General features: G+C 38.6%; 3 protein-coding genes across 3 annotated transcripts; all 3 read right to left on the bottom strand.

Annotated features, from left to right (window-relative positions):
• Positions 1–26,599: 26,599 nt before the first annotated feature.
• LOC117984399 (collagenase-like) lies at positions 26,600–32,277 on the bottom strand. The gene is made up of 5 exons (XM_034971027.2): positions 32,083–32,277; positions 30,117–30,384; positions 29,228–29,323; positions 27,694–27,887; positions 26,600–27,012 (listed from the first exon to the last, which is right to left on the bottom strand). Exons 1-5 carry the CDS (start codon positions 32,275–32,277, stop codon positions 26,908–26,910), a joined length of 858 nt encoding a protein of 285 aa, XP_034826918.1. The 3' UTR covers positions 26,600–26,907.
• A 661-nt stretch (positions 32,278–32,938) lies between these two features.
• On the bottom strand, positions 32,939–41,499 carry LOC117984398 (collagenase-like). The gene is made up of 6 exons (XM_034971026.2): positions 40,046–41,499; positions 38,028–38,295; positions 37,198–37,293; positions 35,501–35,694; positions 33,555–33,653; positions 32,939–33,057 (listed from the first exon to the last, which is right to left on the bottom strand). The coding sequence occupies exons 1-6, from the start codon at positions 40,238–40,240 to the stop codon at positions 33,052–33,054; spliced, it is 858 nt and encodes a 285-aa protein (XP_034826917.1). The 5' UTR covers positions 40,241–41,499; the 3' UTR covers positions 32,939–33,051.
• An 18,882-nt stretch (positions 41,500–60,381) lies between these two features.
• On the bottom strand, positions 60,382–64,659 carry LOC138402675 (uncharacterized). Its single transcript, XM_069500249.1, has 5 exons — positions 63,470–64,659; positions 62,962–63,199; positions 62,123–62,289; positions 61,252–61,636; positions 60,382–61,032 (listed from the first exon to the last, which is right to left on the bottom strand). Exons 1-5 carry the CDS (start codon positions 64,576–64,578, stop codon positions 60,382–60,384), a joined length of 2,550 nt encoding a protein of 849 aa, XP_069356350.1. The 5' UTR covers positions 64,579–64,659.
• Between the last annotated feature and the right edge of the window lie 7,430 nt (positions 64,660–72,089).

Below are 72,089 nucleotides of genomic sequence, written 5' to 3'. Positions count from 1 at the left end.
GCGTTTTTGAGTAATCGGGGAACATACATAAAAAAAAAAAAAAGGTTCCGACGAATTGAGAACCTCCTCCTTTTTTTGAAGTCGGTTAAAAAAGGAGGAGGTTCTCAATTCGTCGGAATCTTTTTTTTATTTTTATTTTTTATGTATGTTCCCCGATTACTCGAAAACGCCTAGACCTATTTTGAAAATTCTTTTTTTGTTTAAAAGGGTATACTTCAACGTTGGTCCCATTTCAATTTGGTGAAGATCTGATGAACATCTTCGAAGATAGATACTGGAACTCCTCAACGGATAAGAGTAAATTGCTCGCGATCAGTGTAATAGCTTAGTAAACAGTAGACTTTTAACCAGTCATAGCATAATTCCACGGGGCCACTAAAAATTGAGAAATTAAAAATTTTTACAAAAAAAATAAAAACCGACTTCGTTACACAAACACTAAAAATTGAAAAATAATTTAATTTATTACCGAATATATTATGTATACAAGAGTTAATATAGTTCCATAATAATATTTTTTGGGGTCGGTCGAAGTCGGTTTTTATTTTTTTTGTAAAAAAATTTTTAGTCGACGTAAGCCTCAACCGCGACGCGTGGCGAGCTGAGTCCCTATGAAAAAGGACCCCGGATGGGTTCGAAACTTGTCGAGCTTATGTCGACTAAATACGTGAGTAATGAGTAGGTATAGCCGTAACTATCTATACTTATAATAATAATACTACAATATAAAAAAGTTTAATCGTTAAATTAATATTGACACGCAAATATATAATGCAAAAAATATTCACCCCACGAATGCTGGTGACAGAATCAGTTATCCAGTTCGCTAAACAGAACCTGATGTAATTTAATTAATTTATTCTTTTTTTTAATAACTCGTCAAGTGGTTGCTATCTCGTTGGATTTTTTAGGATTCCGTACCCAAAAAAAAGTTGGCCCTGTACGCTGTCTGTCAACAAATCTGTCCGTATGTTACGGATCTCTAGCTTATAGACGGAATATGAGTTATACCTAGGATATTTGGTACCTACTAGATAATGCCGGCGACTTGCCTGCGTGGGTTTAGGGTTTTTAAAAATCCCGTCAGCAATTTCTGATTTTCCGGGGTGAAAAGTAGTCTGACTACGTCTAGTTTTAAAGTTGCATGGACATAAAGATTTGTATAAGTCGCCGCACGTAAATCTAGTGCTGAACGAAACTAACAATTAATGCAATAAAATTTAAAAAAATAAAAAATAAAATTAAAAACAATAACAGTTAATGCAATAAAATTTATTCTATTCTATTCTATTCTATTCTATTCTATTCTATTCTATTCTATTCTATTCTATTCTAATCTATTCTATTCTATTCTATTCTATTCTATTCTATTCTATTCTATTCTATTCTATTCTATTCTATTCTATTCTATTCTATTCTATTCTATTCTATTCTATTCTATTCTATTCTATTCTATTCTATTCTATTCTATTCTATTCTATTCTATTCTATTCTATTCTATTCTATTCTATTCTATTATATTCTATTATATTATATTCTATTCTATTCTATTCTATTCTATTCTATTATATTCTATTATATTATATTCTATTCTATTCTATTCTATTCTATTCTATTCTATTCTATTCTATTCTATTCTATTCTATTCTATTCTATTCTATTCTATTCTATTCTATTCTATTCTATTCTATTCTATTCTATTCTATTCTATTCTATTCTATTCTATTCTGTTCTATTCTGTTCTATTCTGTTCTGTTCTGTTCTGTTCTGTTCTGTTCTGTTCTGTTCTGTTCTGTTCTGTTCTGTTCTGTTCTGTTCTATTCTATTCTATTCTATTCTATTCTATTCTATTCTATTCTATTCTATTCTATTCTATTCTATTCTATTCTATTCTATTCTATTCTATTCTATTCTATTCTATTCTATTCTATTCTATTCTATTCTATTCTATTCTATTCTATTCTATTCTATTCTATTCTATTCTATTCTATTCTATTCTATTCTATTCTATTCTATTCTATTCTATTCTATTCTATTCTATTCTATTCTATTCTATTCTATTCTATTCTATTCTATTCTATTCTATTCTATTCTATTCTATTCTATTCTATTCTATTCTATTCTATTCTATTCTATTCTATTCTATTCAGAACGCGATTGTAGGTATACTGGAAGTGCGCGGCGCATCCCAGCTATCCCCTCCACGATTCGTTCGATAGACTTACGTGCCGCGACTTAGGTATATGTATGTAAATCCTTCAGCCCGTGTAGCTACGAAACTGATACTGGACTGACTTAACAGAAATCTGGAAAACGGACAGATATTACCTAGAATGTCTGCATTTCATTGAGTTTGATTGGTTAGTATTCAAAAATGATGGTCTACGAATAAACGGTCTTAAGAATTGCAAGTGCAATAAAGTCCGATCAGTTAACTGTGACCTCATAAATAACTCTTAGAATCTTTAGAAATACAGCTAAGTGATAAATGGGTTTGTGAAGAGGAACATTAACATCGTTAAGCGCCTGTAGCTAGCCGTGGAAACGTCCGGTTCTTAGACAAATGTGGTAAAGGTAATTTTAGTTTGTATTTTGAACTGCATACGTATATGCTGTAAGAGTCCAAACTACATACTACCACCTAGACACAACCTCGATAAGACCAAGACACAACCTAGACAAGACCAACACACAACCTAGACACGACCAAGACACAACCTAGACACGACCAAGACACAACCTAGACAAGACCAACACACAACCTAGACACGACCAAGACACAACCTAGACACGACCAAGACACAACCTAGACAAGACCAACACACAACCTAGACACGACCAAGACACAACCTAGACAAGACCAACACACAACCTAGACACGACAAAGACACAACCTAGACAAGACCAACACACAACCTAGACACGACCAAGACACAACCTAGACAAGACCAACACACAACCTAGACACGACCAAGACACAACCTAGACAAGACCAACTGTAAGGGTGGTAAATCGGGCGGAATAGAAATATACCCGGATACGGAATAATCTACCACCTTACAAAGATTAGAGGAAAAAAAAAATAATTTACTTTACTTTACTTGATCTATCTACCTAGTAAAGAATAGAAGCTAGCCGTCGACTCCCTTGGAATGTATATGAGGTGTTATAAATGAAATTTGCTAGATGTTAGGCAAAATTGTTTTTTATGTAACTTTTACCGGGGTCGCTTAATACAGAATGATGGCTAATAATGCTTAGTTATTCTAGCTTAATGCCAAGACTTAATTTAGATACATTAGAATGACTTAGGTAGATAGTACATAAGATCTATGTTTTAAATTTAAGATGCCATTGGCATGGAATAGACAATGACACAGTAAAATTCATAAAATTGTTTCAAAATAAAAGCTCAGTAGTAAAGACAGGGTTCTTACTGTACACATACACTAAGAAGGTTCACTAAACTGTCCAGGATACAAACATTTGCTTACTTGTAGGTGCGAAGACTGCCAGGTAGCTGGACGGCATCGGCCAAGATCCAAAACTCAATTTATTTGATTCTTCACAACCGAAATGTTTCATTACAAAGATTTTCACCAAGTCTTATCCATAGCAATTAAGTTGTCAACGTGAATGTGCAAAAGAAATAAATACGAAAACCGAAAACTAAAACGTAAAACGTAAACGTAAAAAAACGGAATCTAAAACGTAAACGTAAAAACGTAATACTGAAATACGAAAACGTAAAATTAAAAACGTAAATACGAAAACCCTATTGAACTCCTGGCCACCAATGGTTTTCAGAAGTCCACCCACAACCCATTATCCTCATTTATTTGGGAAGATAAAATAACTGGAACTGGAATGAAATCATAAAATTAGGATTTTCTCTAACCAAACCGCCATTTTGTCGAATCCACATTACTTGATTTTTCACTCACCATAACTGATGAAACATGGAAATACGTTAGGATGACTACATTTAGAACTATTGTATTTTTCCAGGCGAAGCCATGGGCGAAAAGGAATGAGATTTTCCTGGAACGAAAGAAATTCGTCTTCACATGTTGACTCCAGGAAAATTCTAAATCTCATCAATCGGTGTTGCCAGACGCAACCCGAGTGTCGCCGCTCTCAGTTAGTTTGATCATGAAGCCAATTCATTTTTGAATATTTGCGGAACCTAAGGATATATTATAAGAACCGTTTTGTTAATGACTTAACAGTAAACAAATGATATTATGGTTTTATTTAATTATTTTGTTTTATTTTTACGACAATTGACAACGAAGCAAACGCCATCTATTGTGGCTCGAATGAACTCTGAACATCGACCCACGCGTAGTTCTGCACCTTGATGCTAGGTGGCACCAACATACTTTGAACAAAATAGATTTTAATTAAAAGCGAGACGCCAATTAGTAGTTCAAAATTTACAACGTCACAATACTTCCCCTCCTACGAAAAGGTTCAACAGGTTGAACCACGCTGCCCTCAGCGTCATCCAACAACTACTAACAATTTGCCTGAAACAAACAAACAAAAAAACACAGAAGTTACGCGTGAACGCACATCTACTACTAACAAGGAAAATTGTCTAACAAAATAAATATACTGAAAACAGTGTAAGGTTTTATACATTATACTTAACTACACAACCCTAACTTCTAAAAAGAATATATACAAAAAAACTTCATGGTGTCTAAGACACTTGAGTGGAAACATCTTGGCATCATTCTTCAGCTGACTGATAGAATGCGTCTAGGCCTACGGTGGTTCACTCTTTTAAACTACCATCTTAATATTTGTTACTCAACAAATACGGAAAAACTGGTTGTGAACGGGTCCATCTTATATGGCAACCGTTCTCTATCCCATTCGGAAAAATAAAACCGAATCAAAATCGGAATATGAGAAAAAAAAAAAAACGAAATAACTCTCCTAGAAAATAGATCTCGGAACAGAATCGGAAAAATAACAGAAATGATCCATTATCTAGAAGGAAAACGAAAACAAAACACAAAACCCCCCCCTTTTCGTTATCCCCAAAGTACGATATTTGCATTTTTACTTTCTCAACCGGTTGGTCTACCACAAGCATTCCAATCATCACATATTCATCCCTACATACATCCACTACATTCCTCCTCAACTGAACCATGGTAATGTAACTGTTAACTCAGAACATCACTACACTCATTCAAATTCCTAATTGAATATTGATAACTTAAATATTCAAACAGTTTAGACCAAACTAAGTAATGGCAAATATCTACTTCTTAATATCCTTAATATGCCAAGTGCCTATTGGGTGGTTGTCAGCTACTCTAACTAGTTCATAAACCAAAGGTGACAAAACCTTGACAACCCTGCACTTTTCATACTTAGGTGCCAGCTTAGCTGCGAAAAAATTTGTAGCGTCGCTTTGTGGATAGGTCTTTTTCCACACTATATCCCCAACAGAATAGCTTGCAGACCTACGCCTTAAGTTGTAATGCGTTGCATACTCTGCATGAGCCTGAAACAAATTTCTCCTAACCTGACCAAATATGTCCTCCAAAGTTCCAAACTTTCCTGCGTATTCCTCCCTTGGAATTCCGGCCTCGTACTCCTTATCCGTGTCCTTATAGAAGGAACCATTTACGACCGGTTCTCTAGCGTGGACAAGGAAGAACGGGGAGAATCCAGTGGATTCATTAACCGCACTGTTTATGGCGAACTGGACCTTGTACAGGTTTTCGTCCCAGGACCTGTGGTTATCTTTCACAAAAGCGGCTACAGCAGTCATAACAACCTTATTGTACCTCTCAACAAGGTTAACTTGCGGAGTGTACAGTGGTGTGTAGTGTAATTTCGGAATATTATAACGCTTAATGAGATTACGGAATTCAGATCCTGTAAATTGGGACCCATTGTCCACAATCACAGTCTCTGGAACACTATGGTTCAAAAATACAAAATTCTCTAGCGCTTTAACAACAGCGGCACCTGTGGCACGCCGTAACGGAAACAACATTGTATATTTCGAAAAACAACACGTCACCACAAAAAGAAATGTAAATCCTGATTTAGACCTAGGCAAAGGTCCGACTAAATCAGCCGAAATGACCTGAAAAGGTCTCTCGCAGACTTTAGGCTTCCCAAGCAGACCTGGAGTGGCTGATGTCGTGTGTTTATACGCAGAGCAAGTATCACAATTCTTAACGTACTCAACCACGTCCTTATACATACCACGCCAAAAATATCTGAGGGATAATCTGCGATGAGTTTTGAACACACCAAAATGACCTGCAGTTGCATCTGCATGGTTTTGTTGCATAATTCTAAGGATGTCGTTCTTGTGGACTACCTCTTTCCAGTCGAACTCACTGAGAAGCTGGTATTTACATTTACTGTAACGATATAGTTTATCGTTCAAAATACTAAAATTCGGAAAATTTGCTGGATTGATTTTACAGCCATTAAATGTTTTGTCATACCAGTCATCTACCAAAACTTGTTGACTAGAGTTATCATTACGATCACCAACTACATCTACGTGTATGAGTCTCGACAAGGTATCCGGAACTACATTATCACAACCCTTCCTATGTTCGATAACAAAATTATACTGTGATAATCTACAACCCCATCTGGCGAGTCGTCCTGAGGGATTTTCTAAATTTAAGAACCACTTTAGGGATGCATGGTCTGTGATAATTGTGACTGGCTTGGAACCAAAATAAGCCTGAAATTTCTCCACTGCAAAAATCACAGCTAGAGCCTCGCGTTCCGTCGCGCTGTAATTCCTTTCGTTTTTATTTAGGCTCCTACTGACATACGCAATGGGATGATCGCAACCATCGGTTTCTTGCGTTAGCATACCGCCAACACCATATGCAGAAGCATCACAATGTATTTTGAATGGTTTTTCAAAATTCGGTACCGCAAGAACAGGTGCGGTTACCAACGCATTCTTCAATGTATTAAATGCTACCTCTGCCTGTTCGCTCCACTCAAATTTTGGTGCGTTCTTTCCTTTACTCGTTAGTCTATTGAGTGGTGCAGCGATGGTTGAAAAATTCCTAATAAAGCGCCTGTACCAAGAACAAGTGCCTAGGAAAATCTTTACCTCCTGTGCAGTTTTTGGGGTCGGAAAGTTCAAAACTGCGGCAACTTTTCCAGGATCTGTGCGTAAACCAAATTCATCCACTATATACCCTAAATATTTCAAAGAGTTTCGAAAAAAATTACATTTATCAAAATTTATGGATAGTTGAGCCATTTTTAGTTTATCCAGAACTCTGTTTAATAAAATTAAATGGGTTTCAAAATCAGCAGAACAAATAACAATATCATCTATATAACAAAATACTATTCCATTTTCAATATCACTACAAAAATTTTGATTAAATAACTGGTCCATTAACCTCTGCTGTCGTGCTGGTGCACCGCATAGGCCAAACGGCATGACTTTAAATTGAATAACCCTCTACCAGGAACTGTAAAACTGGTTTTTTCCTGAGAGTCGTTAGCTAACGGAATTTGCCAGAAACTTGAACTTAAATCAATCGATGATAAAAACCTTGCCTCTTTCAAGCTATCTAGAATTTGTGGAATGTACGGTATTGAGTATGAATCCCCCTTTGTCACTGAATTTAATTTCCTGCAATCTAGGCAAAATCTCCAGTCTCCATTTGCCTTTTTCACTAAAATTGCTGGGTTATTCCAAGGGCTTTCACTCGGAGTAACTACGTCCATTTCCAGCATCCTATCTAACTCTTTACTTAAGGCTTCCTTCTTTTCGGGAGAAAGTGGATATTGTTTTATTTTTATTGGCAAGGCATCACCGGTGTCAATAACATGTTCAATTAATTTTGTTCTACCCAATCCAATTTTCTCTGAAGAAATATCTAAAAATTTATTTACTACAGATTGGGCTAATTCTTTCTGTTGAGATGATAAGTTTTCAAAAGAAGTGATGGTATGAATTTGTTTATTATCAATCGCACAAATATTGTAAAATTGAGAAGGTGCCTTAATTAATTCTAAATTATCAAAAATGCCAGGGGCTAACTGAAATGTTTTCCAAAAGTCACAGCCAAAAATAACATCCGCTATTATAGAGGGTACTACAAAAAATTTTATTATGTGAGTTACGGAATTATAAGTAATCGGAATAAACATATAACCCATGCAATCAAGTTTGTCTCCATTTGCCACTGAAAATGTGGTATCAATACTGCTATGCAATTTATAACCGAATCTCAAAAAAACCTTGTGCGCCTGGTTACCCAAAATTGACGCGCAAGCACCGGAATCTAGTAACCTGTAATCTCAAAACCGTCAACAAAAACCTTTAAATGTGGCCTAAAGTCTCGTTTATCCACTGAATACAGAACTGTGTCAGGTAAAAGGGATGTTTTGTTGTTAATGACCAAGTTCTTTACTTGTGTCTCTGCACAGTTCTTACTAATTAGTTTTTGAATTTTTGTCCGGAGCGGGTTTACTAATCGCCTTTTTACTACAACTTGGACATGTCTTTACTGTAAAGTTCTGACGTCCACACGAAAAACATCTAATAAATTTCGGAACTGTCCTGCAAAATTTAAAGGAATGGTTACCCTTGCCGCACTTGTAACATAGTTGTTTATTTGTTTTCGTAAAATCAGTGCCTTTACTTGTATCAACCTTAGGTGCAGGTGTGACTGAAAGTGTGTTTATCTGTTTTGTCACTTGTTTGTAAGCAAACTCTGAACTTAAAGTTGCCTTACTGTTAGTAGGCTCAGAAAATAAGGCGGAACGCTGCCTCGCAGCCTCTAGTTTGCGACACTTTTCCTTCAACATTGCGACAGACTTAATGTCAACAAGAGCTAATTGTTCTGAGTAAAAAGGGCGAATATTATGTAATAAAATTTGCAACTTTTGTTCTTCGGAAAGTGGTGTTGACAACCTTGAAAACATGCAAAACATTATAGCGAAATAGATAGACACAGGTTCTTCAGAGCCTTGTGTTCTTGCTCGAATTTCACCTAGCAACCTGTAGTCATAATCTACTGCATCAAATTCCTCTAAAAATAAAGTTTTCAATTCTGACCAAGACGAAACTTGACATTTGTTGCCTCTGTACCATAGCAATGCTCGGCCTGTAAAAAGATGAAATGCAGAAACAAATAATTTTCCATCTGAAACGCCATAAGATCTTTTATATTCCTCAACGCGTTCGATGAAACTGCGTGGATCACCCTGTCCGTTGAAATTTAACTTCCACTTGGCCACATTTTTATCACCAGTGCAGTCAACGGCGGTACTCTCGGAATCCAGTGATTCGTCGTGAGACGACTCATTGTCAGCATCTAATCTGGAAATCAAACTCTGCAACTTTGTATGTAATTCACTCTTCCTACTTATTAAGCTGAGTTCGGAACACTGTATTCTCAAAATTCTAAAGTACAAATGTGAAGCTAAAGCTTTAGACCTACAGAGGGCATGTCTATCTTTAGTGTCAGAACACTTTTTTAATAAATCTTCTAAGTCTTGAAGTTTTTTAGTAATAACCCCTAACTCACTTTCAGAAGAGAAATCTGTCTCTAAAATTGATTCAGAAGGAATTTCCTGAATTAATTGTTTTAACTGTTTCTTTAAACCTAGCACTGTAGGTGCTGGAGTTTCGGAACGAATGGATACCTCATAACACAATTCGTCCTTCAAAAGTGAATGAAACTGGGCAAAAGTCTGTTCCATTGTGTTAAGTCAAAACACATTTAACAAAATATCGAGCTTGTGTAACTGTCTATGTTTAGCCTTATACCAATTGGTTAAACACAAACACAAAAGAAGTTATTTAAACTATTAAATATACACAAGCAAAATACACAACAAAAACAATATTCTTAAGTCTATCCTAACCTATTTTATCAATTATGTTCCTATTCCAAAATATTGTTAATAATACAAGCACATATTATTACTATAGTAAACAAAATATAACAAAATAAACTTCCCAAAATTGAATAAATGATTGTAAGGTGCAGTATCACCTTTATGAGTACACAGTGTGTTACAACCTTTACAATTACAAAAGTAAACAGGCAACAAAGTTGCAATGAACTCTGACTAGCATATTATCTTTCAAAAAAACAAAGAGATTGTGCAATGGTTTGATGACTGTTACTTTACACTTTTAACACATAACCTAAAATACAACAAAATCTGTTTCTAAATGTCACTTTAGACTACCAGCATTCACTTAAACTTAACATGTTTTGTGTGTGAAGTAGCTTTTATCATAACCTTAACACAGCTCTAAACAAAATTTCAACAAAATAATGAAGTATCAAGTCACTGAAAAAAAAATTGTTCATAACTTCATACTTGAACTTAATGTAATCTCTGAATATAGTTTATATATTTAGTTTCACAAGTTGTAACTCTTAGTATTTATAAATGTATGTGTGTAACTAGTTAACAGCACATAGCGTTTCAAAACTTTAATTATACTAAGTTACCGGAATTTTCAAACATAAGATGTACTTACTATTGAAAGCAATACCCAACAACAACTCAGTTAAGCAATGTTTATTACTAAACTGAAGGCAAACATTCACTTATACACCTCCAAGGTAAGTCAAATAACATAATTGAACGGCATAAGCACCATTTATAATGTGTTAATTAAATAAGAAAAAACCACTGTTGGACTATACTCAGAAAATTACTTAAACTATAAAACAAAATTTCTAACTATTAGTTATTATTTAGTTAGTTAACCATAAAAAACAGCTTAGTGCTCTTTGCAATGTGTCACTACTTAGAAAATTGTACAATCAGCGGAGTACATTTCATAAAATTCACAAAATTTCTCAAAATATACTGAAATAACTATATAAAAAAAACGTTCGGGCGCCATTTGTAAGGGTGGTAAATCGGGCGGAATAGAAATATACCCGGATACGGAATAATCTACCACCTTACAAAGATTAGAGGAAAAAAAAAATAATTTACTTTACTTTACTTGATCTATCTACCTAGTAAAGAATAGAAGCTAGCCGTCGACTCCCTTGGAATGTATATGAGGTGTTATAAATGAAATTTGCTAGATGTTAGGCAAAATTGTTTTTTATGTAACTTTTACCGGGGTCGCTTAATACAGAATGATGGCTAATAATGCTTAGTTATTCTAGCTTAATGCCAAGACTTAATTTAGATACATTAGAATGACTTAGGTAGATAGTACATAAGATCTATGTTTTAAATTTAAGATGCCATTGGCATGGAATAGACAATGACACAGTAAAATTCATAAAATTGTTTCAAAATAAAAGCTCAGTAGTAAAGACAGGGTTCTTACTGTACACATACACTAAGAAGGTTCACTAAACTGTCCAGGATACAAACATTTGCTTACTTGTAGGTGCGAAGACTGCCAGGTAGCTGGACGGCATCGGCCAAGATCCAAAACTCAATTTATTTGATTCTTCACAACCGAAATGTTTCATTACAAAGATTTTCACCAAGTCTTATCCATAGCAATTAAGTTGTCAACGTGAATGTGCAAAAGAAATAAATACGAAAACCGAAAACTAAAACGTAAAACGTAAACGTAAAAAAACGGAATCTAAAACGTAAACGTAAAAACGTAATACTGAAATACGAAAACGTAAAATTAAAAACGTAAATACGAAAACCCTATTGAACTCCTGGCCACCAATGGTTTTCAGAAGTCCACCCACAACCCATTATCCTCATTTATTTGGGAAGATAAAATAACTGGAACTGGAATGAAATCATAAAATTAGGATTTTCTCTAACCAAACCGCCATTTTGTCGAATCCACATTACTTGATTTTTCACTCACCATAACTGATGAAACATGGAAATACGTTAGGATGACTACATTTAGAACTATTGTATTTTTCCAGGCGAAGCCATGGGCGAAAAGGAATGAGATTTTCCTGGAACGAAAGAAATTCGTCTTCACATGTTGACTCCAGGAAAATTCTAAATCTCATCAATCGGTGTTGCCAGACGCAACCCGAGTGTCGCCGCTCTCAGTTAGTTTGATCATGAAGCCAATTCATTTTTGAATATTTGCGGAACCTAAGGATATATTATAAGAACCGTTTTGTTAATGACTTAACAGTAAACAAATGATATTATGGTTTTATTTAATTATTTTGTTTTATTTTTACGACAATTGACAACGAAGCAAACGCCATCTATTGTGGCTCGAATGAACTCTGAACATCGACCCACGCGTAGTTCTGCACCTTGATGCTAGGTGGCACCAACATACTTTGAACAAAATAGATTTTAATTAAAAGCGAGACGCCAATTAGTAGTTCAAAATTTACAACGTCACACAACACACAACCTAGACACGACCAAGACACAACCTAGTCCAGACCTAGACAATACCAAGACACAATCTAGACAAGACTAAGACACAACCTAGACAAGACCAAGACACAACCTAGATTCTTATCTTGGTCTTCCAAGACACCACCTAGACGCAACCTAGACAGTACCAAGATACAATCTAGACAAGACTAAGACACAACCTAGACAAGACCAAGACACAACCTAGATTCTTATCTTGGTCTTCCAAGACACCACCTAGACGCAACCTAGACAGTACCAAGATACAATCTAGACAAGACTAAGACACAACCTAGATAAGACCAAAACACAACCTAGACAAGACCAACAGACAAACTACCCAATCCTGCGATTTTCCAGTAAAACATGGGCTTTACTCACGTATTTCGTCGATGTTAGCCCGACTAGTTTCGAACCCATCTGGGGTCCTTTTTCACAGGGACTCATTTCGCGGACGCGTTGCGTGAAGAAACCCATGTCCTTCCCCGGGATGTAAGTGTACCAAATTTCATCAAAATCAGTTAAGCTGTTGGACCGTGAAAAGCTAACAGATAGACAGACAGACAGATACACTTTTCATATTTTATAATATTAGTATGGAAGTATGGATTAGGTAAATCAAAAGATGAGGTTTCAAAATTCTTGATCTCACAAAAAAATTTAAATTTCTAACGTCAAAGATAAGAATAAATTCAGAAAAAAACTAGAGTATCAAGTGACAAAGTAAATAACGAAGTTGCTGAAAAAAAATGTGTAAAGAATAGTTTAAACTTTAAATTAAAAGTGTAATTATTTTGTTGGCGCAAACTTTATAAAGCTACGAACAAAGTTCTTCCTCAAAGGGGACCCGCTCGACGCTAAAATCTGTCTTCAAAACATCTTTAGAAGCACATTTTCTTCCCGGTAAATTTTTAATACAATAAAACTGCGGTGACGCAGGACGCTCGACCGAAATTGGCAGCGCACGTGGGTAACATGTTTGCTTTTCACTTGACATTGTATGAGAAAGTTGAGAGGCACGATGATTTTCACCAAAATCAAGCGCGCGAAAAGGGTTCAGGAAAAGTATTTTTGAGAAAAAACTGCTGAATTTATGTTTGCAAAGTAAAATTATTTCAACTAATGAATAAATAAACTACGTCTAATGATAAATTGTTTTAGAATTTTCATATACCTAATCTTATTTATTTACGCCCAAAGTTGTCATTAATTTAGTGTTAAAATAGGAATCTTTTGAGCCTCGTAACTTTTAAATCAATATTTTTTTCAATGTTTTATATATCAATAAACCTAGATAATGACGAGATAAATCGATATAAATCTTAGTTTTGTACGTACAATATCAAATATTGTTGTAATTTCCCTCCTACGTTTGTATGAAGAAAGCACCGAACTGAGTCCCCTTAAGGTTTTATAATAAAGCACACTTATCCTCGTTTTCGTAAATAAGAAACCATACATATTTAATGGTGAAACTAAATCCAAACTAATATTACAAATGCGAAAGTATGTCTCTCTCTGTCTGTGGCTCTGTCCGTCTATAACTTGTATCGCAGGGTATTACATAGGTTAATTTAAATCCCGGAAACTCAAAAAGTTCCCATGGAATTTTAAAACCTAAATCCACGCGGATAAAGTCACGGGCATCATCTAGTAAAAAATATGACGTGTCAGTTCTTCTGCAACATAAACTTTTAAATACCATTTCAGCCGACATTTTCTCACATCTTTAGCGACTTTTTGTCGATGATAAATCCTCGACAAAACGTTGCCGTACAAATAAATACAATTATTTGTTAGGCCTGCCGTTCATTTCATCATGATCAACTGTGAAAAGTAAAATGTCCAGGATTATTATGATAAAATATAATAAAATAAAATATGATAAAATAATCATAAATTAAAATGGGGGATTAAATTAAGTATAGGAAAAAATTAAACGCGGTCTAAAGAAAAGACTTTTGCTCAGAATATGCGCCTCTGGAACCATAATATTAAAGGTACGCACATTAAAAACTAAAGACACGATAGGTATTCCTTTAGTTTAATTAATCTACTCCTTAATAGGTTTCTTTTTTCATTCCCAAGCACAAGAACTTAAACAAAAAGATAGACCAAGCAAACAACGTGCTAATAAAATAATGTGAGACCAAAAAAAAGTGTTAATAAAAGTGAAGCCAGTTTGAATGTAAGTTTAATAAAATGCTGCAAATTTTGGCACCACACACCGCGTATCTTATTTTGAGATTTTTTTTAAAGTATAGGTACATACCTACTTTCTGTCGCACCAAATAAACACTTTTTCTTTCTTCTATCTTTCTTTATTGAAATCGGCATGAAATCGCTAACGTTATCCAAAAAGGCACCTTCTAGGCAAGCGCGCTTTACCTTAGGCTGCGTCATCACCTAGTTTGGTGTGATGTAAGTAGGTGATGATGCAGCCTAAGGTGAGACGCGTTTGCCTAGAAGGTGCCTATTCACTCTTCTTGTTTTAAAGATACCCGGGTTGTAATTGTGTAGTGGAAGAGTATTCCAAACCTTAGCCATACGTATGAGGAATGATGACGCAAAACGTTTCGTGCGTGTAGATGGAATGTTGACGACATAATGATGGAAACTCGCCCGACGTCTTGCGGTTTGGTGGTAAACCCGGTTTCTATCTTATTTTTCCTTTAGTCTGTGGTGTACATGAAATATTCCCAGTAATTCAGATGGGAAAAGTATCCGAGTCGCGCGCGTGAGCAATAAATTAGTTTTATGTGAGGTTTATGTAAAAACAGCAATAAAACCGTTTTCCGAGGCGGATGAAGACGTCGGTCGGCCGGGTACGAGTGAAATCTTGCCACGTAGGTAGGTACTGCTACACTGGCCGAATAAACTGTATTAATCTCTCTATCCATGGAAAGAAGTCAGTATAACGCTCTCTCTTTCGAAATCCCATACAAATGACAGAGACGAAAATATCAGTGGGCGTTTACCATTTGAGTCACCAATCAATTACAAACATGTTACAAACTCGTAGCTTTAGTTTTCCAGTTCGCGTAAAAATTATCACCACTATATCATCTTACAAATGCAGCAACCGACTTTCAAAAAATGGATGTTATTACCTATTTTGATTTGATTTGATTTGTTTTAATTTAAAAAAAAAACGTTCAAAATTCAATCCGAGAACATAGTTAGTTTATGATTGGATTTTACCGTGTATATCATTATTAAATCGCAAGTCATAATTCGCCGAATTCACTCAGAACGTAATCGCAAAACACTAATAATAATTATAATTAATCTAAGACTGTGGCATAACACGCATAATTTAAATCAAACACCATTATACGATGGAGCGAGATCAAATATTTTATTCATCTCCATAATTAAGCGGCTTCTTCACGCAGAGCCATGATCTCATTAAATAAGCGGCATTCAATTGCCTTGTTAGTTATAAGGTTCTGGAAATGAAAAGCCGACGAAATTTTGTTATTGTCTTCGAATCTCACAATTGACAATCAAGTCCAGGTAAACAAGCATCTTTACTTCCATACTAATTCATACTAATATTAATAATGCGAAAGTGTGTCTGTCTGCTGGACTTTCGCGGTCCATCTGTTCAACCGATTTTGACGGAAGGTACAGAGATAGTTTGCATCCCGAGGAAGGACATGGGATACTTTTTATCCTGGAAATCAAAGAAAAAAAAGATTTCTGAAAATCTAAATCCACGCGGACGAAGTCATGGGCATCATTTAGTTTGCTATAATCCCCTAAAATAGACGAAGAAAAGTTTTTTTTATTTAATTTGTTTCGGTCTTTTATTAAAAACTAAGGGTTATTCCCGTTGAGTCACACCCCCGTGTGTAACACTGTGACACAAGGTGCCTAAAATTTCAAAACATGCCCGTTGAGTAACACTGTTAACACTCTCCGTAAGAACCATCTCCGTACTTCAAGGAATATTATGAAAAAAGAATTAGCGAAATCGGTTCAGCGATTCATTTTTATATATAGAAAAAAGATGTACCGCCTTGATCTGAAATCCGAAGCTCCTATTTCATCCCCTTAGGGGTTGAATTTTCGAAAACCCTTAGCGGATGCCTACGTCGTAACAGCTATCTGCATGCCAAATTTCAGCCCGATTCATCCAATAGTTTGAAGACACTCACTCAGTCAGTCAATCAGTCAGTTACATTTTCCTTCATCGAAACTCAAAATAATAAACAGTAATTTAAGTCCGCATTGCAGGCGGCAAGAAACTTTGTAGTGAGTATAAATGAAGTATAAATGGACGGAGAGTGATAGCTAATTAATTTATATCTCACCGGCACGGAAACTAGATAGCTAGAGAGTTGATTGCAGAATTTTTTAGGGTTCCGCAACAAGGAACCATTTAAGTAGACTTTGTCGTACGAGAGCGTGACGTAACGACCAAAATACGACACTTGGGAAGCGACACTTGCACAATGCTTTGTATAGAAATATATGCGGAGAGTGACCATGTACAGTACAACGATCTTTAAAAAGAGATAGCGGCAGTGTAGAGCGTTGTCTCTGTGGTTGAGATCGACAAAACTCTTTCTCTGTTACATAGATCGTATGAGTGATAGAGATAATACGCTCTACAAAGCCGAGGTCTCATTCTAAATGTCGATATACAATATTTCTTGCCATTTATCTATTTCTAATGTAGGATGCTATCTTCTTGCTAATGTAGGAACTATCGTACCTCATATGCCTCATAAAGTCATAAGAAAGCTCAGAGTTACTCAGCGATTGAGGGTGAGAGCTACTCTTGGAGTTTCTCTACGTGCTTCGATTCTTATCCCGGAAAATCAAAGAGTTCCCATGAGATTTTTGAAAATCTAAATCTAATAATAATCCGATCGACCTACTGAACACTCAGATTCTTCTATATTTTCTGTTCACCGATAGTGGGATAAAATTCTTATTTAATATCTCGTATAATGTTCAGAGCTTGAAGTTTGAGTTATATTTCACCAAGAATTACGCAGAACAATTTAACTCGGCGCGGGATCCATTTGAGAGGTAATTCGAGTTAAAAAGTCTTTGAATCTTTCTTCGTAAACAACTTCCTGAAATGTTTGGCGGTCGCATTGCGATGCGAAATGTTTTTGTTCGGAATTTTGGCTTGTCTGAAAATAATAAACATCAATTTAATTTCATTTCGCTGAAATAGATATTCGACCTCAATGACCCATTGCTAAAGATTAACTAACATTTTATGGCTATCATCATCATCATCATCATGATCAATCCATAGCCGATCACTCACTACAGAGCACGGGTCTACTCTCAGTATAAGAAGTTTGGCCATATTCCACCACACTGGCCAAGTGCGGATTGGCAGACTTCATACACTTTTGAGAAAATTATGGAGAACTCTCAGGTATGCAGGTTTCCTCATGATGTTTTCCTTCACCGTTAAAGCAAGTGATATTTAATTAATTAAAACGCAAATAACTCCGAAAAGTTAGAGGTGCGTGCCCGGGATAGAACCCCCGACCTCCGATTAGAAGGCGGACGTCCTTACCACTAGGCTATCACAGCTTTTTACTAAAAATACGAAAGTGTGTATGTCTGTCTGTCTGTCCGTCCGTCCGTCTGTCTGTCTGTCTGTCTATCTGTCTGTCTGCCTGCTAGCCTTGCACGGCCCATCCGTACAACCGATTTTGACGTTTGGTACAGCGATAGCTTGCATTCCGGGAAAGGACAAAAAAATCGGACTTAAATGTATCAATTGGTGTGTAGCCTCTTTTTGATACTTCACCCAACCTTAGTAAGAGCGATCACGCACTCATCCGATCTGAATCCGTGAAAATACGGATATACCATACAAATAGTTCTATGACTATTTCGGAACGTATTTTCACGGACTCGGATCGGATGAGCGCGTAACCGCCCTAAGGAACACAGCGCATAGGTACAACGAGTAGGTACACCCCACAGTCACAAATAAAAACGTATATAAAATGACAAACGAAAAATGTGTTAGACTGAGGAGCTGACTGCTGAGTGCAAATTCCCTCTTTTCGAGAATCATATAAAGCCGTCGAGCTTTTATTATGTGGTTAATAAAAGCCACCCCTTTTTTACCACAAAGCGTATCCGTGGCAATTCGCATAATAACGAATGCTCTAAGAGCTGCTGGACAACTTTAAGAACGAATGTGATAAAGGCACTGAATACTCAATGACAACGTTGCATGCAACCGGCCGAGCTTTCCGTTGCCCACAGGACGGCATACTTGTAATATTACATATCATATTTTTTTACGATTTAATACCTGGAATAATAAATAAAAAATAAATATCTGGAAAGTCGAAGCTTCATTACTTGTTAGGGAGACGTATTACCTACTTAGGACTTACTGTCCTAACTCAAGTGTGGACTTATGGTATCCATTTGTAGCCGGCTGTTACCGCTTGGTTAAAAGGATGGGCCGTGAAAAGCTAGCAGACGGACAGACAGACACACTTTCGCATTTATAATACTAGTATGGAGCATGGATATGGATTAGCTTCACTCATAGGCTAGATTAGAATAAAATATTAGTAGAATACCGATGCCCAGCACTTTACTGTCAAGAAAAAAATCATCATCATCATGATCAACCCATCGCCGGCTCACTACAGAGCATAGGTCTCGTCTCAGAGTGAGAAGGGTTTTGGTCATAGTCTACCACGCTGGCCATGTGCAGATTGGTAGACTTCACACACCTTTGAGAACATTATGGAGAACTATTAACTTGGAGAACTGTTAAAGTGACAGGTGCGTGCCCGGTATCGAACCCCCGACCTCCGACTAGAAGGCGGACGTCCTAACCACTAGGCTATCACAGCTTAGAAGAAAAAATAGGGAGAGGTATTTTTACTTTCGGCTTTAAAAAGCGGACACTGTTGGGACACCACCAGTTCTTTGACTAGTTCATTTTCATATTCCAGAACTCGCATTCAGCATTGGGATACGCAGAAATGATGTTTTCGTGTACAATTTATTAAAATGATAATTTCACTAATGGATCCTTCACGTCAAAGCTCCAGCTCAATTTTATGAATATTTTCTGTTAGGGTCAGTGTTAACAGATCTGCTAATGATGGGATTTCTTTCAGCTTTCGGATATTGTAGGGCGATGGCCGGTGATGAAAGCTGAAAAGTTCTAGATTGGAATGAATGAAGCGGATGAAGTCGCAGGCATCATCTAATACTTATAATAATTATAAATGCGAAAGTGGGTCTGTCTGTCTGTCTATCTGTCTGTCGGTCTGTCTGCTACCTTTTCTTTTGAAAGTTCTATATAAATAGTGCAGATTCTTAAACACTCCGTTAGTGCGATTCAGATTTGGGTGTTACACTTTCACTTCCGATGAAGGTACTAGTGCTGCCATCTAGTGAGAGCGTCGTGAGTATATACTTATACATACCTACCTACGTGAAATGCGACCAGACCAGATTTAAAATGCGCAAAATGACTTTCAATATCATTCAACTTTGAAGGATTTATTTTTGGTCGAGCGTCAAAAATCGTATGCAAATAATTTTTTACTTTATATTATTTTATTTCATGGGTTTGTGGTGTCATTATTTAAATTACTCACAGTTTATATCTGTATCTAACAAACATCCGAATTTTAAATTTTTAGATAGAAGTTTTTTGTTATTCCTGGGTAACATAGGCTATATTTCATTTTCGGAAAAAAATAGAGATCCCTGCAAAAATAGAAAATAAGCTTTTCGTGCGAAGCCTGGGCGGGTCATATATTTTAATTTTAATATAGCTAGTGAATGATAATGTTAGTAAAATTTATATAATTTACACGCGAATTTAAATTTTGATACATTTCGTGCAACCATATAATTTACCCCAATTCGATATTTGGTTTCAATTAAGATAATATAAAAGGAAAATGAAATCCAATACGCACGTATATTGAATTTTATATTAATTTAGTAGGACAACCGCAAAATACATTAATGCATCGTTATTTACGGTAGGTAATGGAAAATATTTTTGTTTTAAAATGTGTTGATAAATCATCAATCAATCATCAATATATATATATATATATATATATATATATATATATATTGAATATTGATGATTGATTGATGATTTATCAACACATTTTAAAACAAAAATATTTTATATATATGTATATATATATATATATATATATATATATTGGAGGGTCGATATTGAAAGAGTTCTTACTGTCTGTAGACACCGTGAAAAGAAACGTATGAGCTTTACTCTACGGAAGGTAGCCATCTTTATTTTAGTTGTCAGAGTTGGACTTTGACACGCACGCATTTGTCATTGTTCAAAATTCTCTCTCGCGTTAAATTAATTAAGTATCAGATTATAGCTTAGCTAATCTTTATTATTTGAGATAGGTAGGTAGTTTCTTAATCGTGATATTTAATTCGGTGATTGTGATATAGTTAGAACAGTAATTGTTCGATGCTAATGTACGTTGTGTTAAATCGTAACATCTAGTGCCATCCGGTGACTTTGCCTGCAAAGCACTATTAATAATGTTCGCGTAGTTGTTTGACGAATATGGAATACTAATTATTGGTGAATATTAGAGTAGTTCGTGAGTTAACGTTTGGCTCAGTGGATAGATTATTATAAGGACATCCGTTAAGGTTATTTCTGCAGACGCTAGTGATTTAGAGTGTAATTGGAGATATACCGGCAGTTGAGATAATGATTAGTTTGAAGTGATAGTTTAGTGTGATAGTAACTTGAAGTTAACTTTGATAGTAGGTACCCGCTTTAGAATCGTATAACCCGGTTGGTAAAGAATCATTGATGACTCTCGTGTAATGTTGAAATGGATTAGACAATGAGTTGCCCATGAGATCGAATAGCTTACATTCTACCTGGTTTCTGTTGTGATCGCTTATTTGGGTGGATAGTAGTCGTGGCGCGTGTGGCGCACGATGCTATGGTGTTCTGTATGCAGATGTGCACAGAGTGGAGAAGGTAGAGCTATTGCGATATTCTGAATTAGTAATGAGAAGTCAATTATAAGATCTGGTTTAGATCGTAAGAGAGTCGATGCAATGATCCTTTTAAGAGCGTTCATGAAGTTGTGATTGATTACCTTGAGATGATTAGATAACGGAGTAGGTCGTGACTTGATTGAGAGGTTGCAATAGCAATTGCGCCCTAATCACACGATGTAGTGTTTAGCTTAGGTTAGCTAGTTAGAGTGAGGTGAGGGGTCGCTGTGAGGGGTGGTTGGAGGCGACCATAGGTAGGGTTAGGTTAGGGTGATCTGGTTGTGTTACGTTGATGGTTTCCATGTGTGATACGTTACTGAGAACTATTTGTAAAGAACATGGATTAAAGTACCTACTTATTAATTACTACCTTCTGATGTCGGCTAAAGATGAATAATAATTATCAGCCATCCTCCTGTTCTCCGACATATATATATATATATATATATATATATATATATATATATATATATATACATTTGAATATTGAAGATATTTTGAAAATTTTTTTTCGAGGGCACTCTATAATCGATACTGAACCCAAAACTGTAATTTTTTTCATTTTTGTCTGTCTGTCTGTCTGTCTGTCTGTCTGTATCACGGCCGCGCATCACGCTGAAACTACTGAATGGATTCCAATGAAACTTGGTACGATTTGAGGTCATACTATGAGGAAGAATATAGGATACTTTTTATCCCGAAATTCAACATGGTTCCCGTAGGAGAGGGGACGAAAGTTAAAATGTATACTGAGTTGTAATTCATTAACGCGTAGTCCGATTTCATTCATTCTTTTTTTGTTAGAAAGGGGATATTTTAAAGATTGTTCCGTAAATATTTCAAGGTCATCGGTTTTTAACCGACTGTCAAAAAGGAGGTGGTTCTTTTTTCTACATCGATTTACCGATTTGCAAATTTTTTTTTTAAATCAACAAAAAAGTTTACGTCGTGGTCACATAAAAAATTCTGGTTTCAACTCCTTAATCCTGATGCTGCAGGGTTACTGCCCGCCTGGGTTATCAAGATTCAGGAAGTGTTCATAGTGAATTCATATTGTAGGTACCAAGCAACGACAACAATCCCGAAAAATCAAAGAGTTCCCGCGGGATTTTAAAAAACGTAAATCCACGCGGACGAAGTCGCAGGCATCAGCTAGTCTATAATATAAAAAAGAATCACTAAATGCTCATCGCAAATCTCGAGAACAGCTGAACCGATGTCGCTAATTCTTTTTTATAATATTCCTTGAAGTACGAGGACGGTTCTTACGGAGAGAAAAATTTAATTCAACCTCCCCCTCAATTTTCTAAACTCCACCCGAGCGAAGCCGGGGCGGATCAGCTAGTAATTTATATTTTCTTCTAAAGACTTTTCGATGTAAACTGAGCCTGAGTGAAGGTTTTAAAGTAAACTGAGCCCGAGTGTAGGTTTTAAAGTAAACTGAGCCTGAGTGTAGGTTTTAAACTTGGTAGGTTAGATCGTCCAAGGTTTTAAAGTAAAACTTTTTCTCAGAAACAGCTTTAGGTATCAAGTTGAAATTTGTACTGACTTAAAATTATTATAATTCAAGTAGTTTGTAATAGCTGAAAAAATTTGAAGTAGTAAGTTTCATTCATCAATAAATATATGTAGTTACAGATTTTTAGGGTTCCGTACCTTAAAAGGAAAACCGGAATCCTTATAGGATCACTTTGTTGTCTGTCTGTCTGTCAGTAGCACTGTTCAGTAGTGCGCCGGCGATAGGTCGACATTATGAAAGCCACTAGTCAGTTAAATGCTTCATCAGTAGGCGATAAAAAAACTTGAACTGTAAAACTTTTTCTCAGAAACAGCTTTAGGTATCAAGTTGAAATTTGTACTGACTTAAAATTATTATAATTCAAGTAGTTTGTAATAGCTGAAAAAATTTGAAGTAGTTAGTTTCATTCATCAATAAATATATGTAGTTACAGATTTTTAGGGTTCCGTACCTTAAAAGGAAAACCGGAATCCTTATAGGATCACTTTGTTGTCTGTCTGTCTGTCAGTAGCACTGTTCAGTAGTGCGCCGGCGATAGGTCGACATTATGAAAGCCACTAGTCAGTTAAATGCTTCATCAGTAGGCGATAAAAAAACTTGAATAAAATGACGTTTCTGGGGCGTTTCACGCAAATTTTTCTCCTCCGTGAAGCTGTATCGAGCGTTTCCGTTGCGATTTGTATTTGAATACGTAACGACAATCGTTCGGTATTCAATACATTACAGTGTAGTTCATGCTCCGACAATTCTGATACGTAAATAAGACTTGCGAAATAGGTCGACTGAAAACTTCAAGATCAAAATGTTACCTACTTTTTACGGCTTTTCTTCGTTCTTTCGAGCCAAAAGTCAACTTTTCATAACAGTATACAAGAAAAACCGGTCAAATGCGAGTCAGGCTAGCGCACTGAGGGTTCCGTACTACAGACAAAACAATAAAATATGATCAATCGATGGTTTTTCCAAAACGATAAAATAATCATTTCAAGGGCTAGGTTACATTCACTTATCTCATAAATCCATCGATGTATACATAAATCTAATCTCTAAATTGATATTGAACTATTATTATTAAGTAGGTAATTGTTATTAAAACGATTGTACTTATCTACTGATAATATAATAGACTAGCTTATGCTCGCGACTTCGTCCGCGTGGACTACACAAATTTCAAAGTCCTATTACACCCCCTTAGGGGTTGAATTTTCAAAAATCTTTTCTTAGCGGATGCCTACGTCATAATAGCTATCTGCATGCCAAATTTCAGCCCGATCCGTCTAGTAGTTTGAGCTGTGCGTTGATAGATCAGTCAGTCAGTCAGTCACCTTTTCCTTTTATATATTTATATTAATCATGATGGTTTTACAATATCAAATTTTTGTTTTTTTTTATATATATTTTTATCATTTCAATTTATTTTATTACATAATATTATCATAATGGTATATTGTCTTTTAATTACCATCATATTGTGATCAAGGATGAAATAAAATAATATTTCTAGAAAATGAAAAAAACGATACAAATAAAATATAAAACCTAGTCAAACCGTCTCAAAGATGTGTGAAGCTGCCGTTGGGCAGCTTGGTGGACTAAGTTAGGTTGCAGGCGACGATAAAAAAACGTACCTACTGTTAAAATTAATAACTATTAATTCTAAGTAATCTGTTAAACTAAACTGTAACCCTATTTGGCCTTATTTTAAGTCTGAATTGTAAAATTATATTATCTGTATTCTGTAACGCTGTTGATTACAAATAAATGAATAAAATTAAAAAAAAACAATTGGCGTGGGCAGTGAGTCTCGCTTCTTTACAATAGTTAGTCTGGGCATTCTGTAATGTAATAATAGGTACATAATCTTGCCTCAAATCTATCCTCAAAGCTCCTCGAACCAGGGTTCGGAGATTGGAGAGCAAATATCTGCATAACAATAGCGCACTTAAAACTCAATTTAGAATCCTGTCAAGTGAAGCCCCTTCAGAGTTGAATGCATTCGCTGAGAGACCTAATACCTTTATACAAATCAGAGTAAGGCGATATTGATTTTGATTGAAGAATAAATTGTACTAGATGATGCCCGTGACTTCGTCCGCGTGGATTTAGGATTTTTAAAAATCCCGTGGGAACTCTTTAATTTTCCGGGATAAAAAGTAGCCTATGTCCTTCCCCGGGATGTAAGTTAACTCTGTACTAAGTTTCGTCAAAATCGGTTGAACTGTTGGGCCGAGAAAAGCTAGCAGACAGACAGACACACTTTCGCATTTATTATATCAGTATAGATTTGAATAGAGTTAAATCGAAGCCAAAATAATATGCATTGACTAGCTTAGACGATTTCGGTCGCGTGGACTACACACATTTCAAACCCCTATTTCACCCGCTAAGGGGTTGAATTTTCAGAAATCCTTTTTTAGCGGATGCCTACGTGATAATAGCTATCAGCATGCCAAATTTCAGCCCGATCCGTTCAATAGTTTGAGCTGTGCGTTGATAGATCAGTCAGTCAGTCAGTCAGTCACCTTTTCCTTTTATTATATTTAAGAAGATTTATCCCAAAATATTTGTTTCGTGGTGTTATTTTGGGAGAGGTTAGTGAGGCTACTATCTACTCTAATATTCATCATCATGATCATGATCGACCTGTCACCGGCCTACTACTGAGTAGTGAGTACAGATGAAAAGGGTTTAGGCCATAGTCTGCCACGCTAGTCCGGTTGGCTACACACTACTTTACATTACAAAAAGATAAACTTAAACGAAATCGCGGGCAAAAGCTAGTTATTTTTATTTTATTTTTATTTTATTCGTTTTTTGCAATCAACAGCGATATATACAATATAATTTTACATAATAACAGACTGAAAATAAGGCCAAATAGGATTACAATTTTTTACAGATTACTTAAATAGATATTAATTATAAATTTATAACAGTACGTTTGATAATTTAAACAAGCTTTTTGAATTTTGATATAGATCTCAGAGATAAAGGAAATGGTGTCGACTTTAAAGAAACTAAAATACATTTAAAGATATATCATTTAAAAGAAAACCTTCTAAGCAACACAAGGACATCTTAATTTTATTTAAAAAAAAACACGATGCTCGCAACGACTTAGGTTATAACAGCATGAACTTAGGTTTTTCTAAATCCGTGAAAACTTTCATTTTCTGGAATAAAAGGTGCCCCGTGCTCATTTTTGAAGCACTCTGTACAAAAAGTTTTGAAAAGAAAATTTGCTTTCAATGTACTGAAAAGGCAATGCCTTATTGCCCGTATGAGGAGCACGCTTCGCTTCTGCAGGATAATAGTTCAGCGGGGATGAAAAACTGGCACGTTTCCAAAAATCGGCATCGATATTCCCATTTCCCGATATAAGGCATAAGTAGACATTTATACTTGTAATATATTTCTTTGTGACAGTTGAAATATTTGGTTGGAAATGGAATTTTGTCCAGCGAGTGTATACTTAGTCTAAAATATATAGCTGTGACCTTTGCACCATTTTGGTTGCCTGGAAGAGATCGCTAGGTAGCGATAAGAAGCGCCTGTTCATATAATATCATACCTACCTATCTCATGTTTAAAGAAAAAAATATATATTTTATTTTTAGTTTATTTATTTATTTACAACTAGCTTACAACTTACAGTACGCGACCGAAAGTAATATACATCGGCTTTCAGAAGAAGCTAGCAGATTTGTAGAGCGTTGTCTCTCTCGAGACCGACAAAATGTAATATAATAGGTTTAGTGAGAGAAACAACGCTCAAAGCCGAAATGTCATTCTAAAGGCCGATGTACATTACTTTCTGCCGCGTCCTGTACTTAGTTTTGACCATAGTGTAACGCATTACTGAGAAGGCTCCTGCGGTAGTGAGCCGGTGCGGGAGGGTGACAGTTGTCACAAGTTGACGAATCACTGAGCTCTCGCGTCACGTCATCACACCCCTCCAGCACCGCTCCACTACCTCAGGAACCTTCTCAGTTATAGACTAGGATAGCTTATAATCGTTGACGGATCCAGGCGGCGAAAGATGTGACTCTGCTGAAAGCTGCGGGGAATCCCCGGGTGCAGCCGCTGGAGTGACCGAACGATACGATCCCAATCTGTGGACAAAACATCATTTTGTAAATACTCATCATCATCATTGTCAACAGATAAACGTCCACTGTTGGACATAGGTCTCTTGTAAGTTGTAGGGACTTCCATTTGTTACGGTCTTGCGCCGCATGAATTCAGCAACTCGTTGATATCGTCTGTCTGCCTAGTGATGGGTGTTTCAACACTGCACTTTCCAGTACGAAGTCGCCATTCCAGCACCTTTTGACCCCAACACGTGCTGGTTTTTCGAACTGTGCCCTGCCTACTGTCACTTCAGCTTCGCAACCCACTCAGTCGTATTAATTGCATTGAAAATACTTAGATGAAGTTGTTAATTGTGTAACGGTCGCCACAATTGCAAGCAGATGGCGCTCTTCACCGTACGAAGAAAATAGATCCGCAATGATACATCAATAATTGGATACGAACCCAAGCCTTGACTACTCACGTCACTCTCACTAGATGGCAGCACGGGTACCACCCTCGCAAGTGGAAGTAGAACACGCAAATCTAAATCGCACTAACGGAATTTTCGGCAATCTGCACTATATATAGAAGTATCAAGACACAACGTACAGTTGTATAAAACAGCTAGTATATTGTGACGGGCCACTATGGAACCCTATGATGCACGTGGGTTGACATGCATCTGACCAGTTTTTTCAAAGTAATAGTGAAATGCTCACCAGTTCACGGTTGTTTCCGGAGCCGATGGCGAGAGGGCCGCCAGAGTCGCCGGGGCAAGGGCTGCGACCACCAGAGGAGCCCACGCAGATGTTAGCTGCCGTGACGGTGCCGCCGAAGGTCTGCGCGCACACCGCGTTGGTGATGACTTGCAGGCTCAATTGACTCAACACTTGGTTATTGGTGATGCCGTGTTCTATAATGATAAAGTTGAGAAGAACAAGCTACATCATCATTTTTTTTTTATTCAGATACAAATCAGTCGAAGATGGTAGCGGGCTAACCTGAAAGAGTATGGCACACTATTAAAATTTTAGAGCCTCAATAGCTCAACCGGTATAGGAGTGGACTGAAAACCGAAAGGTCGACGGTTCAAATCCCGCCCGTTGCACTATTGTCGTACCTACTCCTAGCACAAGCCTGACGCTTAATTGGAGAGGAAAGGGAATAGTAGTCATTTAATATGGCGAATATTCTACTTTCTATACGGAATTGTATCGGAACGCTAAATTGTTTGGCGGCACGGCTTTGCCGTTAGGGAGTAACTAGCCACAGCATCATTATCAAGAGATAGACGTCCACTGCTGGTATCGTGTAGAAACTTCCACGCAAGGGCAGATGAGCCCACGCAGATGTTAGATGCCGTGACGATGCCGCTGAAGGTATGCGTGCACACCGCGTTGGTGATGACTTGCAAGGTAAGTTGACTCAGGGCTTGGTTGTTTAGGGTACCAGCCAGGTAACCTCCCCGTGTGCCCGAGTGTTGCGAGTCCCTTCCGGGGGAAGAACAGCGCTTGGGCCGGTGTACCCTGGTAACATGGTTAACAATTTCTCTGGGATATTGTTAGCCATGGCTAATTGACCTGGCAGGGAAGGGGTGTTGTCCACACGTCCCTTTGAGTGAGCAGAGGGTGTAGTAGACGCACCCATGGGACATAGCCTCAGGAGCGAAGGGTGTAGCTGTGGTGGTTGGTGGTTGGTGATGAGTGTTTCATCACCCATCCAAACACTGGCTGCCCCACCGGCCTCTCGCCTGTCTAGTTTGGTAACGGGCGAGGGAGATGTCGAGGATAGGGAACGTGGAGAGAGAAAGGCCCTCCCCGGGAGCCCTAGCCCTCGTGAGGATCCGTGCATGATGGACACGGGGCGGTCCGTCGCTCACAGTGTGGTCCTCGGATTGGTTGGCGTGCTGTGGTTCTGGCATGCCTCTAACGGTGTTTGGGAGCACGTAAAGCCCCCGTGGTGGGTCTGCTGCGGCGGACATCCGCTGGCGGAGCAACGAGGCGTTGTTTGTCCCTTGTGCTCCGTCGTTAGTGGTGGGGTGGAACTTCGTGAGGTTTTTAGTCGGTAGGAGTCCGTCATATCCAATGTGGTGCACCCCCGTGGCCAGTGGTATCCATGATGGATTTTCCTCACGAGAAAAAAAAGGGCTTGGTTGTTTGTAATGCCGTGTTCTATAATGAGAGTGTTGGTTGGAGGCAGGCGCTACTTTGCAGAAGTCGTCAAATAAAACAAAATACATTATTATGTACTCACGTGCACCGTCTCCAGTTCTTCCGAAGCCAGCGACTGTAGCATAGCTTCCGACGTACTGGTTGGTTCCAGTCGGAATCGAGATACGGTTGATGGTGTCTGAAATAGCATTATGAAAAGAACATGTATGTATTAAATTGATTGTTTTGAAAAAAAGCATTATGTGCTATTCAGAGTGTAACCAGAGAGAGAACGCAAGAAAAAACTTAGCGTTATATCTACTATCTAAACACAATCTAATACCAATAACCATTTGCCTCATTTTATAGTCTTAGTGATTTAGTGTTTTTCTAACCCGCAATGTATAGCGTGCAAAACTGGGGTCAATGCCCCACCTACGACGCGGAGTTGCTCCAAGTTATCTACTTACGCAACGTTGATCTCTATATAGCGTCAGTTAGATGTTATATTATTTTTTTTACTTTTACAAAATATAGGATATTTTTATTTTATTTTTTTCGTGTTTTTAGGGTTCCGTACCTCAAAAGGATAAACGGAACCCTTATAAGATCACTTTTTTGTCTGTTTGTCTGTCAAGAAACCTACAGGGTACTTCCCGTTGACCTAGAATCATGAAATTCGGCAGGTAGGTAGTTCTTATAGCAGACATTAGGGGAAAAATCTGAAAACCGTGAATATGTGGTCACATCACAAAAAAATAATTTAAAAGTGTTTTGATCAAATAATTAACATGGCTTTACCTGTACATTCTAAATCAGATTTTTATATATTTTTATGGATAATAGTTTTTTATTTATCGTGCAAAATGTCGAAGAAATACCCGAGTACGGAACCCTCGGTGCGCGAGTCTGACTCGCATTCTTTTAGCCAGGTTTTTACTTAGGTACTCACTGGTTACTCACTGGTTACTCACTGGTTACTTAGTACTTACTGGTATATCCTACATGGTTGATAGTAATCATGGCGATATCGTTTGCAAGTGTGCGTGCATTATAGCTGGCGTGCACAGCTACCCTATTGGTGTTCTGGCGGTTCCCGCCGGAGAAGAGGCGTATGGAGCCCAGGACGACAGTGAACTGGCGAGCCTGGGAGCTGCCATGCCGCCAGCAGTGGGCCGCGGTCACCAGTTTGGTGTTGGAGATGAGGGACGAGCCGCAGACTGACTGCTGGTTCGAAGTCATAGCGATCACCAGACCACCCTGAACAGACAGAGAAAAAAAAACATAGTTTTTTCCTAAAAAAAAATTTTGTTCCACAACTTTTGATGATACATATCTAAATCTAAATATATAAAAGGAAAAGGTGACTGACTGACTGACTGACTGACTGATCTATCAACGCACAGCTCAAACTACTGGACGGATCGGGCTGAAATTTGGTATGCAGATAGCTATTATGACGTAGGCATCCGCTAAGAAAGGATATTTGAAAATTCAACTCCTAAGGGGGTGAAATAGGGTTTTGAAATTTTGTAGTCCACGCGGACGAAGTCGCGAGCATAAGCTAGTAATATATAAAAGGAAAAGGTGACTGACTGACTGACTGATCTATCAACGCACAGCTCAAACTACTAGACGGAGCTGACTGAAATTTGGCATGCAGATAGCTATTATGACGTAGGCGTCCGCTAAGAAAGGATTTTTTAAAATTCAACCCCTAAGGGGGTGAAATAGGGGTTTGAAATTTGAAAAGTCCACGTGGACGAAGTCGCGAGCATAAGCTAGTTAATATTATAAATCAGGTGACGGCCCCGTGGATATATCTATATGTTTAGAAAATCCCGCAGGAACCATAGATTTTTACGGAATAATAAAATATAGGTTGTGGTAATCCAAGGTATAACCTACAATCTACATACATTCCAAATTTCAGCCAAATCCTTTAAGTAGTTTTTGCGTGAAAGAGTAACAAACGTACACACACTCACACACACATATACATACATACACACACAGACACATACCACACACACACACACAAAACATTCACTTTTGTAATAATAGAACGATTAGCTGATTTGGCATAGAATATTTTTATTCTAGTAAAATCGAAAAGTTCCCACGGAGTTTTTAAAAATCCTTTATGCGGAATATGTATGCGGACGAAGTAGGTACAGGGATTCTTATTAAAAAGATTCTAGTTATAGTTCTCACTAAAAAGGAAATAATTTTTAATTACAAAACAAAAATATTTAAATGGACTGCTGTAAAATGCATTAACCAAGCCTATGAGTGTGTATACCAAATTAAAATTAGATTGCGCTTGGAAATACAGAGTTTAAATTGTGAAGCTGAGGTAAAACAAAAACTGTACAAAAAATTTTGGTGAATCTTTTTAGTTAACTTTACTTTTATAGGTATCACATAAACTTCTGCAGTTTCCAGTGGATGGTGGTCTACGCTTTTTAATGAATTAAACTGCAAGTATAATAAATAAGAAAAAAAAGTCGCAGAAATATATATAAAGTAATTTGGATCAGCTTATTAAAACGATAATGTGTTGCTCTGAAATACAAGATTTATTTTGTTACTTTTTATAGTTTTCTATACACTTATACTTAACATCACAATAACAGACACCTGAAATACAAGAAACGACATTAAAGTTTATACTTTAATTAGTTAAACTGTTATCCTTATTAATAAATTTTGATTCTTTTTATTATTTAATCTTTTCACGTTATCCAAAATTCTAACCTCCCATCTTGTCAAAATCCTCGTCCCTTCAAAACACACTTCTAAATCAAATCAAATCAAATAAGTAAAGTTATTTTGCAAAATTTTGGGTAAATAACACTGTAGTATTTAGTATTAGGTAAAAATATTTCTCGTAAGAGGGATTTTAATTTTTTTTTAAATGTCTATAGAAGCAGGGTTCACTTTTGAATGAGAACATACCACATGAGGATTGGATCCGAGTCCTGCGGCTGATCCTCCTGCTACCCTGGCTCCGTCGAAGTCCATGGCATCCTCAGCAGCCTTGATGCGAGCAGCCGCTGCGATGCCGAACTCCTCATGGTAATCTTGCATGATAGGAGCATCTTCAGCTGAGGCAGCCAAGACTAAACTGATGAAGACTAGGAACACTTTCATGATGGAGACTGAATATACTGCTCTATTGCATAGGTATCTATTTATACTATTAACCCACCTGTTATATCATCTATTTAATCATTAATTATCTCAAGGTTAATCTGTAAACAAGGACTCCGGACGTAGACTGAATAAAAAACATTTTTATCTATTCAAGATTAATAGACGGAAGAAGTGATAGCCCAGTGGTTAAAACTTCGACCTTTTATTTTGGGGGTTTGGGGTTCAATCACCTTTAATTATTTGGAATAGGTAGGTATCTTGTTTTATCGGCGAAGGAAAGTATCGTGAGGAAATCAGCATACAATACGCAGCCAAAAGTAATGTACATCGACCTTTAGAAGGAGATATCAGATTTGTAGAGCACGGTCTGAGACAACGCTCTACAAAGCCGAAATGTCATTCTAAAGGCCGATGTACATTACTTTCGGCCGCGTACTGTACCTGAGAGTTCTCCATAATATTTTAAAAGGTGTGTGAAGTATGCCAATCCGCACTTGGCCAGCGTGGTGGACTATGAGTTATGACCCAACCCTTCTCATTCTGAGAGGAGAGTGGAGACCCATGTTCTAAAAGGATGAAAAGGACGAATAGGTTGACGATGATAGTGAGACATTTTTTAAACAATAATATGATTGTAAAATAAATCAGAGAAAATTGATTTGTATAATAGTTATTATATTCATATAGTTACATAGGTACCTACTTAATATTATATTTTTATAATTTAGTTGAAAGTGATTGACGGGTAATAAATAAATGACTATTAAATTTTTATATACCAAAAGATTTTTTAGTTCCCTGCAGGTAGTCTACACAAACAGAATAATGGCATTCCATACATCAAAAACATGTCGTACCTACATTTTGTATGTGTATAAGTTTACATGTGTTTAAGTATATATGTAATATCCTATATGTATATATATATATATTATATTTATTACTCCACTAATAATGAAGTCTTTTTTTTTATTTTAGTTGATTTTTATATTATAGAGAACACTTTCGTTGTCGGGTCGTGACACTAGGGCTCTGCCTGAAAATCAGCGCTGCAGTAGTCAAATACTGCAGCATCATGCTGAGGCAGTAGCCTTTTCAGCTCAAACAAGACATCATTTTTCTTTTTAGTACTGTCGAGCTCGTAGTTTTAAGCTTACCTAGTTTTAATTTTTTTAATTTGTAACATTTGGTTTGTATGTTTTTTGTATTTTCTTGTTTTGTGAGCTGAATAAACTTTTATTTATTTATTTATTTATTTATTTATTTATTTATATGCGTTGACGGATCCAGGCGGCGAAAGATGTGACTCTGGCGAAAGCTGCGGGGAATCCCCGGGTGCAGCCGCTGGAGTGACCGAACGACACGATCCCAATCTGTTGACAAAGTACCGTGTTGTAAACACTATTCGATGACAGATGAAAGATACTAGGTATCCCTGATTCAAACGCAGGCAGTCCAGCGCACAGTGTTTCATTTGACCAAAAAAAATTCCCTCTTCTGTTTTCAGTATTAATCGATTAAGGGATGCATTTTAAATGCACGAGTAGAACACCCACGTGTCAATTTCAAATACTTTTTTTTATAAAAAATATTGAAATTTGAGTGATATTTTCATGAAAAAAATTTAAAAATATTCTTGAAATAGTGGAACGTGGGTTTTTTATCAGTGATAGGCCTTATTAAGAGCTATCTTTTAGTGCTAGTCACAAGTCCCACTTTTGAGTTTTTAAGGAGAAAAAAAATGAAAACGAAAATCTGAAAAAAATTAATTACTCGGTATCCAGAGGTGATTTTCCAAAATTAAAAAGTAGAAAACATGCGCCTAAAGATGTTTCATCAGCCTAAAATCATCGGAAATAAATATCTTGGATAGTTAAGTTTCAGGAATATTTTTAATTTTTTTTCATGAAAAGGTCACTCAAACTTTAACATTTTTTATAAAAAAAAGTATTTGAAATTGACACGTGGGTGTTCTACTCGTGCATTTAAAATGCATCCCTTAATCGATTAATACTGAAAACAGAAGAGGGAATTTTTTTTGGTCAAATGAAACACTGTGCAGCGGGGTGATTACGTAAAACGTTGCAGTAGCGACAGCAACGCGACAGCAGTAGTAATGCGACAGTTCATTTGCTGTCTCTCTTCTTCTTCTTATTTTTCTTTGTGGCTATTGCTGTCTCTCTCTAGCCGCTGTTACGTGTGACGTTTGACAGTAATGATCGCGTAGCGAAGCCTGTTGCGAGATACCGAGATCACTCATTGGAAAGCTAAGGCTGAGATCTATCATCATCATCATGATCAACCCATCACCGACTCACTACAGAGCACGGGTCACCTCTCAGAGTGAGAAGGGTTTTGGCCATAGTCTACCACGCTGGCCATGTGTAGATGGGGAGACTTCACACTCCTTTGAGAACATTATGTAGAACTCTCATGCAGGTTTCCTTGAAAAACCGTGAATTTGTGATTACATCACACAAAAATAATTTTTTTTTTTTTTTTTTAAAAGAATATTAGCCATATTAAATGACTAATATTCCCCTTTCCTCTCCAATTAAGCGCCAGGCTTGTGCTAGGAGTAGGTACGACAATAGTGCAACGGGCGGGATTTGAACCGTCGACATTTCGGTTTTCAGTCCACTCCTATACCGGTTGAGCTATTGAGGCTCTAAATTATTTTCAATTTTCGAAGTGAGATAACTACCTATATCAAGTGGGGGGTATCATTATGAAAGGTCTTCACCTATGCATTCTAAAACAGTTTTTTATTGGTTTTTATGCATCATAGTTTTTGAATTATCATGCAAAATGTCGAAAAAATACGTCTGTGGTACGGAACAATCGCTGCACGAGCCTGACTCGCACTTGGCCGGTTTTTTCAAAGTAAAAGTTTTTTTTTTTTTTTTTTTTTCCTACCATAAAGCACCATTATAAAATGGCAGCTTTATTACTACTACCATCTAGCCTATGGGCTAATAAGTAATATTATTCTAGCTTAAACTTCTACTTATGATTAATTTTTAAATCTAATTTACAGTCCAATAACTGTCCTTAGTTTATTCTAACACGTACTTACAGTTCACTATGTTCTTGTGACCTAGAAAAATAAAGTAGCACAAGCACTATTACACAAACGCTGCACTTATGTACTTTTTAACACTAATTCGAACGGCTTGGTTCTTTTGAGCCTAAAGCCTGAAAGTAAAAGTGAAATGCTCACCAATTGGCGGTTGTTTCCAGAGCCGATAGCGAGAGGGCCGCCGGAGTCGCCGGGGCAGGGGCTGCGGCCGCCGGGGGTGGCCACGCAGAGGGTGGACGCGACGATTGAGTTGCCGAAGGTCTGCGAGCACACCGCGTTGGTGATGACTTGCAGGCTCAGTTGACTCAGAGCTTGGTTGTTGGTGATGCCGTGTTCTGAAACAATAACAATACAAGAAAAAGTTGAAAACTAAAACCCGACTACCAACGTCTTATTAAACACTGAAATCTAAAAATTGAAAAAATTCCTTTTGGATAAACAGGTAGAATTTCAGGATCATGTGGCGGAGTACTCCTTTTTGTAACAAGATTTAGGTTACATCATAGCCATACCTTATACATGTGCATAGATGTGTCCAATTATGTATAATATGTGTGAATTTGTATATATTATTAACATATAGAATAGATAGATTAGATAAGTACAATTGAAATAATTCCGTGGCGCCACCCGAATCAGGGTTCCTACTGAAAACCAGCGCTGTATGTTTTAGTACTTGTGCAAGACATATGGCATTTATGCTGAGTAGGGACCTTTTTTTTCGGGTTGTGCCACACATGACATAGTTTATTCCGGCGCTTCTTCTACTTGAGGTCTTTTGACTTTACTATTCAAGTATAAGAGGCGCCGGGATAACCTAACCTAATAATGGTAATGTGTGGTACAGCCTTAAAAAATAAACGTTTTTCTTTCTTTCTTTCTTTCTTTCAAATATATAAAAGGAAAAGGTGACTGACTGGTATCAACGCACAGCTCAAACTACTGGACGGATCGGACTGAAATTTGGCATGCAGATAGCTATTATGACGTAGGCATCCGCTAAGAAAGGATTTTTGAAAATTCAACCCCTAAGGGGTGAAATAAGGGTTTGAAATTTGTGTAGTCCACGCGGACGAAGTCGCGAGCATAAGCTAGTATTATAGTAAAACTAGCTTATGCGTGCTTATGCACAATATTCAAACCCCTATTTTACCCCCTTAGGAGCTGTATTTTCAAAAATCCTTTCTTAGCGGATGCCTACGGCATAATAGTTATCTGCATGCCAAATTTCAGCCCGATCCGTCCAGTAGTTTGAGCTGTGCGTTGATACCAGTCAGTCACCTTTTCCTTTTATATATTTAAAGATTGACTATCTGCCGCTTGATATTTTTTAATAGTATACTATGTTTATATTTATGAACTCAATAGTTTTTTCTCTTTCATTTGACATCCCACTCGATACAATAGCAAAAAAAATTTAAAGATCCCACTTTTTTGGATGTAACATCCGTCAGATTGATTTTGATTGGTAGGAAAACATCGTGAGGAAACCTGCATGCCTGAGAGTTCTCCATAATGTTCTCATAGGTGTATGAAGTCTACCAATCCGCACATGGCCAGCGTAGACTATGGCTAAAACCCTTCTCACTCTGAGGAGCCCAGCGCGGTACGTAAAACGTTGCAGTAGCGACAGCAGTAGCAATGCGACAGTTCATTTGCTCTCTCTTCTTTTTCTTCTTATTTTGCTTTGAGGCTATTGCTGTCTCTCTCTAGCCGCTGTTACGTGTGACGTTTTACAGCGAAAATCGCGAGATTTACGCCTGTCGCGAGATACGTAATCACCCCGCCGTGCTCTGTAGTGAGCCGGCGATTGATCAAGGGTTACAGTAAATACTCACGTGTGCCATCTCCAGTTCTGCCGAAGCCAGCGACAGTAGCCCAGGTACCAGCGTACTGGTTGGATCCAGTTGGAATCAAGATACGGTTGATATGGTCTGAAATCATATAATGGTAATTTGATAATATCCCTCTACAATACAATGAGATGATTCCCTGGGTCACTAATTAGAAAGATTTTTTAGGGTTCCGTATTTCCAGAGAAAAAGGAACCCTCATAGGATCTGTCTGTCAGCTGGTTGTATCTCGTAATAGGTAGAGAAATGAAATTGTCATAGAATGTGTATTTCTATAGCCGCTATAATAACAAATCCATACTATCCACACTTCCATTCAAATTTTATAAGTGCAAAACTGTGTCTGTCTGTCTGTTAGTTTTTCACGGCCCAACAGTTTCACCGATTTTGATGAAATTTGGTACAGAGTTAGCTTACATCCCGAGGAAGGACATAGGTTGCTGTATGTCTAGGAAAATTAAAGGGTTCCCAAGGGATTTTTAAAAACCTTACACGTACACGCGGACGAAGTCGCGGGCATCATCTAGTAATAAATATTTCAAACGAAAATTTATTATTTCGTATTAATTTTTAATAGAACGCCACCTAACGTAGTACTTCAAACAAAACAATTATTGGCATAGTTGTTTTTATCGTGTAACCCTCTAACAAATAAACCTGGAATAGCGGTGGAATAGTTATACTCTGTTTTGTCTTTTTCCTTCAAATGTCAAATTACTGATGACAGAGAAAGACAAAACAGAGTATAACTGTTCCACCGCTATTCCAGGTTTATTTGTTAGAGGGTAAGCATATAAGGTAGGATTTCCACTTACTTGTATATCCTACGTGGTTAATAGTGATAATGGCGATATCGTTTGCGAGTGTGCGCTCATTGTAGCTGGCGTGCATAGCAACCCTGTTGGTGTTCTGGCGATTCCCGCCGGTGAAGAGGCGTATGGAGCCCAGCACGACAGTGAACTGGCGAGCGTGGGAGTTCCCATGCCTCCAGCAGTGGGCCGCGGTGACCAGCTTGCTGTTGGTGAGGAGGGACGAGCCGCACACTGACTGCTGGTTGGTAGTCAAAGTGATGACCAGACCACCCTGAAGAAATGAAATCGAAGTACCCTTATTAGGTCACGGGCAGTGGCGTGCACGTCATAGAGGCATAAATGCACTGCTTACCCCAGTTGTAATAGCTCAATGCATATTTTTCATTATGACCTGCCAGTAAACAGGTTCCTACATAACTAATGCCTACCCTGGCTTCAAACACTGTGCACGCCACTGGTCACGGGTTAAAGGCATATGGTATAGAACGATAGTGTGTCAGCTCCCTCAATGTCCATGGTTTGCAGAGTCCAAGTTTAAAAGGGCAGACATTGTAATACTGTTAAGACTTCGGTCCGGGCACATTCCATCAAATAAATTTAATTTCTTGATGAGAAGATCGCCAACACAGAATTGTGTAGACTGTCGAGATACACAAATTGATGACGTTTTCCACCTTTTGATGGAATGTACCCGTAATGAATGGGAGCGGCCGCGTATTCTTAAGAATAATTACAGTGTGGGTGTGCAACAGTCTGTTAGCCACCCCATTGTCAGGGAACGCGCGGGCGCTCATTGATATTTTATTTTATTTTATTTTTTACATCTTATTAGAACGGCAGTGCCACTTACACTAACTAGATAATTAATAATAAATTTAAATAGAAATAAAGGTACAAGAAAAAAGACATAAAATACAAAACGATAAAAAATCAAAGGATTTTGAATATGTACGCTGAGAACATTGAATGACATATTCATGTAATGCTCTCAGCGTACTTCAGTAACTCCCGAACCAGTATTATAGAGCCATCATTAAATGGGTCCCATTGAGCATTATTGTCCAAAAGCGCGTTGAATGATGCTAATGAACGGGGTGGGGTATAGGTGACATAGATCTAGCAACAGTGCGATGATGTGGGACCACGAAAAGTTTATTTTTTCGTGGACGAAGATTACTGTTGGATTCAGGGACATGTGTCATTGTTAACACATATGTGGGATATGTGTTAACAATGTGTTTGTGTTTTTTTTTGTTCTTGTTTTACCTAAAATGTTTTATTTTTTGTTTGTTTTTTGATGATGTGATGTTTATCTTACGGGGGTGATATAGTCAGCTATGACTAAACCCTCAAAAAAAAAAAAAAATGAAAAAAGTACCCTTATTATAAATAGGCAAAGCCTTAAGACTTAGGTCTTCAACGAGTGTGTCCTACCTGTGATGACGTATGGAGCGGAAACGTATACACTGACAGTTGGCCTCGTCCACAAAGTCGCTCAGGGTGCTATGGAGCGAGCTATGTTGGATATCACTCTCAGGGATAAAATCCGGAACGAGGAAATTCGCAGAAGAACAAAAGCGACCGACATAGCTCAAAGGATTAGCGGGCTGAAATGGCAATGGGCAAGTCATGTCTCATGCCACCGAGCCCAGTTAACATTGGTTGGTTCTACATTGCTGCTTCACTAAGTCCTATCAAAATAATTTTTCGTAGAAAACCTTCAATGGGTTAAAAATAAATCATTATCATTCAGTGTTAGACACTGATTTAGCGAATCAGTAGGCTGGAAGGGGTATGGCAGTTTTTTTTATTAAACCCACACCCCTTTGGTTTCTATACAATAATTCATCTAAGACGGCATCGTATGGGAACGCTAAATCGCTTGGCGGTAACTGGTAACTAGCAACGGCCGATACTTCAAAAGATGGCCGCCGGTTCTCAGGGTTGGCATAAATAGACTAAATAGAATAGACATCGCAATCACTTTAAAAATATGTAATCTCTTTTGAATGTGAGCATACCACATGAGGGTTGGATCCGAGTCCTGCAGCTGATCCTCCTGCTACCCTGGCTCCGTCGAAGTCCATGGCATCCTCAGCAGCCTTGATGCGAGCAGCCGCTGCAATGCCGAACTCCTCATGGTAATCCTGCATGATAGGAGCATCCTCGGCTGAGGCAGCCAAGGCCAGACCGACGAAGACCAGGAATATTTTCATGTTGAAGACTGAATATACTGCCCCATTGCAAATTGCATCTATATATACTGTTTGCCCACATCATGTATCACCTTACCTAATCATTAATTATTATTATATCTATGTAAAGAAGATTAAATTGTCAACAAGAATTACAGATGTTGGCTAAATAAAAAATATTTTTATCTATATTCAACACTAGCTTTTGCTCGCGACTTCGTCCGCGGTACATAGATCAAAACTGTTTCAACTGAAAAACCATTTTTTTTTCAGAAAGTTAGAAAAACTGAGTATTTTTGATAGTTTAGGTACTTATAGATGTTAATAAAATACAACAAAATAAGATTTACATCGGTATTGTGTTTTCGATAATATATTAAGCGTTGTTATCTACTAGTTATATAGTTTTCTCGTAAAGATTAACTGTGTTAGTACATGTTATCTAAATATAGAATAAAACCGGCCAAGTGCGCGGCGGGCCACGCGCAGTGTAGGGTTCCGTAGAACTCCTTAACCTGTGAACCCTACTTAGCCATGATAGTTTTCCTTTAAAATTGATTATATCCTACTACTGCTATGAATTTTTTCACGTTTCTATATACTACCATTTGGCTGATAGAGAGGGGCGACACTTGACTCTAATAAAAATTAGCACTCTAAAACATTATATTTTACAAACGGATCTAGAAATCGAAAAATTATGTTCCCACGCCCACAGTATTTTTAAAAGACCTATTCAACGATACCCCACACTATGGGGTAGACAAGAAAAAAAATCATCCACACTTTACATGTAGGGGAGCTACCCTAAAGAAATATTTATCACAATTTTATTTCACCACTTTGTCGGCGTGATTAATATTCCGTGCCCCGTGAATAAAATACACATGCCAAATTACAGATTTCTAGCACTAATAGTCTTTGAGATTAACCGAGGACGGACGGGCAGACGGACGGACATGGCGAAACTATAAGGGTTCCTTGTTTACTATGGAACCCTAAAAAGGTGCCTGACTGTCTGATCTATCAACTCACAACTTACACTACTGCACCAATCGGGCTGAAATTTGGTATGGAGATAGATTATGACGTAGACATCCGTTAAGAAAGGATTTTCGAAAATTCAACCCCTACAGGGGTTATAAGGGTTTGAAATTTGTGCAGTCCTCGTGGACGAAGTCGCGAGCATAAGATAGTAATCTATGGATCAGAAACTGAGGTTATGTCGAAAGGCAAGATTTTTGAGTTAAAATATTTTTGATTGCGATATAATAGCTCATGTTAAGTATATACTTCTGGGTAAAGTAGGTAGCTTTCAAGTAGTGAAATAATTATTAAAATTCTAATTATTAGTTGAGTAGTTTCAGAGTTTATGGATTACGAACAAACATACAAATCATTCCTATTTATAATATTACTACAGATTATGAGATTTTATGTAATTGGAATGTTAATTCGTTGTAAATTTTTGTTTTCCAATTTCCATTGGAAAAACCATTGGAAAATCCATTAATGTCATGTTTTGTTATCAAAATACCTAAGATTTTATTTTATCAGAAGCGTCTAGTAATTTCTTTGATAAAACACCAGTTGATGAATGAAACTTATTATTACTTAGTAGGTACATATCTATTTTTTGTGTCTTTTTGTGCAGTCATAGTAAACAAAGGTGAATTCTATCACGTGACAATTTATATCCATGTTATTATGAACTGGTGTGCAAAATTAATAACTATTAGTACCTACGTATAATAATACTTATAATACGAGTATGACTCGTCCTTGGCCGGTTTTTCTTTATAGATACGGAGCCCTAAAAAATGCAAAACAGACATGTGTTAATTTCGTCGATTTCGGCAAAGGTTGAGCCGACGTGGATTGGATTGCGTCGCGTGATGTGGGTCGGAGATTATGGAGTTTGATGTGCTATTTAAAGGGAAAAAGCCCCCGTAATGTTCCCAATGCGGGCTCCTCCAGATAAGCGGGTAATCAGGGGAATTTACAGTCTTAATAGCGCAAAGGTGGAACGGGGTTGAACGTAGGTAAAATCTTAGTGATTACCACAGTTTAAGAAATTTAGTATCACAAAAATTGTGAGCAAACCTACATGTCTGTCTGTCCAAGCCTGAGAGTTCTCTTTAATATATTCAAAGGTGTGTGAAGTCTACCAATCTGTACTGGGTCAACGTGTTACGAGGCAGACTTTGGCCTAAAACCCTTTTCATTCTAAGAGGAGACTCGTGCTCAGTAGTGGGCTGGCGGTGAGTTGATCATGATGATCATCAATGCAGTACAGTCATTCTTACACGTATAAAGAAATTTCGTCGATCTCGGCAAAGGTTGAGCCGACGTGGATTGGATTGCGTCGCGTGATGTGGGTCGGAGATTAAGGAGTTTGATGTGCTATTTAAAGAGAAAACGCCCCGTTATGTTCCCAATGCGGGCTTCTCCAGATAAGCGGGTAATCAGGGGAATTTACAGTCTTAATAGCGCAAAGGTGGAACGGGGTTGAACGTAGGTAAAATCTTAGTGATTACCACAGTTTAAGAAATCTAGTATCACAAAAATTGTGAGCAAACCTGCATGCCTCAGAGTTCTCTTTAATATATTCAAAGGTGTGTGAAGTCTGCCAATCTGTACTGGGCCAACGTGTTACGTGGCAGACTTTGGCCTACAACCCTTCTCATTCTAGAGTCGTGCTCAGCAGTGGGCCGGCGATGGGTTGATCATGATGATCATCAATGTGGTACAGTCATTTTTACACGGATAAAGAAATTTCGTCAATTTCGGCTAAGGTTGAGTCGACGTGGATTGGATTGCGTCGCGTGATGTGGGTCGGAGATTAAGGAGTTTGATGTGCTATGTAAAGGGAAAATGCCCCATAATGATCCCAATGCGGGCTTCCTCCAACCGTGCTCCGTAGTGCCCGTGCTCAGTAGTGGGAAGGCGATGATGATGATATTTTATACTTTTTAGTAATACTTTTTTAACTATACTAAAAAGAAAAGATTTGGACACTAAATTTTGCTCAAAATATTATTAAATAGATTATGCCCGCGACTTCGGCCGCGTGGATTTAGGTTTTTGAAAATCCCGTGAGAACTCTTTGATTTTCCGGGACAAAAAGTAGCCTATGTCCTTCCCCGAGATGCAAGCTATTGCTGTACCAAATTTCATCAAAATCGGTTGAACGGATGAGCCGTGAAAGGCTAGCAGACAGACAGTCTATTAGTATGGATTTGAGCCACGAGGCATCGCTCGAATAAGTGGGAGTGCTTTAGTTCATTTAAACACGAACTAGGAGAGGCTTCGAAATAGAACTAGCTCTTAATTGCAATCCCACGCGCGAAGGCATTCGTCTCTTCGTTATAAACTTGAACTATACGAGTAGGTACGAGCAGAGCTACATTAATGAATGAATTCTCAAATTGCAGGTACTAGCTGAGTTGCCCCGACTTCAAACGTGTTTTTAATATTGCCTAGCTTGGTAATATGCCACTAACTGCCGAGCAAAGTGTCTTATTAAAGTAGAGATACAAGAGTTTATATCTTGACTCAGTGTTCTTTCTTTGCCCGCGTTTGGGATGACCTCTGAAAAATAGAGTTAGATATACCTCATAAGCATTAATACCTATAAAAATGCAAAAAAGTGGTAGGTATTGATAATGGAAAAAAATATTGAAAAAAAACCGGCCAAGTGCGAGTCAGGCTCGCGCAATGAGGTTTCCGTACTACAGTCGTATTTTTTCAACATTTTGCACGATAATTCAAAAACTATGATGCATAAAAATAAATAAAAATCTATTTTAGAATGTACAGGTGAAGACCTTTCATATGATACCCCACTTGATATAGTCACATCACTTCGAAAGTTGAAAATACTAATTATTAGTTCATGACCACAATTTTTTTTTTGTGTGATCTAACCCTAAATTCACGGTTTACAGATTTTTCCCCAAATATCAGCTATAAGATCTACCTACCTGCCAAATTTCATGATTCTAGGTCAACGGGAAGTACCCTGTAGGTTTCTTGACAGACAGACAGACAGACAGACAACAAAGTGATCTTCCGTTTTTCCTTTTGAGGTACGGAACCCTAAAAAGTAAAAAATATCTTAAACAAAAAAAATAGAGGTAGGAGGTAGGCGTAGGTTATTAAATTTTTTTAAACAGTGTTCTTTCTTGCTTTCTTTCTTCTTTCTGGGCTGGTTACTGCACTTGACGTAGTTGTAGAGTTAAAATTAATGAATTAACTCTCAACATATTTTTTAAAAATAACGAGGGAACTCTTTGATTTTTCGGGATAAAATAGTTTGTTAGTTTGGCGTTGGTCTATGTTTAAGAATGCTTCTTTTCTCTATCTGCCGTCTGTAGCATTGCCCATTGACTCAGTGTTATATCATGTACATTGTACACATAAGTAGGTATAAGGTATATAATACGATCCTTTACAAGTTTAGATATTTAATATCCGGCGCAACGAGGCCAAATCTTCAATACGTGGAGCTGTATTTCATATTCAGAAAATATCGTACCCATTTACAAGTAGGTATAATATGTAAGCCAAAAGATTTAATATAATTTGAAGGCATTCTCAAAGATCAGATAATAGCTAGAGTGAATCGGTATTTTCTAACTAAGGACATACTAGCTCCCAGATAAACCTATGCTGGCATCCATGGCATCCATGGGCGAAAATAATTGGCAAATGTTTTCAAAGAAGTTATGATTCCTGTAGGTACGTAGAAACCGCAGCTATCAGTACCCTTGTTATAAATGCGAAAGTGTGTTTGTTTGTTGGTCTGTTGGTTTGTCCTTCAATCACGTCGCAACGGAGCAACGGATGACGCTGGCCGCTTCGCAGGACGCACCCCCTTCCACGACTTAGGGTGAAATCTATAGAGGACACTCTGACTTTGCTTAGACTTAAGACAGATGTATAAACGCCAACATAAATCTGTCTCGTTTTAACTCAATCTTAAGTCTGAGCAATAAATAAATAATAAATAAATAAACGTTCATTCGCTGGAATGTGGGTACATATAGGTGTTACATCAGTTGAGTTGCCTGACACATTCTACCAGATCCTGGTGTGCAAATGGTTAAAGAATATTACAATTACATCAATTTTTTTTCTAGTTCATTACATTTACGAAATCATAAATTTAAACATTACTCAATCAGATAAAATAAAATAAGTATTTCCATGTCGTAGTTAAAAACAAAATAAAATATACAGTGATTACAGAATATAAACCAGTCATTTCAAAGTCAAAGTGCGCTCTATAGATCTCACCCTTAGGCTGGAATCTATAGAGCGCACTTAGACTGTGCTTAGACTTAAGACACTGTTAAAACAAGACAGCGTTATATCACTGACATAAATTTGTCTCGTTTTAACTCAATCTTAAGTCTGAGCAAAGTCAAAGTGCGCTCTATAGATCTCACCCTTAGTGTTAATATGCATGGCTAAGGATTGGAATACTTTTCCGTGATCTGTGTTTATCAATTACAATCTGGCTATAGATCTTCTAGGTAAACACGTCTTATCTTAGACCACATCATCGCTTTCTATAAGTCAAGCTTATGCCTATAATGAATAAGAAAAAAATCATTTTTTTTAGAATAGAATAGAATAGAATGTTTTTTTATTCATGTAAACTTTTTAAAAGTGCTTATGAATAGTCAGGTAGTTTTAATTTACCACTGGTTCGGAATGCCGTTCCTACCGAGAAGAACCAGCAAGAAACTCGGCAGTTGCTCTTTTTAATTCTTAATTTTTCAATTTACAATGTTATTATACCGTACTATACAAGCCATTGCAGCCCCGTGCATTGCTGGAGCGAGTCAAATCGAAGCTTTTCTATCGTTTACATAGTCTGCGACTGTATAATATGCTTTTTTTAGGAGCATACTTTTAACACATTTTTTAAACTTGTGTAAAGGCAAGTCTAAAATTGCTTGTGGAATTTTATTATAAAATATTACACTCATTCCCACAAATGACTTTCCCACCTTCCAGAGGCGGAGCGCAGGAGTGCAGGAGGAGCATTAAAAATAGGTATTCAGTTCAAGGTTAAAGAAAAGTTTATAGGCAGGTCACCTTTCTACCACTGTACCTACCGCAAGACACCGGGCGAGTTTCCACCCCTATGTCGTCAACATTCCATCTTCGCGTACGAAACGCTTTGCGTCATCATCATCCCTTATACGCATCGCTAGGGTCTGGAATACTCTTCCTAGATCAGTGTTTCCTGCCAATTATAATCCGGGTATCTTTAAAACAAGAGTGAATAGGCACATTCTAGGCAAACGCGTCCCATCTTAAGCCACATCATCACTTCCCATCAGGTGTGATCGTGGTCAAACGTGCGTTTATAACGAATAAAAAAAAGTTTACTGGTAAGTCCACCGACTAAACACGTAAACGTTGAGTCCTAAATTGCGTGGTGCCATTAACAGGAATTTATCCCCACCTCACAGCCCGAGGGGGTTGTAAATCGAGTGCCCGTTTAAGAGGCTATTAGGTGCTCACTAACCATTCTACGGAGTCTATACAACTTTATTGAGAGGTGAAAACAATCAAGTAAAGAGGCAGTATATATAATATCTGTCCCGGCTTTACTCACGTGTTTAGTCGACAGTCCCAATCGCGACGCGTGCGCGAACTGTACCCGTAGTACAAGATTTTACGTCTCACCAAACCAAACCAAATTCGAGAGTCGAAATACTTCCGCGTTAGAGTAAAATGGACCTAAACAGCCTTGAATTGAAGTCAAATATTCAATGCCACTGATTTTAATTTCGCAATGTTTCCGCTAGGAGCGCTGGCTGTAGAAGTGTAGACAAACTTGAGCTTTAAAACAAGGCGTTTAAGATCCAGTTTACTGTAACGCGGAAGTATTTCGACTCTCGAATTTGGTTTGGTTTGGTGAGACGTAAAATCTTGTACTACGGGTACTGACTCCCTTCAAAAAGGACCCCGGATGGGTTCAAAACTAACGACGACTAAACACGTGAGTAAAGCCGGGACAGATATTATATATAATGGAAATCACTCACGATAGTTTAAACGCTAAAGAGGCAGTGTTTATATTATAATACTCAGTCAGGAGTCAGTGAAGTTTATTGGGACTTGTGAGCTTCTTCGCAGGCCAGGGCACGTTGGGGTGCCAGCCATGACAACAACGTCTCCTATGACTAGACAACGGTTTAGGTAGGGAATTAGGTAGGGTTTAACTAGACCCTACCTAATTCCCTACCTAAACCGGCTACTCCATCCCCATACCGGTCCTAGACCAACCAGCTAACCTAGCACACCACAACCTAGTACTATAACCTCAACCAACTGAAATCACATTAGGTTACAACATCAATTCTAAACCTACAGCCAAAATCATAGGCCTTCCTTTTGGCTTTGCCGTAGTCGGGTAAAAAGTAACGTAGTGCAAATAAGATGGCCTGCCATGTTAAGTAACAGTGAATTGCGTGTCGCCATTAATATAAATTTAGTGTCACGCTGTGCCCCCCGGGGTCTGGTTAATCGAGTCGTCGTTTAGGACGCTAATCCTAAGACGTAGTGCGTTAACTAGCTGTGTAATTTTGTCGCCAACAATTACATGTAACGTGTACATCCTAATTCCTAATATCCTAATCCTAATACTAATCTATACTATATATACTATACTATATCTGTACTATAATATTATAAAGAGGTAATGTCGTTGAGTTTGTTTGTAGGGGGTAATCTCTGGAACTACTGAACCGATTTTGAAAATTCTTTCACCAGTAGAAAGCTACATTATTTCTGAGTGACATAGGCTATATAATATACATCAGAGAGAATCAGCTATAATATTATAAATGTGAAAGTGTGGATGTTTGGATATTTGGATGTTTGTTACTCAATCACGCAAAAACTACTGGACGGATTTGGCTGAAATTTGGAATGGAAATAGATTATACCCTGGATTAACAGATAGGCTACTTTTTATCCCGGAAAATTAAAGAGTTCCCACGGAATTTTTAAAAATCTAAATCCATGCGTACAAGGTCGCGGGCATCAGCTAGTAAACAAATAAAAATATGAAACTAATCACTAAAAATTTTATATTTACCAAAAATATACGCCGTCTCGCTGAATGGCAAGATTCAACCGTTGAGTGAAATAAGCAGCTCTTGGGTTACCAGACGCGTAGACCAGTTTCAGAACCTTATAGGCATGGACAAATCTAGGAGAAAAAAATTATTAGGAAATGTAGCATAGGTACATTGCTGAAAAAAACAAGACAATTTGAGACAGGTCGCTTGCAATGCGCGGGGCGGGGCTACAGTTTATACAATATGGAATAGTCATAATACAGTTTAACGAAAGGCATAATATTGTAAATTAATTTTTTGTAAAAAAGGCACCGCTGAGTTTCTTGTTGGTTCTTCTCAGTAATTAGGGCATTCCGAACCCGTTGCCAGATCTGAAAAGGACTTTTAAAGGGTGACGTGCGGGTGTGCCGGGCGTCCCCCCGCCTCGTACCCCGATTGCCATGTCGACCAGTCGCGTACTATACTTACATTATACATGAAGGGTGCGTTTATGCACCCTCTAATTACAGCTATCTCCGCCACCGCTCCAAATTTTTCGTAAGTCCGTTTAGTCGCACGGTAGCGCGCTCCAGTCAGTGGTCACCCATACCGCGCACTTTGGCTGCGCTCAACGCGCTGCTGAAGGAGTCCTCTCGCTGTGACATATTTGCTGACAAATGGGCTGACCTCATGGGTCAGATTTTGCACTTTTGTGAAAATTTTGCTTTTTAAAATTTATAATTTTAACAATTTTTGTATGTATGTTTATGTTAGTTTGTACTCGTAGTTTAATTAGTGTAATTGGCTTTATGGCCGTTCTAATTAAATAATAAATAAATAAATAATAATAATAATGAACACTGAAAATAATTAGATCTTTTTTGAGCAGTTTTGTGATAATCGAGTTACAGATTACAAAAGCAAATAAACACTATTCGATCCTAGGAGCGAATAATAAAAGTCTTTTATTTCAGAATAGCTCCAACAGGACAGTATAAATTATAAATCTTCCCAAAACCTTTTGTAAGATACGCAGTATCTGTGTGCATAGTATGAGTTTACATCTCACCAACGCGACGTCACAGTTCACGACAGTTATGGAACTTCTAACAAAACATGAGGCTTCGACGTCACTGTCAGTACGCTTAGTACGTCTCACCAGTTGCTAGAATTCGAGAAGCGAAACACAATAGCGTCAAAGTAAAATGGACCTGAAGTCAAAAATTCAATGGCACTGATTTCAATTTCACGTTTCCGTTTAGAGCGCTCGCTGTTGATGTTTAGACAAACTTGAGCTTTAAAACAAGGCTGTTAAGATCCAATTTACTATAACGCGGAAGTGTTTCGACACTATACTATCAACGTTAATGAGACATAAAATCTCGTACTAAGCGTACAGGCGTCAAATGTATGGCTGCCGAGCCCTGTTTTTCTATGATTTCACGTCACCATAGATTTGACATATCGTCGATTCAGCGGCCCTACCGCGGTTGTTTGACAGCTACAATGTCACGATCGCAATCATCTCTGATTGGTTAATGCTCACTCACTATTGGCCACAATGCATTGTTGCTCATTGTTGCAACAAGAATCGCACAAATTCAGCCAATCAGAACAATTGAGATTGTAATAATGATTGATGCAGGTTTTAGACAATCGCCCCGCAGGATCAAACCAAGAGTTCCCTCACTTTAATTCACTCTGCCAACGTTGATGGAATTCGATCGTCGAAACAATTTAGCGTTAAAGTAAAATGGGCCTTATAGTCCCCTCTGTAAGACACTATACGGCATCTCGTGAACAAGATTATTTCCTTTGGTAGGATTGATCCGTAGGACCCAGGGAAGTATTTAAGAAGTGGAACCATCCAGATTTTTGATGTAAATTAAGCTTTCAGTCTGATCTTGATACCTACGGCAGGCTATTATAGGCCAAGTTTAGTATCATTTTCGAATAAATTAGGGCTGATTTATCTATTGGCTGGATTCCAGTTATCTAGTGCCCTCTACTTGTCTACGTCTCATAACTATCTGCATGACAAACTTTAGCCCGCTTCGTCCAGTAATTTGAGCTGTGCGTTGATGGATCCGTCACTCAGTCTGTCAATCAGCTTTTCCTTTTATAAACATAGATAGAAGATAAAAGAAGAAGATTAAAATAATCGAATTCTATTCGAACTCAAACTCGAACCGTGTTTTCGAGTTATATCAACGTTGGTGAGATGTAAAATCTCGTACTAAGCCGGAGCCGGAGGCAATTCAGTTTCATTGTTCAGTTCTTAGTATTATTGGCTGGGGATTCCAGTTATCTAGTGCCCTTTACTTGTTTAATCGAAATGGGAAATGGCAGTTCACAGCGTCACCCCTAATCCTTATGTCTAAGAGGATAGAGACCAAAGTTCTCGGACGGATTTGGATAGAAAATTGGAGTTACATCGAGTTGATTGTGTTGGAAGTGTTTCTCCAATTGTTTTGGTGTCAACGGCTTTCGCGCGGATGGATTGTAAAACGTATTATTTAAGCGTTTTGTAAGCACAGTTTTACAAAACATTGCTGTACTCGTCGCTAGCATTTTGTAAGCACAGTTTTACAAAACATTGCTGTACTCGTCGCTAGCATTTTGTAAGCACAGTTTTACAAAACATTGCTGTACTCGTCGCTAGCGTTTTGTAAGCACAGTTTTACAAAACATTGCTGTACTCGTCGCTAGCGTTTTGTAAGCACAGTTTTACAAAACATTGCTGTACTCGTCGCTAGCGTTTTGTAAGCACAGTTTTACAAAACATTGCTGTACTCGTCGCTAGCGTTTTGTAAGCACAGTTTTACAAAACATTGCTGTACTCGTCGCTAGCGTTTTGTAAGCACAGTTTTACAAAACATTGCTGTACTCGTCGCTAGCGTTTTGTAAGCACAGTTTTACAAAACATTGCTGTACTCGTCGCTAGCGTTTTGTAAGCACAGTTTTACAAAACACAGCTAGCTATACTCGTAGCTTTAGTTTTGAGTTTACGTAATAGAGTCTTGGACTGTAGTAATAAAACGATGTGATTTTTTGTATAGCGGTAGTTCATGGGGCTAGAATTCATTATTTAAGAGAATAATTTAAAAAAAAAACATGATTTTCAATCAATGAATTCAAAACTTAGCCTAAGGCTTAAACTTAGGCTAAGTTTTGAATTCATAAAAGTCCATAATTTTTCAAGTTATTAATTATGAACGAAAATTGGATTTGGGTTTTGCCCATCCCCCCTCTTTTATTTCCAAAAATTAGATTCCAGCGAAGCCAGGACGGGTCGGCTAGTGTAGGAATATCTAGAGAACGTAACCGCAAAAACGAATTTCAGTTGCCAAAACTGAAATAAATTTGCCCAGAGCTCATTCGAGTGTTCAGGCAATCGAATAAAACATTAAGATATGGTAGAGGTCCGGGTTAGAACGTTAATCAAAAAGGGGGGACTTGACATCAGGTATCGATTTTTGTCCTTTCCTGTGATATTATAAACTGGCTCAGGCTCGCGACTTCGTCTGCGTGGACTTTCGAAAATCCCGTGAGAACTCATTGATTTTCCTGGATAAAAAGTCATCTTTATCATTCTCCAGGTCTTCGATTATATCCGTGAAAGAAATCAGGTGAATCCGTTGTTCCGTTGCAGCTTAATTGAAGGACAAAACAACAAACCAATAAACCTACAAACAAACACACTTGCGCAAAGTCTTAAGCATCACCAATTTTACGTTAATGTTGAAGGAGAATATCGTGAGAAAACCTGCATGTTTGAGACTTCTCCACAATGTTCTCAAAGTTGCGTGAAGTCTGCTAATCCACACTTGACCAGTACTAGACTGTGACCTCATTTCTTTTCATTCTGAGTAGACTCTTGGTCAGTAGTGAGCCGCCGAATAATCACAAAATATATCTAACAATAGAGGGAGTGCCTTCCAACATGATTAAATGATAAGCAAGCTTGGGCATGAGTTGCTTAACGGCTTTGTGATAGTTCTAATAAGTTTCAAAAATTTTGTAAAGTGGTGATAGTAAAAATAATACCCGGCTGAGTTTGTTGTGGGCTCTTCTCAGACCTGGGCGCGTTTGGAACCCTCGTAGCTTTCGTTTTAAGCACGTATTAATTATCACCACTATATCATCTTACAAATTAAAATTTTGACCATCAGTAAGCGTAAAATTTACCTATTCTGAATAAATAACTTGAGTTTTTTTTTTAACATCAATGGAAATAATGATGGTGATGGATCTGCCTGTTAATTTGAAGGTAGGTATATAAAACTCGAATCAAGTATTTTGTTATCACCAATTTTATGATCCGAGATACGAATGGGTATAAATATTACGAGTATTTCTTCAGCATACAATGATGGATTGTAAATATTTTTTATGTTTCCAATCCATCTGAATCCAGTAGCTCATCCATCACTTAATGATTCGTTGACGGAATTCAAACACGTTACTTTATATGAAAACAATATTTATTAACCATCTTCATTATTATAATAACACTAGCGGATACCCCCAGCTTCGCTCGGGTGGGATTTCTGAAAATGTTTTCTTGTCAGTTATGAGCGGAAAGAAGTTAGTATACAATGAACCAAAAGCTTAATTTGCTATAATCCGCTGAAACAGATCAAATCTGTATGCTGCAACATGCAGCATGCGACATGCACCGCCCGCCCTCCCGCTGCTAAACATGCAGGAAAAACCAGCCACCTGGCAAGCAATACGCATACACTACCACCACTCAGCGCCACACAAATCCCAAAACACACTCGACGCACGTTTCGACCCGATACCACCCACCACAATTGCAAAGTCAAAAGTCAAAGTGAGGATGCTCCGGTGTTGGTGCGAAACGTGAGTCGAGTTCACTTCATTGGCAGGAGGATGGCTTTGACACGGGACGTAGCAGTTCATGAGGTAGGGGACGCCTACGCCGTAGCGTCGCCGTGCCGTAGCGCGTTTCATTTGTTTCACTGTCGAACCTATGGAAACTCAAAGGTCCATGCCCGGGTGAGAACTTACGCAACTGTGGATTGTAAGGTAAGGTGGATTTTGATTTAAAATTTAATTTCCCGACATAAAAAGTAGTCTATATCACTATTCAACTCTATATCCATGCAAAAAAATCATGTCAATCCGTTGCTCCGTTGTTGCGGCGTGATTCAAGGACGTTGATACTAAAAACAAACGAACTTTCGCATTTACTACATTAAGTAGGGATTCGTAGCAAAACCTTGTGACAAAAAGGTCTCTAAAGTACCTAGTCCCCAAATAATACGACATATAAAATATAAAAATGGGAATGTCAGAGGTTTAAGGCCTATTTATCAAAGGAACGAGCTCTATCATACTATATTTTTCTTTTTATGTGCGTCTGTACGTTTGATTAGAAAAAAAAACAAAAGGTTCTTTGAGATTCTGACGTATGATTGGCGTGCCTTTCTTACTTTGTAGTGTTTTGCCTGAAATCCTTTGCCTTTTAACATAAAGACAGTTCTATCATTCGATGATTTTATTAAGACTAATCTTTAGCCAAAGATTCTCTTCACGTCACCCTGTATAGCAGCAAGCATTGCTCCCAAGTTGTGTTTGAAGGTGAGTATATGGTCATCATCATCATCATCATCGTGATCAATCCATTGTCGGCTAAGTACAGAGCACGGGTCTCCTCGCAGAGTGAGAAGGGTTTGGTCATAGCCTACCACGCTAGCTATGTGCGGATTGGTAGAGGAGTATATTGTACTTTATTACATTTCATTATAGTAAGGGAACTTCTAAAAAAAACGTTGAGGCTTCGACGTCACTGGTAGGCGTCAAATGTTAGTACATTTGACGCAGGCAGCCCCATTTTCTATGATTTTACGTCACCATAACCTAACATTTGACATATCGTCGATTCAGGATCAAACCGAGAGTCCCTTTTTCTAGTTCACACGGGTATTATGTCATAATATCAACCCACACATATAAGGTTAGACGCACAATTGGCTTCTATTAACCAAGCAGCAGTCGTTCGGACTATTTAGGTATCTATTGCCAAAGCGACTAACCAGCACACCTACTTATTTTTTTGGTTGCCTAGCAGTTGATGAAGCTCCTTACGCTGACAAAACTGTTTTGCCGTTTGGTCATTGAAAGAGACAACATAGATGGCGGTTGGCATACGCGTCTGTAAAGATGCAAAGGTAATTATTGCAAGTAGTTGGCTGAAGCAGAGTTTTTTAAGTCGTTTTGTTTTGTCTAGCGTTGACATTAGTCACGTATAACCAGGCTCGCTTTGCACGTGTTTTCTTACGAAATTTGGTCGTGCAAACACATACAAAAAGTTTCGAACAATCCCAACTTTTCAAGTAAGTACTATATTATTATACTCACACTAGATACGAGTTATGTTAAGCGCACAGTACGAAAATAAACCGTTAACTAAAAAAATTGTCAATCTGTGAACCATCAGAATACAAAAGCATCCTTGCAAAACATAAAAATACGGTGTGATGCGATTTTGTTTTGTTCCATGGCAGTATGATATTTGCTACCTGTTTCGTAGTGCGATAGTAAAATCATGGCTCGCGTAGCTGTTTCGTTTCGCGATTTTCTCGCAGTGCACGTTTAGCCTTAACGACCAATCTTGTATCGAATCACATGACCACGTGAGCCTGGCCTTGTTGTAACTTGTAGCCAATGTGCGGTCGGCCTAAAGCCAAAGTTTCTTGCTCCTTATTTAATAATATATTATGTTATAGCATTGTGTATAAGTAATTGCTCCATAAGAAAGGCATTTGTCTCGGTTAATTAGTTTGTGGTGTTATCAAGTTACGGTAACTTTGACAACGCAGGTGAAGCACACGAGCGAAACTATTTGTGGAATATTGGAAAATAGGCTCAGGGAAATGTTCACCAAATAAACCTTTGCGAGGATAAAAGGGAGCTTTATGTGTAGTATTTTCTTTTTGCCTTCTGTTTTTACTATTTTCACGAGAAAATTGAATGTGGTTGAAAATAGAAGATAATGATTAAAAACTATTGCGGGCAGGCAGATGATATAAAGACCAGCAGACTTGTGTTGTACAACTAATCTAAAGGACTTACTGACTGACTGACTGACTGACCTATCAACGCACAGTGCAAATTACTGCACGGATCGGGCTGAAATTTAGCATGCAGATAGCTATTAGGACGTAGGCATCCGCTAAGAAAGGATTTTTGAAAATTCAACCCCTAAGGGAGTGAAATAGAGGTTTGTTTGTGTAGTCCACGCGAACAAAGTCGCGAGCATAACCTAGTGTGATATAATGTACAATGGTAGAGTGGCATAAATTATTTACAGATGATTGTAGCTTCATCATGATCAACCCATCACCGGCTCACTACAGAGCACAGGTCTCCTCTCAGAGCGGGCTTCTATACTAAGAAATATCATGCAGTTTAGGAATGGGTAACCTTCAGATTGACATGTACAGTTATTATAAAAATTCTAACTAACGGTAAAAATTGATTAAACTATGCAATTCTTCTTCATTCTTGGGATTGGATCTTGCAAGCGGCTGTTACTGAAAAAAAAAACACTGTTTAAAATGCAAAATAAATGACTGACTGATCTATCTACACACTACTTGACGGATCGGGCTGAAATTTGGCATGCATATAGACATTATGACGTAGACATCCTCGAAGAAGTAATTTTTGAAAATTCAACCCTTAAGGGTGTAAAATAGGGGTTTGAAATTTGGATAGTCACGTGGATGAAGTCGCGGGTATACGCTAGTAATGTTATAAAACAGTATCGTAAGCGTATAAAAACCTGTTTATCCCGAAAGTTTTCCCAAAATAGTAACATTTCAGCGACAATATTGCCCTAAAGCGGCGGATATGTGGAAATGCTAGCATCCTTTGTAATGCGAACTTGCTACTATGTAGAGGCATTAGTTTCCTCGGTTTCGTGAAAAATAGAGAACAAAAAACATATACGTAGCTCATTAAAAGCAGTATGCACACATTAGGTCATTATTCTATCTAATTCTAAGAGAAAATTGTGTTAAAAAAATTAATTGTATCTTCAACCTAACATGCCGTTACGCGATATGCGTCCCAAAACTGGTTTTGGGATGGGATGGGATGTTCAAAGAATCAAGTTTTAGCCTCAAAAACTACTTTTTTTTTACGTATAATAAATATTAAAAATATTATTTATTGAATTTCGAGAGCTAAAACACGATTGACACAATTTAGCTCGACAGATAAAAATCGTGAATTTTCCCCAAAATACACATTTTTTGCACAACCATTAGGAGAGAAACCAGTTTTATTCGATTGATCACCACGCGAACGATGTCGCGGAAATCAGCTAGTTTATATGTCAAGACTCTACAACCGGTTCAGAGAGTAGAAACTTATGAAAAATCAATTTAATGGCAGAAGTATATTCGTTTTCTTCGTAAATATTCGACTTTCAGTCATATTTAGCTTTGCAGACGAAAGTTTCTTTCTTCTAAGAAACCAATCTTACAGTACGCGGCCGAAAGTAATGTACATCGACCTTTTAAAAGGAGATAGCAGATTTGTAGAGTATCTCCGTCGGTGAGACCGACAAAACGTCATATGGGTATGAGTGACAGAGAAATCGCTCTACAAAGCCGAAATGTCATTCTTAAGGCAGATGTACATTACTTTCGGCCGCGTACTGTACTTAGAAACTTTCATTTTGACACACTGAAAGTTTTACACTGTGTGTCAAGTAGCAGCGGCACAAAGGATGTAGAGTGGGAAGGGGGATGTAAATTAACGACAGCGCGCCGCGGAATTGTTTCCTCTTCGCATTGAGGTGTTGTCACATCTCGGCTCACGTACCAACAGGAAACGACCTGATTTTCAGTTTCTACCCCTCCACGGAGAAACAATGGATGGGTAATAAAATCCTACTAATAATATTATAAATGTGAAAATGTGGATGTTTGGATGTTTGTTACTCAATCACGCAAAAACGGCTGAACGGATTTGAATGAAATTTGGAATGGAGATAGATTATACCCTGAATTAATACATAGGCTACTTTTTAACCCGGAGAATCAAAAATTTCCCGCGGGATTTTGAAAAATGTAAATCCACGCGGACGAAGTCGCGGGCATCAGCTAGTTTAATCTAAAATCCTAGCTGATGCCCGCGATCCGTTGCTTTGTTGCGGCGTGATTGAAGGACAAACCAACAAACCAACAAACAAACACACTTTCGCATTTATAATATAGGTACTGGTAATATGGGTAATGATGTCACCTTTACATAAGCGACCAAGCTCTTTAAATAAAGATAAAAAAGCTAACAATGGAGAGAGCTATACTCGGAGTTACTCTACGTGATCAAATTAGAAATGAAGAGATCTGTAGGACAGCTAGAGTACGCATAGCACAGCAGGTGGCGAAGCTGAAGTGGCAATGGCACATAGTTCGAAAAACCGATAGACTTTGGGGTCCCAAGGTGCTGGAATGGCGACCTCGCACCGGAAACCGCAGCGTTCGAAGACCCCCTACTAGGTGGACGGACGACATTAGACAAGTCGCAGTGAGCCGCTGGATTCAGGCGGCGCAAGACCGTGGCGTGTGGAAGTTTTAGAAAATTGGTCTACCAAAATAAATATTGTTGAAATTTTGAATAGATATAACTACTTGCTTACAGATAATGTTAATGTAAGTCGCGGTGGTAAAGGTTAACGATAATGGTGATTTCATTTAACCCGCTATTTGTTTAGCCGTGGCCTTAATAAGGCTCGAGATAACACTGCGGATAGATTTGTTGATAAGAATCCGCCCTGCGGTGGTAATCTAAACTTTCCTTAAATAAGCCCTTTGGGGGATTCTTGTGGTAAAGGGCTTTTCATTAATGAAATTTTTGATTGTAGATAGGGTGCTGATTTTTCAAATTTGTGTTTAGCCACTGAAGTTTTGATTAGGATAAGCTTTGACAATATAATTCGTCAAGTTGATTGCAAGTTAAGGATATTGTTATTGTCGTTGTAGCTGTCCACCGCTGGACATAAGTTTATTGTGGCATGCACAGTGCCATGACGGTACAATAATCTGCACTAAGTAATCTAAGTATGCATACTTGTTTAATACTTTACTAATATTATAAATGCGAAAGTGTGTCCGTCTGTCTGGTAGCTTATCGCGGCACAAAAGTTAACCGATTTTAATGGAATTTAGTACAGAGCTGGCTTACATCCCGGGGACGGATTTCTTATCTCGGAAAATCAAAGAGTTCCCACGGGATTAGAATAGAATTGAATAGAATAGAATATTTTTACTCAAGCAAACTTTTACAAGTGCTTTTGAATCGTCAACTAGAATAATTTACCACTAGTTCAAAATGACTTTCGGTTTCTCAAAATACCTAAATCCACGCGGACGAAGTCGCGGGCATCATTATAATCTACTATTACCGTGGTACACCCATAGTTTACCAAATAATATGGTATATGGTAATATGGTATATTTGACGACCTCCCTGGCGCAGTGGTGAGCGCTGTGTTCTTAATAGTGGGAGGTTCCCGGGTTCGATTCCTGGCAGGGGTTTGGAATTTTATAATTTCTAAATTTCTGGTCTGGTCTGGTGGGAGGCTTCGGCCGTGGCTAGTTACCACCCTACCGGCAAAGCCGTGCCGCCAAGCGATTTAGCGTTCCGGTACGATGCCGTGTAGAAACCAAAGGGGTATGGGTTTAATAAAAACTGCCATACCCCTTCCAGGTTAGCCCGCTATTATCTTAGACTGCATCATCACTTATCACCAGGTGTGATTGCAGTCAAGGGCTAACTTGTATCTCAATAAAAAAAAAAAAAAACCTAAGAGAAAACGTAATTAATACTACGCCGCGCCTCAAGGGCACCTGTCAGACTCAGTGTCAGGTGTTTGCCCTCAACCACTTACCCAGAAAGATAATAAACGTATAATGCTCTACAAAGCGCAATATTATATGCTTCTATATCTCTTATTATTTAAATATCTTCTTCTTCTTTTCGCGTTGGTCCCTCAATTTTGAGGATCGTGGCTCCCTTGAGATATCACTTTATTCACGATGTTACGCCATTTTTTTTTGGAGGCCGTACTGAAGGCATTTCAGAAAGCTAGGTCTTATTTAAGTAAATATGACTAATATTATAATTCTTATTTTATATTATACAAGCGACCCGTACCGGCTTCCCTCAGTGTAGATTATTAAAATGTTATACAATGAACGAGAAGCTTAATTTGCTACAAATCCGCTGAAACAGAACAAATCTGTATGGTGCTACATGCAGCTTGCGATATGCACCGCCCACCCTCCCACTGCTAAACTCGACGCACGTTTCGCCCCAACACCGGAGCATCCTCAAGAGAGGTAGACCTTACAATCCACAATTGCAAAGTCAAAGTGAGGATGCTCCGGTGTATGTCGGGGCGCTACGTGAGTCGAGTTCACTTCATTGGGAGGAGGATGGCTTTGATACGGGACGTAGCAGCTCATGAGGCAGGGGTCCTCCTATGCCGTAGCGTCGCCGTGTCGTAGCGCCGCCGTGGCGTAGCGCGTTTCATTTGTTTCATTGTCGAACCTTTGCAAACTCAAAGGTCCATGCCCGGGTCAGTACTTACGTCACTTGGTAAGGAGCCAGCTTTTATCATCCTTTCCTCTCCTCCAAGATAAAACAATATAAAACTAAAAGACATTGGATTGCGAAGTGTCACAAATAGCATTAATTGTCGGAATTTCTCTTTCCTTTTATTGGCATTGGCGTCGCTCGCTTCCGCGCTCAGATCTCGATATAATAAATTCTTATTATATATTCCAGGCTTTCCCTTTTTTATTTCATCATTTTGCTCAATTTCCACGGAGTTTTATATTGGAGAGACATTTTCTTTATCTATGCATAAAACCGTAAAAGATTTATTTAATCTATAAGAATATTGATATACCTATAAAATATGTAGGAATCATTTATTTGTTAATTAATGACAATGACATTGTTCTCTTTTTATAAACTAAGAAAAGAGGTTTACATATGTCACACCTCCCTTCTTAAACAATAACTTCCCTTACTATCTTAACTATATAAATCATCGATGCCAAAACGTCTTGGCGGCCCTCGTTTACGAACAGACTCGCGAGGCGCCCTGTTCACCACTGCTAACTCGGGCTGCTGGCTAGTGCTGGGCTCAGGCGCCGCGCGACCGGGCGACCAGGAGCTCGTCTCCCCGCCGCTCTCCTGCGGCCCTTCCTCGGGTACCGAGCTCAACGCCACTGCCACCATCGCGCCCCTGGACCGTCCCGCTGCTGATGGTCTATCACCAGTTTCAATGTTAATTGAATTACCGATATTTGAATTAATTTCCGAACATTTTTTTATCTGATCGACATGTCTAAATATCTCAGTTCCATCTCCAGTACGCAGCTTATAATTTGTACTCCCGCTTCTTCCTATGACATCCCCGTTTAACCATTTATTGCCTGTTCCGTAGTTTCGGTACCACACCCTACTTCCGACCTCGAACGATCTCTCAACTCCTCCCGCCGCAAACTCTTGACGTGCCTGGGCAGATCGAACTATATCCTCCCGTTCCGGCTTTAGCTTATCCAAACGCGTGCGTAATGACCTGCCTTGTAACAGTTTGGCTGGGCTTTCTCCTGTCGTGCTATGCTCGGTATTCCGGTATAATAATAGAAAACGACATAACGCTGTGTCTACGTCTACCCCCTGTATAAGAGCTTTCTTTATTACTCTTTTACAAATCTTAACCGCATTTTCCGCAGCACCATTAGACGAAGGATGATACGGCGCTGAAAAAATTTGTTCAATCCCGTTCTGACTTAGAAAAGTTCCAAACTCCACGCTTTGAAACGAAGCAAAATTATCACTAACTAACTGCTTTGGAAGACCAAATCTAGCAAAAATATCTCTTAATTTATTAATTACAGTTTTCGCTGTGATGGAACCCATCTTTACCACCTCAATCCATTTGGAACTAGAATCGACTACCACCATATAAGTAACCCCCGCTATAGGTCCCAAGCAATCGATATGCAGTCTTGTCCACGGGCGACTCGGCCACGGCCACATGTGCGGTGCGTGCGCCGGCGGCGCGTCGGCCACTGCGGCGCAAACCTCGCACGCGCGGCACATCGCCTCCAACGCTTCATCTATTCCCGGAAACCATACGTAGCTCCTCGCTAATGCCTTAGTTTTAACTATCCCCATGTGCGAGTCATGAAGTTCCTTCAACACTTTATCTCGGCACTCAACGGGTATTATGACCCTATGACCCCACATGAGACATCCTAGTTCGCTATATAACTCCTTCCTACGATTGAAAAATGGCCGTAATTCTTTTATTTCTACCTCCGTGGGCCAACCGTCCCTAATGTAACTTAATACTCGTCCCATGATGGGATCTCGGCAAGTAAATTTTTTTAATTCTTTATAATCAAGTAATAAAGCTTCTGAAGCAAAATGTAAATACGTTTGCTCGGGACATTCGCTCATTTGAGATTCACTATTTTCTCTATGAGCTTGTATCATCCTTGACAAACAATCAGCTGTATTTTTATCAGTACTTACATATTCAATTGAAAAATCATATGCCGACAAAATTAACGCCCATCTCTGAAGCCTGCTAGCTGTCATGTTTGGAATACCTGACTCAGCCCCAAAAATGCTCACTAAAGGCTTGTGGTCCGTTCGTAATATAAATCGGCGCCCATACAAGTATTGGTGAAACTTTTTAACGGCAAAAATAATTGCAAGAGCCTCCTTTTGTATCTGACTATAATTTATTTCCGCTGCCGACAGCGATCGGGAGGCATAAGCGACCGGTCGCTCGCCCCCGCCGATGTCTGCGCCTCGCTGCGCTAACACCGCGCCTATCCCAAGCGCACTCGCATCACATGTCAATATAACCGGCTTATTTACATCGTAATGCGCTAAAACCGCAGAGCTCGCCAGTAATCTTTTAACCTTATTGAATGAATTCCTTTCTTCTATCCCCCAATACCAACTATGATTTTTCTTTAGTAAATTATATAATGGTGATAAATTACTACTTAAATTCCTGACAAAACGACCGTAAAAATTGACCATCCCTAAAAATGATCTTAATTCGGAAATATCTTTTGGCTCCGTTAAATTTAAAATAGGCTTGACTTTATCTGGGTCAACTCGAATACCTCTATCCTCTATTACATACCCTAAATAGGTTATTTGACTTTCGAAAAATGCACATTTTTCTTTTTTAATTTTAAAACCGCAATCCTTCAGCCTAGTAAGTACTCTCTTTAATGTATCCTTATGCTCATCAAGTGAAGAGTTTGCGATTAATATGTCATCTAAGAAAGTTACCACATTCGGAATATCTTTAAACAAATTTATCATTATCCTTTGAAATATGCCCGGACTTGAAGCTAACCCAAACACTAATCTATTGTAACGGAACAGACCCCGGTGAGTATTTATCACCGTAAATTCTTTTGACTTATTATCTAACTCGATCTGGTTATACGCTTGTGAAAGATCGATTTTACTGAAATACTGACAACCGTTCAAATTGGCCAGTAGATCTTCTATTTTAGGAACTGGATATTTATCAACCGATAAAAAACGATTCAACGTAGCCTTATAATCGGCACATACCCTAATGGCACCGTTAGGTTTGTTCACAATTACAAGCGGGGTGGCCCAGTCCGACGTGTCAACCGGTTCGATGACACCGGCGCGCAGCATCGCGTCCAGCTCGGCGTCCACGCGCTCCCGAAGCGCATAGGCGAGGGGGCGCGCACGACAGAACACGGGCACGGCGCCCTCCCGCACGTGCAGCGTGGCGCGCCCGCCCGTGTAGCGCCCGAGCCCGCCGTCGATTAACTCACTAAACCTGGAAAATATTTCCTCCACGTATCTATTCTTAACAAACTCCTGTACTCGCAAATTATTAATTTTGCACTTAGGCACGTCAATGTTTAATTCCGCTAACCATTGACGCCCTAATAATGACGTCGTCCCATTATCGATGACATATAAATCTAATACCTTCATGCGATCTTTATACCTCACTTTAATTGAGATATACCCTAGAGGTTTAATTTTTGTGCCATCATAAAAAGTTAACGTTAACCGACACGATCTTAACGGTAGGTATTTGTACCTTTCAATATACGTCTGCTTGCTTATACATGACAATGCAGAACCAGTATCAATTTCCATAACCAAAGGCTTCTCGTCTAGTAATACTATTATGCTAACCGGCCTATAGTCCCTTAGCGACATCTGATAAACAGTTTCTTCTTCGTTGACGTCATCCGAACCGACCGACTCCATCCAAGCCGGGTCTTCGTCCCGCCAGTGGTTCGTGCCCGCCGTGTTCGGGCCCCTCGACGCAATGCCCGCACCCTGATTTCTACGCTGTGCTCCTGCTCCCCAACGCATTCCGTAGCTGCGACCGCCGCGCCGCGATCGGTTATAGCCCCTGGCAGCATTTTGCCCTGCAGATCCTGCTCCTGGGTCATCAGGAGATCGTCGTCGCAAATGCCCGATCCGTCGGCATCGGCTGCACTCAAAAAACTTATAAGGACAGTCATCTTTACCATGCCGCTGATCCCCGCATCGATCGCATGCACTAATTCGAAAACGATGTAATGATTTTGATGAAGTTCCGCTGACACTCGCAGCTGCTTCTCGTAGCGTCTCTCCCGTCTTCCCTGGTTCCGATTTTGGTCTGCTGATACCTATTCCGACTTCCACTGCAAGTGCGTTTTTCTCCGCGGCTTCGAATGTCGTAGCCAACCTGACTGCGCGATTAAAATCTAAAGTCTCTTCGGCAAAGAGTCTTTGACGAATGACTTCACTCTGTAAGCCGCACACTAACTGATCTCGCAAATTTTCGCTGAGATTATTTCCAAACTCACAAAAACGTGATAGTTCCTTCAGTTCTGCGACATATTGTGAGACCGAAGTTGATTCTTGCTGACGATACTGCCTAAATCGAAAACGCTCAGCCAATATTGATGGTTTTGGTTGTAAATGTTCTCCCACTATCTTCACTAACTCGGCAAAAGTTTTATCACCTGGTCTAACCGGGCTACAGAGGTTTACCATCAGCTCGTACGCCCTGTCCCCGACCATCGATATCATAGTAGGTACCCTTAAGGCCTCTTTCACATCGCCCACTATGAAATACATTTCCATCCGCTCGCAGTATGATGCCCAGTTCCCACTCACGACATCGAATTCCCCTAATTTCCTGGGAGAAACCATCTTCACTTAATTTTCCATCCAGTCGCCACTATAAAATATGTAGGAATCATTTATTTGTTAATTAATGACAATGACATTGTTCTCTTTTTATAAACTAAGAAAAGAGGTTTACATATGTCACAATACCTAAGTAATATCTCGTTGAATTGCTATTTATTGTAGCTTACATTAGACCGATATTAATTAGCTAAGTAACTAACTGAAGTTAATATTATATTATTACTAGCTGATGCCCGCAACTTCGTCTGCGTGGAATTAGGTTTTTTAAAAATCCCTTTTTCCTTCTATATATTTAGATATAGTAGAGCATAGACCCTCACATACATACATAAACTAATACTTTAACATAATACTAGTTAACTAAGTATTCTTCTTTTATTTTCGCTAAAACAAATCAACGTTAGATTGCGACTGGCTCGATCCCCGACTGGCTGTTAATAAGTTTAGCTCCGCTTTCATTGAAAATTTCAATTTCATTTTAATAAAAGGAACCCTAATGAAACGCAGGGTTTGCTTCAGTGCCTCCATAAAATTCCTAATCCGAAAACTGTGAAGACGTTAATACTCTGAATCGGTTACAATGAACTTCCACTTCGCTAATATTCAAAGTTTTGCGACTTCTAGGAAGATTTGAATTGAAAACTATAAATACCTACAATAACGTACGAAGCGATTAACATCCTCGTTTTTAATACGGTGTTTGGCAACTAGTCAAATCAGTAACTTTTTATCAAACGTCAAAACGCGCGCTTAATATGTAGTATTGACTCCAAATGGCCTACTTTTTTTTTTAACGCTGGGAAATGCATTTACGCACCGCCCCCCCCCCCCCCCTCCTGGAAGCCAGCCAGCTAACCAGCCAGCCAACCAACTGGAGGGAAGGTATGTGGGACTCGCCGGCCGAGAGGCGACCGGAATACCCACTAAAACCCAGCGGCACTCCTGCGCGTCGCCTGGCGACTGGGTCACGGGAACGCCGAAGCAAACCACCGCGACCCAGCCAGCGACGTCCGCCGAAGCGGACCCTCCACCTCCTCCACGCACGTCCGAGGTGCACCAACTATGTGCACATCACCTCCCCCGGAGACGCAACGGGCGACAACGCAATCCCGCGCACGTCACCCGCGTCTCAACCTCCACCTCGTCCACTGTGCCCTCTGCTAGTCAGAGAGACACGCGGAGAAACCTCCCCCTGCCAGGTCATTAGCCATGGCCAACAATATCCCCGAAGAGAGATTATTAGCCATGTTACCGGGGTGCACCGGCCCGGCCGGCTCTTCCCCTCGGATGCCCGATGCATCCAAAAGGGACCAGCAGCACCCATGCACACTGGGAGGTTACCTGGTTGGCACCCCTAACCAACCCTTCCTTTAGCGACAATGACCTTTGTTTTGTCGCTAAAGGACAGGTTGTGTTTATCAGTTCATTACTTGAACTATTGCAGCTTTGCTCAGGTGGAATTTCTTTCTTTGTGTAGGTATTTCTACATTATACAGAAAATCTACATGCAAAATTTAATGAAAAAATCTTTATTTTTCTCTTTACATTGATTGCCTTAAAAGTAAAGAACGGTAACAACTGCTTTAGTTAGAAACTGCCCCCTGCCAGGTCCTTAGCCATGGCTAACAATATCCCCGAAGAGAGATTATTAGCCATGTTAGCGGGGTGCACCGGCCCGAATACTGCTCTGCCCCTCGGATGCCCGATGCGTCCAAAAGGGACCAGCAGCACCCAGGCACACTGGGAGGTTACCTGGCTGGCACCCCTGACTCTAAATGGCCTACTTAAGCAACGTTCGTTGACCTCCAGCGTCAGTCAGATGTTTAATTTGCAATATATCGTGAACTTTTACCAAATATAGGATTTTTTTTAGATTTTTTTGCGTTTTTTTTTTTTGGTGGTATGATATCAGTAATCATCAGTAGTATCACCTGTTTTCGTTTTTGCTACGGGTAGCGTTCTGGTTACAAAGTCAAAGTCAAGTCAAAGTCAAATGATTTATTCAAAATAGGTAATAAATTACTCTTATTGATTGTCTGGTATAGTGTTAGATTTGTAAGATATAGTGGTGATAATTATAACGCAAACTTAAAACTAAAGCTACGAGGGTTCCAAACGCGCCCAGGTCTGAGAAGAGCCCACAACAAACTCCTGTACAAATCGCTGGAAATCTCCTAACGTTGAAAAACGCTGCGTGATTTATGTTAGGAGGCGACCATCGCGAGATAAATTATTGTCTCCAAATTGGTGCATGCATGCGAAAAAGTGAGAAATGGGCCGCTCGCTCCTTACTTCCTTTATTTCAGACTACCTTATGCTCGCGACTTCGCCCGCATGAACTACACAAATTTCAAACCCCAATTTTACCCCTTTAGGGGTTGAATTTACACAAATATTTTCTTACCGGATGTACCTATATCCTATAATAGCAATCTGCATGCCAAATTTACTACCTTCTTTGTTAAAAAATTTGTATGTCAGGGTTTCCTGACAGGATATATTGGCTTGTCTTCCCATATTCATACAAATAAACTTCATTTCATTTTATTTCATTTCATTTAATTTCACTGTCTCCATTTTCCATACAGATCCTTCGGCATGTAATACTTGATCAAGAGAAAGATTTCGACTTACATTTTAAAGAACGATATATTGTGTAAAAAATCAAACTGTTGACCCTAAAGTTGGTCACCAATCCAATTACCGACTTGATCGACGTTTCTTAACCATTGAAATTGACGGATATACGCTGTCGCAACAAGCCACAGCACCCTCAATGCCGTAATAAACAGACTAACACAATTCTCCCGTTTCCATTATTGGGTAAGGAAGTTAAGTGAAGTTTGCTCCCTTGTATTGTGTTGTTTATTAGACTGGGAACAATGCTTTAATCATGCTTCAATAGACTTCCTTTTTAGGGTTCCGTACCCGAAGGGTGCAAATGGGAGCCCTACTAAGCCTGCGCTGTCTGTCCGTCCGTCCGTCTATCTGTCAGTATATCGTGAACCGTAATAGGTAGAGTTGAAATTTTAACACAATGTGTATTTCTATAGCCGCTATAACAACAAAATATAATATCAATTTCAAAATTACCGTCATAAAAAATTGAGAAAAAAGAAGTGTTATTTCTTTATGGTACGTTTATCAGATTTCGTCACCTGGTTTATGGGTGATATATATATGATATTCTCTTATCTATTTATAGCGCCGTGGTCCTGTCATTTTATCGGGTAAAATGACACAAAAGTTTACTAATAAGTTACTGTTTTAATAAATTCTTTCCAAAAGGTTACAAACACAAATATATAAGATACATAAGCTAGGTAGGTCCAGTATACGCGGCGGTAGGGAAGCAACTGACTGCTCGCGCTAAGTCTTACGACAAGCCAATATATCAAAATGCCAGCGTCAGCAGGTCCCCTACAGTACGGAACCCTTCGTGTGCGAGTCCGACTCACACTTGGTCGATTTTTTTATGTTATAAATGTCAAATTGTGTCTGTCACACAAGCAGACAAACTGCTTGTTTTTTCACCGACTTCAAAATTGAAAATTTTCCACTGAGCTTTAGTGCTTCTGCATCTATTTATTGAAGTTGCGGCCGGAATATCTTATTCGCTCACTTTAACTAGATTCCCCGTTCCTCCTCTCTAACCGAATTACCGAAGTTGTCGCTGCGCATCTCACTCGCCATTATGTTGATCTACAAACAATACCTCACGAATTATTGGATACACTTTATTAATCTTGTTGAACTTCCTATTGTCGTATTTTGTTTGTAAATTAGGTACCTTATTGGAAAATTACCGAACCCTCTCTCATTTATTTGTATAACACATTTATCGGGTACACACAAACGAAAAAATGAATTTTATAATCTATATATATAAAAGGAAAAGGTGACTGACTGACTGACTGACTGACTGACTGACTGACTAACTGATCTATCAACGCACAGCTCAAACTACTGGATGGATCGGGCTGAAATTTGGCATGCAGATAGCTATTATGACGTAGGCATCCGCTAAGAAAGGATTTTTGAAAATTCAACTCCTAAGGGGGTGAAATAGGGGTTTGAAATTTTGTAGTCCACGCGGACGAAGTCGCGAGCATAAGCTAGTCATTACTATAAAATAAAAATCAAAGAGTAATTCCCACTTTATTTATTTATTTTATCATTAGGCCTCGTTCAGGAAAACGCGGCCTGCCTAGTGTCTTTTGTGCGGTGCGTTGCGCGTTTTCTCCTATTACGGAGAGGTGGCACGTGTAACGACGGGCGATGCCTGCGCGCTCTAAGCACGCACAAAGATATGACAAATAATAATGGTCCCGTGTATTAAAACACAAGGCGTTGTGCGGTGCGTGGTGCGGTGCGTGGTGCGGTGCGTGGTGCGGTGCGTGGGGAACAACGGTGTCCACCGCAGTGGCTGCGGCGGACACCACAGCTACCACTTTCAGCTGTCTACTTCGTACAACTACAATGCAGACATGTTTTTAGGGTTCCGTACCTCAAAAGGAAAAAAGGTACCCTTATAGGATCACTCCGTTGTCTGTCTATCTGTCTGTCTATCAACGCACAACGCCTAAAAGAGCCCTTTTACATACAGGGTGTAACCAGAACTCTAGCAAAAACGAAGACAGGTGATACTACTGATGATTACTGGCTATGATACCACAAAAAAAAAATGCGAAAAAAAAATCTAATCCTATAATTTTGTAAATGTTAACGGTATATTGCAAATAATGTTCTTAAAGGTGTGTGAAGTCTACCAATCCGCACATGGCCAGCGTGGTAGAAAATGGCCAAACCCTTCTCACTCTGAGAGGAGATCCGTGCTCAGTAGTGAGCCGGCGATGATCATGATGATGATGATATTGCAAATAAAACATCTGACTGACGCTAGAGGTCAACGAACGTTGCGTAAGTAGGCCACTTGGACTCGATGCCGCGTCGTAGGCGGGGCACTGACCCGAGTTTTGCACGCTATACATTGCGGGTTTGAAAAATACTAAACCACTAAAACTAAAAAATGAGGCAAATGGTTATATATAACTATACCGCTAAGTTTTTGCTAGCGTTTTCGTTACCTGTATATTTATAAAAGCAACACAATATAAGTAGGTACTTATTTACATTATAAGCAGATATCTGCAGCTTTAGCGCCGGGTTCTATGCCAAAGATTGGCTTAAGCAGACATCTAGGCTTTTCACACGAAGCCTCAGTTCTACGGGATTATAGAAGCTTACAGTGGCGGCACCAATTTACAGGATTTCACTGAAAGCTCTGTACAAAACAGAGGAGTAAATAGAGCACAGCTTTTACTTGAGTAGTGCTTAACGTAAAGGTAACTTAAACACAGAATACTTAGCAAATAAATAGTAGAAATCTCACTCTGCAATGACTTGAAAATAAATAGCTACCTATGAAGAGTCGCCATTTATTCCGATTTTAATTTTAATTTAACGATGAATTTGAATCAGGCGATATGAGTATCAACAGGATTTGCAACAAATGTTTTAAAAGATATAATAATTTGTCTAAAATAATAGCTAAATAATGTAAATCTGATGACTTAGATTAGATGACTGAAATAAATTATGGTCTTGTAGTGCAATAGTTAGGTATCCCCTCTGTATGACATGTAAAATCTAAATGACTGTTTTTATTTCAATTTTTTTTCTCTTGTTTTTGTATGACTTAATTAATTTACTTTCTGAATATTATGTAATTTTAAAGATTTTGTAATTTATATGTACTTACATGTTTCTAAAATTTAACTGTAATGTAATATTTAAATATTCATACACCAATATTCTAAGGTAGAATGCATAAGGCTCGCCAACTAATTTTATATGTAATCTGTCATTTTGTTTGTAATCTGTCACCCATAAAGTACGCGACAGGTCGAGATGGCAATCGGGGAGGGAACACTCCGCACAATATCACGTCCTTTCATTTGGAAACTTTATAACGTACTAGCCGCCCCGGCCAACTTCGTACCGCCTAACAGTCTTCCTTTTAACAGTATGCCTTTTTCGGGCATTTTTTAAAGTTTTTCTCTCTGTAAGAACCATCCTCGTACTTCAAGGAATATTATAAAAAAAGAATTAGCGAAATCGGTTGCGCTGTTCTCGAGATTTGCGATCAGCAACACATTTGGCGATTCATTTTTATATATAGAGAAGATTTTTTTTTTTAGTAACAATAAAGTCAATGTCGTTGCGCCAAAAGCGAATAAGAACACTCTCGGAATAGCATTATACCGACGTTTTGGTAGCATTACAAATCTTGGCTTTTGCTGAAACGTATGCAACGAATCGCTACAATTTTTCACTAAGCTGATACGCTCTGAACATAAAAATCAGAAAACGTATAGAAGTGATAAAGTAGCGTGAGATTTTCGCCGCGCAGATGTGCAGATGTGCAGATGTGCAGATGTGCAGATGTGCAGTGATACAATAGCACACAATAGTCTGTTGTAAAAACAAATATAAGTATTTGCGAAGTGCAATTTCATTTAACGTTTCTTTGGTTGCTACTTTCTAGGGATCATTGTGTTCTTTGGAATTATTTTTGAACCTTTTTGAAGTAAAACTGCACATTTTCACATTTTTTCAGACGGAAATAACGTTCATAATACGTCACTTATAAGTTATATACTTAGGTCATCTGTTAACAAAGTAGTGCCAAGCAGTTAGTACTCTAGCTTAAAAACTCAATCCATACTAATATTATAAATGCGAAAGTGTGTCTGTCTGTCTGTCTGTCTGCTAGCTTTTCACGGCCCATCCGTTCAACCGATTTTGATGAAATTTGGTACAGAGATAGCTTGCATCCCGGGGAAGGAACTTTATCCCGAAAATCAAAGAGTTCCTACGGGATTTTCAAAAACCGAAATCCACGCGGACGAAGTCTCGGGCATCATCTAGTCTAAATATATAAAAGGAAAAGGTGACTGACTGACTGACTGACTGACTGATCTATCAACGCACAGCTCAAACTACTGGACGGATCGGGCTGAAATTTGGCATGCAGATAGCTATTATGATGTAGGCATCCGCTAAGAAAGGATTTTTGAAAATTCAACCCCAAAGGGGGTGAAATAGGGGTTTGAAATTTGTGTAGTCCGCGCGGACGAAGTCGCGAGCATAAGCTAGTTTTAAATAAAAACCTTTTGCCGACTCATTTTTAAAATAATAAAAACCCGGACTTAAATTACAGACCGTCAGAATCTGTAATTTATGTACCTACAAGTCGTCGTGTTGCCATGCGTAATGGGTTAAAGACCGCAGCTGCCATTTCTATTACTTCATTTAAAGATCTGTGGTTCTATCCTAAAGAAGGGAAGGAAGTGTACGAATGGCGGCCCATTACTCACTTTTTCGCATGCATGCACCGATGTGAAGACAATAATTTATCGGGAGATAGCCCGCGAGGGACATAAATCACCACGCGTTTTTCACACGGCTGCGATAGGGGGGCTTGGAAACATACGGAACCATAAAAAATA

Source organism: Maniola hyperantus, chromosome 8 (genome assembly GCF_902806685.2).
Source record: "Maniola hyperantus chromosome 8, iAphHyp1.2, whole genome shotgun sequence".
Taxonomy (NCBI): Eukaryota; Metazoa; Arthropoda; class Insecta; order Lepidoptera; family Nymphalidae; genus Maniola; species Maniola hyperantus.
This window is presented reverse-complemented; position numbering and strand designations above follow the sequence as displayed.

Excerpts from the sequence above, each read along its gene's own strand:
- LOC117984399 (XM_034971027.2), bottom strand. The coding sequence starts at position 32,277 with ATGAAAGTGTTCCTAGTCTTCATCAGTTTAGTCTTGGCTGCCTCAGCT. Across the intron at positions 30,385-32,082 it reads TCGGATCCAATCCTCATGTG|GGTGGTCTGGTGATCGCTAT; the intron begins GTATGTTCTCAT and ends CTGTCTGTTCAG. Across the intron at positions 27,013-27,693 it reads CCGGAAACAACCGTGAACTG|ATTGGGATCGTATCGTTCGG; the intron begins GTGAGCATTTCA and ends TTTTGTCCACAG.
- LOC117984398 (XM_034971026.2), bottom strand. The coding sequence starts at position 40,240 with ATGAAAATATTCCTGGTCTTCGTCGGTCTGGCCTTGGCTGCCTCAGCC. Across the intron at positions 37,294-38,027 it reads TAACCACGTAGGATATACAA|ACCATATCAACCGTATCTTG; the intron begins GTAAGTGGAAAT and ends ATATGATTTCAG. Across the intron at positions 35,695-37,197 it reads CAGAACTGGAGATGGCACAC|AACACGGCATCACCAACAAC; the intron begins GTGAGTATTTAC and ends TTATTGTTTCAG.
- LOC138402675 (XM_069500249.1), bottom strand. The coding sequence starts at position 64,578 with ATGGTTTCTCCCAGGAAATTAGGGGAATTCGATGTCGTGAGTGGGAAC. Across the intron at positions 62,290-62,961 it reads AACCTAACGGTGCCATTAGG|GTTAAAAGATTACTGGCGAG; the intron begins GTATGTGCCGAT and ends TCATTCAATAAG. Across the intron at positions 61,637-62,122 it reads GCTTATGCCTCCCGATCGCT|GAAGGAGTTATATAGCGAAC; the intron begins GTCGGCAGCGGA and ends TTTCAATCGTAG.